The 68,299-nt window shown below is 44.0% G+C and overlaps 2 protein-coding genes across 2 annotated transcripts; both read left to right on the forward strand.

Moving 5' to 3' along the window:
- The first annotated feature begins 635 nt into the window (after window positions 1–635).
- Window positions 636–17,986, forward strand: LOC121287161 (procathepsin L-like). Its single transcript, XM_041204760.1, has 7 exons — window positions 636–767; window positions 2,516–2,638; window positions 9,935–10,087; window positions 10,893–11,114; window positions 14,511–14,676; window positions 16,844–16,949; window positions 17,887–17,986. The coding sequence occupies exons 1-7, from the start codon at window positions 636–638 to the stop codon at window positions 17,984–17,986; spliced, it is 1,002 nt and encodes a 333-aa protein (XP_041060694.1).
- A 13,690-nt stretch (window positions 17,987–31,676) lies between these two features.
- Window positions 31,677–41,101, forward strand: LOC121287162 (procathepsin L-like). Its single transcript, XM_041204761.1, has 6 exons — window positions 31,677–31,793; window positions 34,703–34,855; window positions 36,119–36,340; window positions 36,562–36,727; window positions 38,343–38,448; window positions 41,002–41,101. The coding sequence occupies exons 1-6, from the start codon at window positions 31,692–31,694 to the stop codon at window positions 41,099–41,101; spliced, it is 849 nt and encodes a 282-aa protein (XP_041060695.1). The 5' UTR covers window positions 31,677–31,691.
- The last annotated feature ends 27,198 nt before the right edge of the window (window positions 41,102–68,299 follow it).

Below are 68,299 nucleotides of genomic sequence, written 5' to 3' on the forward strand. Positions count from 1 at the left end.
AAAACAAGGGGTTTTATAAAATACAATATTAAAAGCATCCAGGAAGAAGAATTTTACCCAAAGAGTAACAAATGTATGGAATAAGTTATGGAGAAAAGACTATAAGTGTATTCAAAGGACAACTGGACAACTTTTATGATGAAGGGATGTGGTGAGAAGTTAGGAAACTGGCGCTGAGCTCAATTTGAAATGGGTGGATGGTTGGGAAAATGGTCTGTTCTTGTTTGCATAATATCCCATGTTCTTCAAAGTTGACTGAAAGGAGAAACGTTACAGATACATCTGATACAAAAGAATGGTGAAAAAAGTTGATCAGGAAGAATAATAGAATAACAAAAATATAGATAATAAATAGTTATTACAGAATGTGATCCAGGGTTAGAAGAGAACGCTGATTCCTCTGTGTCAAAACATTGGAAGGATATCAGGGAGATTTTTTTTATTGCACTATTCCAGCAAAGCTGTAAAACACAGCAGTGACCAGAGGAAATCATCCCCCAATGGTCAGTAAAATGTTTGGGTGAATTAAGATGATGTATATGCTCCACACTTCAAAATATTTTTCCAGTGTAATTTGTGAGCATCACTTCCTGTAGGTATCACACTATTGACCTTGTTTCAACAGGCTGTCCATCATGAAGCTCATTTTGTTCGTGGGGTGTGTGCTGGTCTCCATTCTAGCAACAGTCTCAAGCTCCATGTTTGACCCAATACTGGATGAAGCCTGGTTCAGCTGGAAATCATTTCATAGGAAGCAATATAACAAGGTAAGAAGCAGTAAATGCTGAACCTTAAACAAAAATACCTGGAAAAACTCAGCAGGTCTGGCAGCATCTGTGGAAGGGAGCACAGTTAATGTTTCAAGTCCGCATGACTCTTCAACAGAATGCTGAACCTTTACTCACTAAGCAGCTATCATGATTTCCTGCATTTAAGTTTGTTGTTTAACCTGCTTCTTGGTCACTAAGTTGATTTGATTGTTTTCACTGAGAAACCTGGAGTGAAAGGTAGGAAGTCAGATGTGCAAGGGGTGAACTTTGACTTTTTCCTCAGCGATAAACAGAGCAGAAGAGGTTTGGCCGCTCGTTTGACATAACGCCCAATTTTCATTTCCATTGTCGGTTATGAGAAGGATGTAAGGAGCAGAAATGGGGCAGAGCAGGATGTGAAGGGATCTGAAGGGAAGGATAAGAGTTTAAAGTTACTGTATTGGGGGGTTGGAGAATGAATGTAGACCAGCAAGCGGTGAGCAGGACTTTGTACAGAATGGGAGATGGGTTACTGTATTTTGATAAGTTGGTGTTTATGGATTGTAAAGGATTGGAAGATTGCAGCCTGCTTGATGGAGGCAGCCAGACAGCCAGCATAAATAAGGCCTCGATCAAGGGCCATTTTCATGCACTAATGGAGTTTTTTCTGCATTGAATGGGTCCCCATTCTGGAGCTTGGCAATGCTCCGGGGGCGGCCTCCTGGCCAGAGGTTGGAGGGCCATTGGAGGCTGAATGAAATGCTGGTATTAGGGACCCACAAGACTCAAAGAGGTCCAATTGTGGCTGCGGAAAATCTTGTGGGAGGGTTTCTCTTCCACTCTGCCCCACCAAAGTGTCAGCCTAGATTATGTGATCAAGTCTTTGGAGTGGGACTTGAATCCAAAGCCTCCAAGAGCAGAGTCCTAAAACTGGCTGAGAGAAAACAAAAGTTTGCATTGAGGCATCCAATATGCAGATGCCACAATTGTCTAAACTGAGATAAGTTGGTCAGGAGTGAGCAAGTCTTCACCTGATTTAATTCCTATTCATGTGTGCTCTTGGACAGCATTTCAGCGAAGTTATTTTTCCACTCACTGATCCAACTCTAGAAACCAAACTGTTGTTTCAAGGAATTTTACAGTTGAATCTATAGCACGGAAACAGGCCATTCGGCCCAGCTGGTCTATGCCAGTGTTTATGCTCCACACAGATCTTTTTTCTACTCCTCTACACCCAATTCCTCAGCACACCCTCCTATTCCTTTCACCCTCATGTGCTTATCCAGATTCCCCTTAAAAACATCTGTGCCACTTACCTCAATATTCATTGTTATTCTAAACACACTCTTAGCACTCTTTGGGTGTGGAAATTTCTCGTGAATTCCCTATCGGATTTATTAGTGACTATTCTACATAGCTTAAGACTTCTTCAAAAGAGGGAACGTCTTTCTGTTCATCCTACATGTTATAATTTTAAAGTCCTCTATCAAATCACCTCTCAGTTTTCTCTTTTCTGTGAAAAAGAACCTAAGCTTATTGTCTTTTCTGATAGTTATAACCTCACAGTTCACTACCGGAATTTTTCTTTGACTTAATATGTATTGGTTTTGATGTGATAAACTACTAAAAGGGATTTTTTTTTCATCAATGATGAGATGGAGTGAAGTTCACTGGACTTTTTACCTCTTGGACCTATCCTGAAAATATTCCCAATAGTTACAATGATAAAATGAATTTGAATTTGATTTTGCTGATTTATTTTTCAGAATGATGGAAATTACAGAAGAAAGGTGTGGGAAGAAAATATGAAATACATTGCTAAGCATAACCTGGAACACTCAATGGGAAAGCACACATTTACAGTAGGAATGAATCAGTTTGGAGATCTGGTATGTACAGAATTGCATTTCTTGGAATTGCATAAATTTGCAGCACCAAAACAGGCCATTCAACCCAACTGGTGTGTCAGCATTTACGCTTCACATGAGCCTCCTCCTATCCATTTTCATTTAACCCAATCAACATATCATTCCAATCCTTTCCTGTACATGTGTTTATCTAGCTTCCCCTTAAAGGCACCTCTAATATTTGCCTCAATAACTCCAAATGGTGCTGAATTCCACATTCTAAGCAGTCTCTGGAAAAAGAAGATTTTCTTGAATTCTTTTCTGGGTTTGTTAGTGAATATTTTCCATTTATGACCCCCTCATTTTGGGTTCCCCACAAGACAAAGCATTCTCACTATGTCATAATTCCAAAAAACGCTGTTAGGTCACCCCTCAATTTTCTCTTTTCTAGAGAAAAGAGCCTCAGCCTGTTCAGTCTTTCTTAATAGTTCAGTTCTCTCAGTTCTGGTATAAAAGGTGCGACAAAGAGAACAGTGGGTCTGAAAGTTCTTTCAGTGAATCAGGTGTAATGATGCATCATGACACTAGTCTGGAGCACATTAAAGAACACTTAGCTTGTGACTGCACCAGTACCTCTTTGTGAATGTCAATCGTTTCATTCTTTTTAAACTCTCTTGATTTCTCCAAGCTGTCTCAGGTGTATGAAAGATATGTTTGGTCCAATCAGCCGGCTGCTATCGCAACATGCTCCCTGATTGATGGCAATGCCAATGTCATTCACTAGAACCTTACTTGAACCATTCCCTGGATCTCACAACACTATTGAACTTACTTTGGAAGCTCCCTACAGGCACCCAGTCCAATGTATTCAGCAATTATTGGTGCACAGATAAATGTTGGGCCCTTGATATCTTTATCTCTGTCCTCTTCAGCAGATCTAAAACTTGAGTTGACACTCTCATTGGCTCTTCCCTTAGCCTTCCTTGCCACCTTCACCTGTTCCTGCTCACTAGTGCCTGGTAATCCCCCAATGCACTACCTTCAGGCTCACTACCGAATGCATGCCAATGCCGATTTCTGTGCTGAAGCTTGACATGGTAAGAAAGAGTGATGGTGCATCCTTATGAAGCCTTTTGTCTTCATTCAGGTCTAAAACTTATAATGGCCCCTGAAAAAGATGAAGGGTGCAAGGATTAGGGTGATATATTAATGGCAAGCACTTGCCAGATTGTTGGCATTACCAAGCCATGCCAAGCCATGGCACACTAGACTGCAATGTTTAGGAGAACATCATAGAATCACAGAAATGTTACAATCAAAAGAAGGCCATTTGGCCTCTTTTGTCTGCACTGGCTTTCTGAATGAGCAATTCACCTAGTGCCAGTCCCCAGGTTCTCCCCATAACCCTGCACATTCTTCCTTTTCAGATAATAACCCAGTTCCCTCTTGAATGCCTCAATTGAATCTGCCTCCATCACATTCTTAGCCAATGCATTCCAGATCCTAACGACTCACTGCATGAAAAGGTTTCTCTTCATGTCTCCATTGCTTCTTTTGCCAATTACCTTAAATGTACCCTCTCATTCTCGATCCTTCCACCAATGAGAACAATTTTTCCCTACCTATTCTATCCAGACCCCTCATGCTTTTGGATACCTCTATCAAATTTCCTCTCAACTTTCTCTTCTCCAAGGAAAACAATCCCAATTTTTCCAATCTATCTACATAACTGAAGTTTCTCATACCCAGAACCATTTTCATGAATCTTTTCTGCACTCTCTTGAATGGCTTCATATCCTTCCTAAAGTGTGGTGTCCTGAACTGGATGTAATACTTCAGGCGAGGCTGAACCAGTACTTTATACAAGTTTAACACAATCTGCTTGCCCCTATTAATAAAGCCTAGGACAATGTATGCTTTATTAACCATGCCCTTAATCTGTCTTGCTGCCATCAATGACTTATACACACATACACCCAGGTCCTTCTGCCTCTGCACCCACTTGATTTTATATTGTCTCTCCATGTTCTTTGTACCAAAATGAATCACTTCACACTTCTCTGCTTTGAATTTCATCTGCCACTTATATGCCCATTGCACAAAACTGTCTATGTCCTTTTGAAGTTCTATACTATCCTATTGACAGTTCACAATGTTTCCAAATTTTGAATCATCTGCAACTTGTGAAACTGTGCCCTTTTCCCCAAGGTCTATGTCATTAATATAGATCAGGAAGAGCAAGGGTCTTAACACCAACCCCCAGGGGACACCACAACAAACCTTCCTCCAGCCTAAAAAATATCCATTAACCACTACTGTCTGTTTCCTTTCACTCAGCAAATTTTGTATCCATGTTGCTACTGTCCCTTTTATTCCATGAGCTACAAGTTTGCTCATGAGTCTATTGTGCGGCACTGTATCAAATGCTTTTTGGAAGGCCGTGTACACCACATCAACAGATTTACCCTCATTAACTCTCTCTGTTAGCTCATCAAAAAACTCCAGCAAGTTAGTTAATCATGATTTGCCCTTAACAAATCCATGTTGGCTTTTTTTTTAATTAACCTACATTTGCCTGAGTAATGATTAATTTTGTCCCAAATTAATGTTTCTAGAAGCTTCCCGTCCACCAAAGTTAAACTGCCAGGCCTGTAGTTGCTGGGCTTATCTTTACATCCATTTTTGGACAAGGGTATAACGTTTGTAATTTTCCAGTTCTTTGGCACTACACCTAAGTCTAAGGAAGATTGAAAAATTATAGCCAGTGCCTTTGCAATTTCCACTCTCACTTCCCTCAGTATTCTTGAGTGCATCTCATCTGGTCCTTACCAAGTTTAAGTACAGACAACCTATCCAGTACCTCCTCCTTATTAATTTTGAACCCTTCAAGTGTCTGAATTACCTTCTCTTTCACCATGTTCTTCCTTGGTAAAGACAACAATAAAGTATTAATTTAATACCTCATCTATGCCCTCTGCCTTTATGCGTAAATCCCTTTTTTGATCCCTAATTGCCCTACTCCTCCTTTTACTACCATTTTTATAATTTATATGCCTGTAGGAAACTTAGGGATTCCCATTTATGTTAGCTGCTAATCTCTTTTCACATTCTCTCTTTGCTTCTCTTATTTGCTTTTTCACTTCCCCATGAATCTTCTTTATTTAGTCTGGTTCTCAGCTGTATAATCCACCTGACGACAGTGATAAGCACATTATTTCTTCTTCATAGTAATCTCTATTTCTTTTGTTATCCAGGGAGCTCTGGATTTGTTTGCCCTTATTTTTGTCTTCATGGGAATATACCGAAACTATCCCTGCCCAAACTATCTCTTCTTTAAAGGTGGCCCATTGTCCAGTTAAAGTTTTGCCTGCTAACCTTTGATTCCAATTTATCTGGCCCAGATCCATTTTACCCCAATATAATTGGCTTTCCCCCCTAAATTATTCTCGCCCTAGATTGTTCCTTGTTCTTTTCCACAGTCAGTCTAAATGTTATGGTACAATGATCACTTTTCCTGAAATGTTCTCCTACTGACACTTGATCCACTTGGCCCACCTCATTTCCAAGAACCAGGTCTAGCAGTTCCTCCTTTCTCATTGGACTGGAAGCATGCTGCTGTAGAAAATTTTCATGAGCACACTCTAGGAATTCTTGCTCCTCTCTGCCCTTTGCACTACTACTATCTCAGTTTGTATTTGGATAATTAAAGTCCCCCATTATAACTAATCTATAATTTTTCCACTTCAATGTAATTTCCTCGCAAATTTATTCCTTACATCTTTTCCACTAGTTGGTGGACTATAGATTACACCAAATGATGTAATTGCACCCTTTTTTTCCCCTTAGCTCTAGCCAAATAGATTCTGTCCTTGGCCCCTCTGGGACATCCTCTCTCTCTAGCACTGAAAGTTCCCCTTAAAGAACAATGCCACCGCTTAAGTTGAAAGAAAAGAGAAGTTGAAAAGGTGTCCACAAACTCTGCTCTAGTTGTAAGCCTCCAATATCATCATTCTCGACGCTGACTTCTGTGTCTCCTCCAATTACATCAATCAATATTCCTCTGTAGGCACCAGCTATGTTATAGTACATTGCAGGCTTCCTTGGCAAGATTGTTAGGTGCATATTGACTCTCAAAGAGAGAGAACATGGTTACCTTCATGCAAGTGTCAGGAGACAACTCTATCAGTGCCATCCAAAGTGGGATTGTGTTCGATTGTTGGGATACATCAGCTCTGGTGAAGGATCATAGGTTTCCTGTTGTTGGAACAGCAGGAAGTAGTCAATGTTTCACACAGACATTTTAATGATGAAAAATGGTAAAGTTCAGCTGGAAAATTTTCAATGTGTTGATATACTGAGGAAAAACCTACGCCTGTTAAATTCACCATCAAACCCATCAAACTTCAGGCATATCATTGCTTCATGAATCACAGGGAGAGCTCTAGCCAGGATGTCCAGGTGAACATGCATGTTCCCTATCTTCCTGAGAATCCCACCCTCTTCCACATTGACCTCCCGGCCTCCTCCTTTCCACCCGCTGAGTCCGTGTCTGCCTCTGATTCCCCACCAACCACCCTTGCCATCCCTTGTACCGCTATCATCGCACCCTCACCTTTCCACCCCTCCGGCTCCATCTGCCCTCTCTCATACTCACCATTGTCTCCTACCATGCCCACCCTCAGTTTGCTCCCCAGGAGGCAGTCATTGACTCCACAGAACCCTCCCTTGTATGTTCACCTGGGCATGCCGCCCCCCCCCACTTGCTCCGTCCTCCACCCTTACTCCCCACTCCACCCCTACTTCATCTTCCCCTAGACTCCTTCCTCCCTCTGAACAACTTCCTCCCCCTGTACTCCCTATCCCCAACCCAACCTTACCCTCCTGACACCTTTGTTCCTCGGGACGGTGTCCACAGCAGGAAGAGACAGGTTCAGCTGACCTCCCCAGCACTCGGAGGACTGCTGGGATAGAAGCATCTGTGAGAAATGAGTCAGATGATGAGTCGCTGGAACTAGTCTTCCAACTCATCGTGGAGAATCAGCAGAAGATGGGGGAACATCAAGCAGAGATGTTGGAAGCCCTCAACAGAGCGGCATGCAAGTTGGAGGAGTGAGTCTGCCTGCAGTCTGATGAAGTGGTGCCCACATATACGCATTTGGAGGTCACCGTAGGAATAATGGCGGACAACATGGAGACCCTGGTGCAGCAGAATGCAGAGATGTGCGCAGACCTGCACTCCATCGTGGGAGACATCGGTGTGTTCCTGTAGTGGCAACGTAAGAGGGAAATGGCACCCCGAAATCCCTCCAGGTGCTCCTTCCCCTCAAGGAGTCAGACTGGGGCCCTTGGTCACCGAAGGGAGGAAGAGCAGCAGCTGGACGCCTCAGTGTCATCCATTCAAGAATCCCAGAGGCTGTCCTCTCCCTCCGAGCCTCTTTGCCTGTGACCCCCTCAACCTTGTCCTCTGTCACCACAGAGGGAGCAGCTGGCCCACAGGAGGGCAGCCAAAGCAAGCCGGGGCCCCACGTTAAAATCATCAGAAGCAATAGGGCCAACCATTGAACAGGTTGTCTCCACCCCTGCTGTAGATATCAGCGCAGCACCTAGGAGGAGTGGAACGCCTAGAAAAGTTAAGAATTTCTGATCACCAGTGGTTGTATGAGTGAATACATTTTGTTACTTTATAATCTGAAAATATATTCCCTTTCGCTGACTAATGTGTAATGGTGTATTTCAGCCTCATTTACAGGCTTCACGAGTCCTCCCTCTGCATCCTCCCATTAGCAGTTGAGCTGCATGCAGCCAGACCACGAGTGATTCTGGAGGCACCAGTGTGTGTGTGTGTGGTAGGGCCTTTCAGAGCCTCATGCAAGCACACTCCCACGCACGCGGATCCTTCCCATATCACACTCATCCCCTGTCCCCGAGCATTTTCAATGCTGCCTGCTGGGGTTCTCTTTCAGTTCTCCATCTGAGCCGACCTGCATCTCCGCCCACCCACTGATCACACTCCCATGCAGCACCTGTGCATGTCCAACATGAGGCTCTGTTCATTTTCAATTTCAGGAACATGGTTGTTATAAGGTTTGTTTGCAGCTCCCCTATCCTTTCCCCTCCCCCAGTCACCCACATCCTTTCCCCATCTTTATTGACCCCCCTGGCATCACCTTCAACCTCCCCACCATCACCGGCCAACCAGAAGCCTTTTCTTCCCAGGATGTCCGGGTGAACGTGCACGTTCCCTACCTTCCCGAGAATGCAACCCCCATCAACATTGACCTCCCAGCCTCCTCCTTCCCACCCACAGACTCTATGTCTGCCTCTGAGTCCCCAGCAACCACACTTGCCAAACCTTGTACCACTACCAGTTGCACCATCACCCTCCCACCCTTCTGGCTCACTCTGCCCTCTCTCATACTCACCATTGCCTCCTACCATGCCCACCCTTAGTTTGCTCCCCAGGAGGCAGTCATTGCCTCCACGGAGCCCCCCCTGCATCCACCCTCCTTACTCCCTCCTCCACCATTACTCCCCAATCCACCCTTACTCCTTCTTCCCCCTGAACAACTTCCTCCCCCGTACTCCTTCCTGCCATCCCAACCTTAGCCTCCCGACACCTTCATTCCCCTCTCCCAAACTCACGCCCTCCTGACATTTTCATTCCCCAGTACGCCTTCCTCTCTGAGTCAATCCTAGACCTTCTGCCCCCCCTTCCATCCCCAACAATCATCTGTAGCAGCCCATGGCCAAGACTATGATGTCCCGAAGCAGACCCCAGACATCAATGGAGACCTCCCACCTTCCATGAGCTGCTTCACAGTGGAGCCATGTGCATGAGAATCCATGCAGCATGTGATGCACATTTTCCTCCAGGGTCTGGTAGCTGTAGGGCTCCAGCATCTTCGGCTCCTTGGATGTCCACGATGTGTGCAAGACCCTAACAGTAAGTCCCAACCTATGCACTTCACGCTTGTCAAGATGTGTTCTGCACTGGTGTGTTTTCCTGCCGATGTGGGTGGTAACCTTGAAGGGGGTTGGGGGGGCGCGGTGCAGTGGTGGTGGGGGATGATTCCAGCGAGCAGGACTTATAATTATATGCAGATGTATTAAAATGACATTCCCGACTGGTGGTAACTGGACAGGTGGCCCTCCATTGATGGGCGGAGCAGATGATCGCAAATTGGTTTCACAGTGATGTGAAACAGATTTTTGGCCTTCTTGCCTTATTTCCCACTTGTGCCTGCCATGACGCCCGACACCAACGGGGACGGAAAATTCCGGCCATTGAACCCCATTAATACTATGATTACTAAATCTCAGAGTTCCTTGATTTTCTAGACCACTAAGGAGTTTGGACAGTATTTGAATAAATTCAGCAAAAAGGAAGCTGGGAACATGACACACAAAGTGCTTACAGCACAGAAGAATGTTGAACTGCCTTTGGCTGTTGACTGGCGTCCCAAGGGTTATGTTACTCCAGTGAAGGACCAGGTAAAGGTGGGAGAAGTGCTCCTAGTAATTAATGAAGTGTGAAATGTTGAGGAACTGTGGGTGATCGCCAATATTGAGAACACAGCCTTTGCCAGTCGCTCAATGTTTGCTAATTTAGTTCTTAGGGACACATCAAGAAACGGGATGTTCATTTTTCATATACAACAAGAACTTGCATTTATATAGTGCCTTTAATATAGTGAAAACTTCAACTGGAGCCATATCAAACAAAGTATGGCACTGAGCCCAGAAGGAGATATTAAGGTAGCTGACCAAAAACTTGGTCATAAATGTAGGTTTTAAGGATTATCTTTAAGGCAGAGAGAGAGGTAAAGAGGTGGAGAAATTTAGAGAGGCAATTTCAGAACTTAGGGCCTTGGCGGCAGAAAGCATGGGCACCAATAGAGGAAAGATTAAAATCAGGGAAAATGCAGGAGGACAGATTTGGGAGGAGCACAGATGGGAGGATTGTGGGGCTGGTGGAAATTAAAGAGATAGGAAATGGAGGGCCCAAGGAAGGATGTGAGAAAAAAGGATAAGAATTTTAAAATCAAGGCTTTGCCAGGGCTGGAGCCAATGTAGGTCAGTGAGTACAGGGGTGATTAATGAACAATTTTCTATCCAACATTGAAGTTTGTACAAATGAAAGATTAATAGCCTCAGGCTCATATTTTCAAAATGTATACGAGAAAGGAAATCATGTACCCTGTGCTATGGCTGTTGACTCTTACATAAAGGTTTCTCAGTGAAATAAAATATCAAAAACAATCACAAATGTCTCTCACTTTGATTGCATTTATATTAGGGGCAATGTGGCTCTTGCTGGGCATTCAGTACAACTGGAGTACTTGAAGGACAAGTGTTTAAGAAAACTGGAAAGCTCATTTCCCTAAGTGAGCAGTACCTGATGGATTGTACCCAAGCTGTAGGAAACAGAGGCTGTAATGGTGGATATAAAGTGCGGGCCCTTCTATTTATCAAAGAAAATGGTATCAATTCAGAACAATCCTACCCCTACACTGCAAAGGTAATTTCCTTTCTCCTTAATCTTCTTAGAATTTTTGTGTTCATTAAAATGAGGAATACTACTCTTTCCGTTTCAGATCCCATTTTTGTTTGTTTGAGTTGTTCTCTGATGGTTTGGTCAGCCTCCTGGCAGAGATACACAGGAACCCAAGCAGTGTTTAGGTATCCATCACACACTCCCAGATTATGTAAGGGCAGAGGAGAACACTCTCCTCCTATAGTCTGACTGCTTTTGTACCCGAATAATCCATGATTGTAAAACACAAAACAAAATGTGTACCATTATATGTGATTCCAAAATTGGGCAGCACTTGCTGAACAATCCTGAGTGCACTAATAGCTACACTAACAACCAATTTAAGATAATCAGTCAAGCTCATAATGTGGTTCACTTACAGTGGCTAGAAGTGACTTACATTCATTTGCAGGGGCATGTTCACTTCAAATGAAAAGGAATATGTTCAAACTTTGCATTTTTTCTCAATTATCAGGAGCTTGGGGAGCCAATATTTCCCGATCAGAGTCACCTTGCTAACCAATCATCACCCCTTTCTCCTATAGTATAAATTGTTGTGATCATTTGAATTTTGGCATTCTTGCTTTGGTCCTGATGAGTGCAAGATGAAAAACTTTAGCAACATGTCTCTTCAGTTAGAGTGTGGTGCCTCGAACAATCTATGCAATTGCCTTCAATGCTTGCCTTGATGGACAGGATTTATTGGGCTAGATTTTCATCCTGGAAGTGGGAATTGGGAGTCATGTCATTTTCTAACATTGCAAACCCACCTCCTGCTGTCATTGCTTGCCCACACCATTTTGATGGCAGGGTGATGGGGATGGGCTGGAGTTGAGGCTGCCACCCCTAGAACAGGCTCAAGTTGGAGATAGAGGCAGACAGATACCTAGGTAACCAAGTTAAAAAGTTCACTTCCTTTATCTGGAACATTGGCCCACTCTTGGAGACAAGTGTGAAGTCCCCAAATCCTCACCCCTTTCCCCCTTTCCCCCTCACAACCCTATTACTCTGTCCATATGCTTTACCTTACCCACACCCCATACTCCCTCACCTCCATACACCCTCACCACTAAGTGGTGTGTCCACTATGTACAGAATTCATGAGACCTATAATAACATTGAGATGCTCCTTGAGAAGCTCATGCATTTGTTAGGATAAACAAACAGTACTTTAAAATCAACTTGAAAAAGAATAATAGTACTTGAAAAAGAATAATAGTATTACATACTTATAAAACTTATAAAAATAACCAATCTCATGATCCCTTGACAGTTGTGTCAACAACTCCAACTGCGCTGAAGAATCTATTAATGGGTGTGGAACTCAGCCAAGCTTCATAATGACATTCCATTGCAAAACTGTGTCAACAAAACCTCCAAAGCTGAATACATTAAATATTTCAAAGTCAGCCAGAAGCTCAACCATCCATCCAAGCTTTGAAGCAGTGAAACAGATAGCTGAATGAACTCCAAGGAGCTCAGCCATCTGCCCAAGCTTTGAAACAGCCAAACAGATATCTGAGTTGAAATTCAAGGAAAACTTGAAAGCAAAAAGAACAATTTAACGCAGTCAAATGTAAATTTCAATAGTGTGCAATGCAGAAGAGTGCATTATCCAGTGGATAATATAATCTGATACATCTGAAAACTTTTCCACTTTCACAGTGCTGTTCAATTTAATAGTTGCCTATCTTTTCAAAACAAAGCCTGATAATCACACTATAATTTATCATACAGCATTTTGTTATGATATGCAAAGTTGGCAACATTTTGAACTTACCTGTTATGTGGTTCCTGATTCCAAACCAGCATTCCTTCATGGTTCACAACATCTCTGAGCCAATGTGAACCAAAGCTGGCTTAACCCCATGAAAATTGCGGAGGGTCTGAAATGTCCACCTTTGCAATGCAGCCGGCGACAGTCGGAATAGCTGGATGTGGGCTTTTGCCCTATCTCCTAATGCCATGCTAATCAAAATTGGCGGCGATGGGAATGGGGGCAGAAATCTCAGAATCAGGTCTGCCTGCCATATTCAAAGCCTGCTCGACACCGGTCCTCGCCTTGTCAGGATAGGAAAATCAAGCCCTTTATCCCTGTGGCACAGTAGCTCATACTGATTCAGCATTCAATGGTTCTCAGATTGTATTCCAAAACAGCTGTCCTAGTTCACATTGGCCCAGAGATTGCACAACAGTGGAGCAAGGGTGCTCACTGATGATCACAAAATAAGCCTCGCTGAGAGATCTAGTAATCATTCTGACGAGAATTTCAGTTCGATCACAGTGCAGAAGTACTATCACTGATTGCAGTATTCTTCACTGGGGATTTTCCCAGTGTGGAGTTGGAGTGAAGTCATCAGGCTGTGCAAGCATTAAAGGATTTTCATCGACACACAAACAAGAAACAAAAAGCAGGAAAATAAAAGCAAATAAACATTTTTACATCAAAAATATTGAAGATTGAACCATGCACATGAGGTGAAGGTAGAGACTAAAATATTCTGAAACAGTTTAAGAAATGATGAAAAAAATTAGCTTAAAAAGCCCAGTTACTCCTGATTGAACAAAGCATAACTTCTTAAGAGCTTCCAACAGTGATGTGAGAGAGGACAAAAAGTTCTCATGGATTTCAATGAATCTAGTTCTGGGAAGAGTCGGGAAGAGTCCAACCTGTGTTGGATCCCTGAATGACAGACCACAATTTCAGGATTTCCCTTCTAATCCTGACATCTTGAAGCTGCGGTCAGTTTCAGAGGGATACCGTCAACACCATCCCCTCGCAATCCAGCAAAACCTGGGCCATTGTGTTTACATCTTACGTCTTGACTCACTTACTGATTTCTGTCAGGTTCACATGAAGCCCTGGTACATCAATGGGTGAGGAATTTATTAGAGCAAATCAACAGATTAAACAAAGGATACATAAACTCCACTGGATAACTAAGCAGGGTTTATTTGAATGTATCAACTAAAAAGGATTTACTGATGAAGAAAATTAAGAATGTCAGGGTCTTTCGTTGGAAGAAGGGAGGTGCTAATTGAGCATCATTGAAGGAAAATTACATAAACAAACTATCCACTCAGGTGAACAATTAGATGTGAGGAACACAAACTAAAAATAAGAATTGGCACAGGAAATTAAAATGAATTATTTGCACCTAAAGAATAAGAGGCTGGGGAAATAAATTGCAATTGAAAACCATTGAAAAGTGTTCATGAGGCAGTTGAAAGCGGCTATGGAGAATAATAGGTTTGGGGGAGTGAGATTCTTCAATAAGGGATAAAGTTATTCAATTTTCTGGCCTTTTTTGGTTTCTAATCATTCCTGTGTTCTTATTTGGGAAATCTTTGTCTCAGCTTTCTGCAAACTCTTGGTTTTAGGATGGGGATTGTAAATCCAACAAAAACGATATTGTCGCCACTTGCAAGGGTGTCAGGATGATTCCAAAAAATTCTGAAATGGATTTAGCTGCAGCAGTAGCCACGGTTGGACCAATATCTGTTTCTATAGATGCAGAGCACAGATCTTTCATGTTGTACAAATCAGGTAAGAGACAGGATTTATAGTTCATGCACACAATGAACCTATTAATGGTTGAAACAATTTTTGAGTGGATTTTACAAAATTCAGAGGCGGTGGAGTTGGCAATTAATTATATTGAACTAGTTACAAGTTTGGCATTTTTAGTATTCAGTAATCACTGTCCTGTATTCCATTTACATCATGAACAAAACATTGAGCCATTTATTAAATGGAGAACAATAGAATTGAAGAGATTGAGGGTGGCTTGCAAATCTGGTGCAGAGTGGGCAATGTCACTGCAATCATCTGCAAACTGTAGATCATGTATGTCTATGGTGGTCAGTTTTGTTTTGGCACGGGGGCAACTGAGGCTAAAGAGTTTTCCATCTAGGTGGTATTTAATACTCAACCCAGAGGGCAGTTGATCTTTGATGAAGTGAATTGCCATTGTCAGATAGACTCACACAGCCTTGTTTGACCCTAGTCTGTATTTTGAAGGCATCTGCTTTAGATCTCCCATTCAAGACAGTTACAGTCATATCAGCATTAAACAGTTGCAGGATTGTGATGAAGTTTCTTGGACTCCAAATCTTTGGAGCACAATCCACAGAGCCTCGCAATTTATTAATTCAAATGTTTTTGATAGGTTGATGAATGCAATGAAGAGTTCCTGGGGCAGAATTCTCCGGTCAGCAAGCGGGGCGGGGTCCGCTTGCCAACGTGTAAAATGACGTGTGGTGATGTCCGGTGGGTGTCTCGACGTCACCGTGCGTCATTTAGATTTTCAGTTCGGCGGGCGCGTAGCCAAGTTGGCCTATTAAGGCCATTTAAATAGTAATTAATTCAATTAGCTGAGCTGTCCGTCCAATCTCAACGTTGGTGGGCAGGTGAAGAGCCCAGGTGGCCTTTGCATTTTTCATGAAACCTCGTCCATGGGCAGGATGAGGTTTCATGAAGTGTTTTAAAAGTCAATAAAAATTTTAAAAATAATTCTTTCTCATGTCCTAGCTCGTGTGACAGTGTCACAGGAGGGGACATGTTTTAAAAGTTTATATTTTCCTTTACTTAAATTTACACGTGTCAAACCGATCTCCCGGAGGTACCTCCGTGCCTCAAGGAGATCTCTGCGCTCTTTCATGTGCATGCGTGGGCCCACCCACGTAAAATGGTGGCACATCCCCGATCTGGGGCGCTGATTGCGTTCACGCCCACCCCTGCCCCTGCCCCCACACAACCCCTCCGACAGGGGGAAAATTCAGCCCCTGGTGTTCTTGACACTTTTCTTGGATTTGTCTGGCAACAAAGACAATGTCAAAGGTTCCTCTGGAAAAGCACTAGTGTACAGAGCAGTTGTCATTACCACACTCCTGCATTGTAGTGAGACCTGGCCTGCGTATCAGCGATGCATAAGAGTGCTGGAGAAATTCCATCATCAACACCTCCGCTGGACCCTCTGGATTCAACGGGAGGACCTTTGAACAAACACTAGTGTCCTTCTTCAAGGCAGCCCCACAAGCATTCAGGAAAAAATCCTGCAAAATCAACTGGAACCATCCCCACCCCCCACCTGTTTTCTCAACTCTCAAATGGCCAATGTTCCAGGGGAGGACAAAGAAAATGCCTCAAAGACACTCTGAAGATCTTCTTGAAGTGTTAATGACTGGAAGGAGCTCGCTACGAATCGTTCAAAATGGCAGCAACCTGTCCATCAAACTGCATTGTGCATTGAGTCACAATGTCTTAATGATGAGGCAGAGGGATGGCAGAGAAGGAAATAAAAGGAAGCGAATCCTGAACTCTGGATTTCACTACCTCTTGGGACATCCTGCCCCATGTGCCCAAAAATCTGTAGGCCAAAAATCAAGCTGTTCAGTCACAAGAAGACATGGCAGAAACTTGTGACCCTGAGTAGACGTCATTCTTGGATCAAGGGACAGCCACCGCTGTAGGCAATGGAGAATAATCAATTATTAGGGGAGTGTTAAAAATAGTGTTTGTCACCTGAGTTTTAAGAGTGACTGATTTATTAAACAAAGTCAGATGCAAGCCAATTTCTTGGACTTTGTGACCATTAAAAATAGTTTTTAATTGCCGTGGAATTTATACAATTCTCCCACTTCTTTCCTTCTTTCCTTGTGAAATTGAGATTTCAATTCCATGATAACAGGTACAAATGTTCCCTTTCCTCCAGGTATTTTTTATGAGCCACGTTGCAGTTCTGTCAAACTTGATCATGAAGTGTTGGCAGTCGGATATGGGACTGAAAATCAGAAGCCATATTGGATTGTTAAGAACAGGTAAGGCACACAGGGGGAGAGGGCTGGCAAGTTCAATTCCTGTTAATTTAATCTCAGAGTTTAAATTAAAGTTACAAATCTAAACAACTGTAATCTTTTCAATTATATACAGCTAAAGCTAAAGAAATTCAATTAATGAACCAATAGGCCTACTTTCATAAAAACTTTCTTATTGATTTGACCTAAATTCTTCAGAGTCTTTATTTTTTTTTCCATTTCTCCCTAAAGACAGAAGAGGTGTAGAAATGCCGGGGACCATAATTCTGCTGCAGATGAGCCGAGGCTGATCTTGCATGGCAGCAGAGCTCCCACTTACCCACTTCCCCACAATCCTGAGCCAGTCCTGTTTAACAGAGACAGGGCCATTCAAAAACTTCAGATTTACAGCATCAACTGGGTGGGAGAAGGGAAATCGCTGTTGGGTTTGTCGCAGTGTAAACGGGCCTGCAATCCTTGCTGTTTCAGATCTCCCATTCAAGTTTGGTTCCTAAAATGGGACATTTAAAACTTAATTCCCCATCCTCAGGCCTTTGATTAGTGATGGGCAGTAGGGTTGGACAGGCAGCTCTTGTAGTTAGTGTTGTTATGGTGTGATAGGGAATATGTCGTATGAAGTCTTATCACATTTCCCTCTAACGATAATACTGATTGAGGTTGAAGTATTCGGCACTCAATGTTGCTCCTGATGGAAAATGTAGAAAATGCCGTTCGGGGAAAGATTTGGCTGTGAAATGGTTGCTGGATTCCAGTGTAACCTGATGGGAAATTTTGCCCTCAGCAGTCTGGCTCAGTTTTATCTTAACAAGCTAGTTGTATTTTTACAGCGGGCAATCTCTCCACAGCCCATTTGACTCCACTCTCTGTGCCAGCAATCGAAAGCAAAACCTCTTATTTTAAAGATACCAGGACTGTAATGCAAACTTTTCTTTAATTTTAGTTGGGGAGCAAATTGGGGCAATGAAGGATATGTCCACATGGCTAAGGACATGGATAACAACTGTGGAATTGCTACAGATGCAGTTTATCCTGAGGTGTGAAGGTTCCAGTTATAAGCTAGAACTGGATAAAAGTCCAACTACAAGAATCAAAATTATGTCTGCCTGGAGCTGCTGAACTTATGGATTATTGTTAATGCTGTTCGTCTTCATTTACCTTTGTAGTGGTTTATGGAAGATTAATTATAACTGTTAAGATAAGATATAAATTTCTCAGTTATTGGTAGGACCAAAAATTTGTTTCTTGGAATCAATGTAATATATAAACTTCACGTGCTTCAGAAGTTGCATTTGAGCATTTTCTACATATAATAGCATTGTATTGTAACAATGTCCTACTTTAAAGGGCTTTTGCTATATTAAAGGCTGCTATATAAATACAAGCTGCTAATGTCTGACATTGCATTAAACATCATTATTGGTCAATCTGTGAGTCTTGTTTATTTAACTAAAGATAAAACCTGAGGTGGGGGAACTAGGGTTGCCAATTCTGGTTGAATGGAATCCTGGAGTTTCCCAGCACATGACTTGCTTTCAGACTCTCCATCCTGGTCAAATAACCTTTTCCCCCATCTCCAATATTTTTACAACTAACGATTTAAAAAAAAAATAGTCCAAATGATTTATCTCCCAGGTTGCTGGAAGCACTGTCCGGGAGATTAATCTTACCTTCCTGGAGTCTCTGGTAAGGTGAAGGTGCCAGTTTTGATAACTGATGTTACATTTGAACCTGAAACGCCATCAGCTGCAAGGCCCAAAGTAGGCCCTCTACTTGAAGGCTGCCTGGAGACAGAACCAAACTTAAAAGGAAGGGTTCAGATAAAGATTAATTTATAACTCTGAATAGAAAAGTCAAGACAGTAGAGTAGAATAGCGATTTGGGTAACTTCAAGCAGTTTGTGCCAGGAAGAGACAGAGTTCAATAATGGTAATAGGACATTAGCAATAAAGACTACATCAGTGAAAAATAGTAAAAGGATAAAATTTAAAAGCACTAAGTAGGAATGCAATGAAGCATTTTGAACAAAATAGATGAATTCATGCCACAAATAGAGATAAATGGGTTTCAGCTCGTGACTTTACTCAGACATGGCTGCAGGGGTGACCAAGGTTTGGAATTTAATATTCCAGGGCACTTTTAGAAAAGATAGGCAAAATGGAAAAGGAGGTAGGACAACCTTGATAATAAAAGATGAGATAAAGGCAGTAGGTGGAAAGGATCTTAGCGCAGAAAATCAGGATGCAGAATCAGTATAGATGGAGCTAAGGAATAAAAAGGGGGTAGAAAATGCATGGGATTAGTTGATAGGCCCCCTAACAATAATCCTAGTGGTGGACAGAGTACAAAGAAGCAAATTGGGGGAGCTTGTGACAAGGAATAGTACAATAACCCTGGAGGATTTTAATCTTCATATAGAGCGGGCAAACCAATAGACAAATGTAGCTTGGAGAATGAGTTAACACAAAAATGTACGAAGGAACAAACTAGGGAATAGACTAATTGGATCTAGTATAGTGCAAAAAGACATGGCTGATTAGTAATCTTATAGGAAAGGATCCTCTGGGGAAAATGATCATAATATGATAGGATTTCAGAATAAGCTTGGAAGTGAAGTGGTTAAATCCAAAATGAAGCTTTTAATTTAAACAAAACCAATTACACAGATATGAGAGGATGAGTTGGGAGATAGGTTGGAGAAATTAGATTAAAAATTATAATTGTAGATAGGCAAAGCCATACATTTATAGAAATAATTTAGAATTCTCAACAGATATGCATTCCTTTGAGGAATAATAACGCCACTGGAAAAAATTGTGTAGCCATAGCTAACTGGAGAAGTTAAGGCTAGTATTAGATTGAAAGAAGAAGCTTGCAGTGTTGCCAAAAAGAGTAGCAAGCCTGAGGATTAGGAAGAGTTAAAAATATAAAAAGGATGGTCAAGAAATTGATAGAGGGGGAAAATAGAATACGAATAAACTAGCAAGAAATATAAAAACAAGAATGTAAGACTTTTATAAGTAGTTATAAAAGAAGAGATTAAGAAAAGTAAATGTGGATCCCTTAGAGGCATGGACAGGAGAAATTATTATGGACACTAAGACATTGGCAGAGATGTTAAACAAGTTGAATACACAAAGAATATATTGGAAATTGTGGGGAGGCAATCGAATGAGAGTGAGGAACTTAACGTAATTAGTATTAGTAAAGAAAACATCGTCAAGAAATTAAAAGCAATTCCCTGAGCTGAATAGCCTACACCCTAGGATTTTAAGATAGGGTGGCTGCATAGATAGTGGATGCACTGATTACAAACCTTAAGATTCTAGAATAGTCTCAAAGGATTAGAAGGTGGCAAATGTAACTTTTATGTTCAAGAAAGGAGGGAGAGAGAAAACAGAGGTCTACAGACCAGTTAGCTTGATATCAATGAAAGGGAAAATGATAGAATCTGTTCTTAGTGATGTGGTAACATGGTACTTGGAAAATCACAATTTCATTAAGCAGAGTCAGCATGGTTTTATGAAAGGGGAATCATGTTTGGCCAAACCGATAGAGTTTTTTGAGGGTGTAACTAGCAGTGTAGATTCGAGGGAACCAGTGGGTGAAGTATATTTAGAATTTTAGGAAGTTTTCGTTAAGCTGTCACATAAGAGGTTGTTACAAAAGATGAGTGCTCATGGAATGGAAGTAATGTATTAGCATGGATTGAGGATTGGCTAACGGACAGGAACAGAGAATAGGGTCATTTTTGTGATAGCAGCGTGGAGTGCCACAAATATCAATGATTCGAGCTCAGCCATTTACAATTTATATCAATGTCTTAGATGAGGGAACCAAGAGTAATGTACCCAAGGCCAGGATTTTAGGTTGGCAGGGTTTTAAAGAGCCTGAAGAGTTGGTGGGGAACACATACCCTGCCTGCCCCACAGTCATTTCACGCTCCAAAGTGTGTTAATTGCTCCTCACTTGGGAGGAAGTCTCGCCTTAAAGATTTGCTGGCCAATCTGACTGGCAGCAGCTCTCTAATCTTTGCAGCGCCAGAAGCTGCAGTGGACAGGGCCAGGACTACAAGCAGTCCCAGGAGCCGAAGTCTGGGGAGCGTAAAATTCAGGCCCTGGATGGGATATTTCTGTCCCGTCAGTAGCGTGCGTAATAGCAGCCGGGATGGGAAAATATTGCGGGAGTGAAAATATCAATTCCCCGTTGGCATAAAAACAGATTGTGCACTCCAGATTTCAATGACGGCACGCATTTCCCGCTCTGACATGTCAGAAGCACCATTTCAAGACATTAGAATATCATGAATGCTCGTTATCGAGGCAGCTCACCAGAACCACACTCCCATGCTGGATCAAAAGACCACACCGGCGTTTATTAGACCGGCGTGATTCACAAGCACATATAAGCGATGCGCACCTGGCAACCTGCACTTAACCCATGAATTGGAGGTCTGTTCACCTACCCTGCATTGCTCAGTGCTAGCAGCACCTTGGACTCTGTGCCAGGCTTTGCAGGCAGCACCACATTGCTTTCAGGTGGGTTTGTGAGGCAAAGCTCGATATACCAGACCTGCGGTAAGGTGAGGGTGGGTTGTAATGCACTGCAGGGCAAAGGCTTAACTTGGTGGGGGCTGGGGGGGTTGGGTTGGGAAGACAAGGGAAGAGGGAAGAGGCTTGAGGGCAAGGGCTCCATTGGCATGGGTGGGTCAGGGATACTGGGGAAAGTTTCACCAGTTGGGGGTGTGGGGAAACATCCTCTGAGCCACAATTGGGAGACAGTTTCTTATAGAAGGACATAAGCAAGTTGGGGCCAGAGTGGATGGATTGTGGAGTGAAGAAGTGCTTCAGCTTACGTTGCTGAGTTTCCAAAGACAGTCCTTGTCCCAGTCCAGGGAGAGGAATGGCATGTCAGTCCGCTGTCAGTTGTGCCTCCATAGCGTGCACAGGCCGTGAGCATCGCCTCGTGCACAGTGGTCTGGGGGGTTTCTAGCATAGTACCTGGCCAGTAATGGTACAGTTACAGTCATGGGAGGCATCTGCAGCCTGTAGATGGGGAACTGGTAGCGTAGGAGGCACTTGATAGTTTCATGGTGAGGGGTGTCCCTATATGTGATGGTACAGTAGGCCTCTAGATGGGGAGTGGTAAGGTCTACAAGGGCCATAGGAAAATCCACCTCAAATGACTTAGCAGGTAACACACGGATACCAACCACAATTACAATGGGATCAGACACAACAAGGGGAGGACTGAGAGTAATAGGAGGGAGGGAAACCTGAATGTTATGCCCCTCGTTGGTCACGCAGGGATGCTCAAAGCTGGTCTAGAAATAAAACCTGAGGACCGTCTTGGAACCGCAAACAATGGCACAGCAGAAAGTGAAACGGGGAGGGCTGCCACGGTTTCTGGAGTGGATCACAGCACAGGGGGGCCTATTAAAGGTGCACTCATCTGGAACCTGTACTGCCACATGAGGAGGAATGTACAGCTGAGACATGTTAGGAGCATCTCAATAACTATAAAGGCAACCTGTAACATTCAATATAATAGTGCATTCATGTGAGATCAATGTGTTCCAATTATCGATCTCCCTGCAATAACCCATTGTACGAATCATGGTAATTCCCCAGTGTGACAATGACTCAAAAAACATGTGGGCACCTGGACAAACAGGACAAGCCTGGTGGAAAACCCACCTTGCGGCTGTCAGGTTCAGAGATGGGAACTCTCAGGCCCCCCTAAAAGAATTTCATCCCCTCACAGAACATGTGCCCACGTGTATATTTCAAAGGATGTAGTCATAGAATCTCTTGAATGAGTAACCTATTGCCTTGAACAAATGCAGGACATCCAAGCACCTGGCTAAATCCATTTCATAAAGTAGGTCTACTGAAATGGGGCTGGGTGGGGGAGCATACTATGACACTGAGAGTTGCGCTAACACGTGTTGAATGTCTTCACCTGCCTTGGGCCCAAGTCTCACCTAGCAATATCACCATAAGGTGTTTTTCCATTGCTGGAGATGGATTTTCTTGAGGCGCTTTGTCAGACTGAAGGTATACTGCCATGAGTCCACTGAGGACTGCAGTGCAACTCCTGCCTCTTGTAAGCTGCCTTAGCAACTGGGATGGTCTCCTTTTTCACACCATCAGTTTCCCATAATGGTCAGTCCTGACCCTTGCAACCCCGAAAATGCAGACACACCATAGAGCCCTCAAGTTCCGCTTCGTTGATAATAAAGAGCACATGGGCCAGCACTGCATCTCTTCTTTTTGACAATAGCCTTGGGTGCTATGTAGATAATTCCAAGGTTGAAAACAGTTAAAGCCATAGCTTTGAGCACCAGGACAAAATTGTGCCCATGAGGGACACAGCACTGGCACATTGCGATGGGAAGGTGTGAACGCTTATTGGTCAGCTTCGCAGATGTACTTTTGGAGAACTAACAATGTCTAAAGCTGGCAGGAGCACACAAGATCTCAGATTATGGGCTTACAGATTGCAAACCCTCACAGATGACAGAGAGCATGGAGCTCAAGGAAAGATTACCCTTCTCCATTCGCATCTACATCTCTCCTTCTACACCACATCTTCACCTTTCCACAATGCAGACGAGTCGGGGATTACATAAGCCTCCAACTTACACTGCCAAGAATGAACATCACTTGAACCTGCAATGCATGGTGATGAGATGCCTTGCACATGCACACTTTACATTGAGGGTCAGGCATTACTGATGTCGGTAATGAAATTAGAAGGGGCACACACGGTGATGAGATGACTGCACACGACATTGACCAGAGGCACATGATGCGAAATCTGCGATAAGTCGGGGGAGGGAACATGGTGTGATATCTGATTGAGCACAACACAACTCAGCGCACAGAGGGGGCATACACAAGAGGAGATGTGGAATGGGTATAGTTTTAATAACATTGGTGCAAAGTCTATATATATCTATGGTGAACACCCATGCCACCATTGTGCTCCTAATATTTCTTGATCTTCCTAACCCTATCACTAGGCCTTGCTGTATCCCCAACAGTGGAGGTGGAGGCAGCCTGCTGACTGCTATACTTTTGTCTATGACGACTTTGGCGGGTGTCCTCTGGAGGGTTGAGACTTTGATGGCCTGCTTTGGGAATCCTGCTGTGGGGCAGGTGCACCTTCCTTGGCCTGTGGAGCTGGAGGTGACGGGGTCACAGGCAGATGGATTGGGATTGGCTGGACACTCCTGGAGTCACCTGGGTGGATGGCTCCGGGGTGTCCAGCTGCTGGTCCTCCTCCCTATCGGTTCCCGAGGGTCCCTGGCTGACTCCTTGAGAAGAAGGGGCAGCTGGAGTGAGATCGAGTTGCCCTGGCCCCCTTTTGCATGACTAATGATGGATGCCACCAGTGCATACAGCGATGGAGTGCAGCTTCTGGTGCAGTGCAGGACCTATGTCCTGGACCAAGCTCTCAATGGTGGCCGCCATTCTACCAGTGTTGACCTTGGTGCGCTGGCATGCTGGCTCTATTACCTCAGACTAAACATGGATGTAATCCTCCATCGTACACTGCAATTTATGAGCTTGTGATGGTTGCATCATGCTAAAGCTATTTGGGAAAAAAAATTGAAAACAGCAGCTGCAACATTTTGGAAAATGAAACATATTATCTAAATGGTGAAAGATTGCAGAGTTCTGAAATGCAGAGGGATCTGGGTGTCCTAGTGCATAAATCACAAAAGGTTAACATGGTGATACAACAAGTACTTAGCAAAGCTAATAGAGCGTTATTTTTATTGCTTGGAGAATTGAATACAAAAGTAGGGAGGTTATGCTTCAGTTATACAGGGCATCTGGAGAACTGTGTACAGTATCAGTGCCCTTATTTAAGGAAGGATGTAACTGCATTGGAAGCATTTCAGAGAAGGTTTACTAGACCAATACCTGGAGTGGGTGGGTTGTCTTATGAGGAAAGGCTGAACAGACTAGGCTTGTACCCACTGGAGTTTAGAAGATTAAGAGGTGACTTGATTGAAACAAATAAGATCCTGAGGGGTCTTGGCAAGGTGGATGTGGAGAAGTTGTTCCCTCTTGTGGGAGAATCTAGAACTGAGGGTTGCCATTTTAAAATAATGGGTCACTCATTTAAGACAGAGATGAGGAGAATTTAAATGCGCTCAAAATTGTTAAAACACTCATTTTCAAAAATGCATCTCCTTGTGGTCAGCCGAGAAGTGAGAGAAGGGGGGAAATTATCCAGCATCTCTCCTGACTTAACAAATTTCAAATAAAGATCAGAAATTTAACAACATAAAAATGTCCAGGATAACCATGTGCATACTCCTTTCTGACAACAAATCTTTCATTTTCCCTTTTCCTCTCAGTCCCACCTGCTACAGCATCTGTGGCTTGAGCAGAGGTAGAGGTGACCTGCTCAGATCCCAGCTCTGACTGTTCATGGCCATCTTCTCACAGGCAACAAATACTGGCCTCGCTAGCAATGCCCACACCCCAAGAAGGGATAAATAGAAAGTCCTCTGGCTTTTGGAGCTCTTGACGGTCTTGCTGAAGACTGCTACCCCCCTGCACAGGAGCAGCCTTGGCTGTTGGGACATGAAGCAGCATGTGGGCACTGAATGGAGGAGAGAAATGGATGAGAAGTGGAAGTGTTTTGAGTGGAGTTGCAGCTTCCATGGTTCCTTTCACTATCGTCGCTCTCATGACTACTACTCTGCTGGAGGGCACTTTGCAGCAGATCAGTGGGGTGTCGCAAGGTCAGGGTTATCGTATTGTTATCCTATTTAAGATGCCATCCGGAGCCTGAACTCCCTTATCCAAGGCCTGCATGGGCTTGTGTGATTGTTACCTTTAATGCTCTGTGTAGTTAGCCAGTCCATCAATACAAGAAGGCATCATTATGGTGCCCCCACACTCGTGTTTGAGACAGGCTACTCTATTTTCTCTGCAGTTGTGGACAATGTGCTTGGAATGTCTGTCAGTATGAATTACAGTCTCTGCTGTTACTCAATTATTATCTGCTCCATTGATGGCTCTGGAGTACAACCTCCAGCTGAGCAGAGCTTGGAGAGTGCTGCACCCTCCAACGCACACTCTCAACTTGCTGTCCCTGCCACCGCTATTTGCTCTTGTTCACTTGGGAAGTGTGAGTCAGCAGGTGAAAACCCAATGCTTGCTGATCCCACCAAAGTGTCAGGCAATGATGTTATGATCGCTAGATAATAAGATGTTTTATAAGATGGTTATGTTTTAAACTGTCTCTTTTAACGTAAGGTAAAACAGGATGCCCTGGAATAGGGAATGGAGTTAAGTTTTCCTGAACTCTGCCCGGCAACAGGCCCATGTGACTGGGTTGCCAGGGGGTCAGGGGGCTCAGGTCAAACCCTTTTGAAAGAGAGGTGTAAGCCTTAACACCTGGATGTTAAGTTGAAGGCAGCTATTCTTGTTGCTGGTAGGCTCACAAACCTGAATTTTACTCTTGGTGTGGAAACCTGATCAGCGGAACTGGAAGCGAATGTGAAATCTGCTCTTGCCCCCCATTGGTGCTGGCTGACCGAAATATCATGCAGGGGTGCCATGACACGTCCCGTGCAGCTGGTGTCTTCTCGTGTAATGTCATGCAAGCTTGGGTCGGGCATGTGCCTGCTCAAGCTCTGTGAAATTCTGGCCACTGATTCCCAGAGGCAGTCAAAGTGAGAGTTGGAGAAAAGAAGACCCACAACAGGTGCTGCTAGGCCAGGCAGAAGAAAAGTACTACTCTTGGGTTAACCTCCAAGCAGAGGATTGGTAAGGACAGAACCCCTGTTGAGGAAACAAAGATTGTCAAAAACGAAAGATCAGGGAAACACCAAGGGGTACCTTACAATGGGAAGTCCATTCGATTATGCTCAAGAGGGTTGTGAGAAGGTGACTTTGTTTGAAAGGACAATGGAACATTCACCTTGGTGCAGCTGGGGGAAGGGATCCTGTTAGAGCTGGGAGGAGTTGGACTTTAAATTCAAGGCTACATACCTACGGAGAGTGCAGTATAATGTACAAACGCAGTGTGGGGTTCTCGGTTGTATCAAGAAGTTGCTAGAGAATACTTTTTCTGTATTTTGGTGTAACAATTGCCGAAGTAATGTATTGTTGATGTTAATTTTCTTTTTTTTTTGTTACAGTAAAAGTCTTAAAACGTGAATTTTCATTGTCTGATCCTTTGAGTTGGTCGCTGTGAAATTCATAACTCATCTTAACAGTTATCAGTCTCTACAGGGATTGTAACAATGACTATCAATGTCTAATAAAGTACAGAGAGGAAGCAAAGCCCTGGCTTCTATGGAATTGTGCTCTCAGCCTACACCTTCAGGAGAGAAGGAATGCAGAATACAGTTAACTCTTGACCCTAAAAAACTCAATAAACAGGTGGGATTAAATGGTGCTTTGTTAAAGATTATTGTAAGCTTGGAAGGAAAAGCTATAGCTTATCAAGTGTTACCTGACAAATATATTCTTACCCAACAGATTATATTTGCCCTTACTGTCAGGATAGTGACTGCTTCACTTGTCAATCAGGCATTGCTGGAGCAGCACCTTGGGATGGGAAGGACGCTGAAAGATTATAAAATAAATCTTCTCACATACACTCACTCCATGGCGATGTCATCTATAGACAGGCAGAACACTGGAAGGTATGCTTGCTAATGCAATTTATCTTTTAATTATTATAATATGCATGTTTTGAGACAAGGATTTTATGTTTAAATTAATGTTGTGATGATACTAAATGTCAAGGATTCTATATTGATATCTTTTCAAGCTATTATAATATTCCAGGGAGAGAATGTTTTATCTTCTAATAATCCAAGTTTTTTAATATAGGCAGACTCAATAATATAAGCAAAGTACAAGGGAGGTGAGATCTATCGCTAAAGTTTGCAACAACATCTAAACTGGAGAAAAGAACCTCGTTGTCCAGGATTTGGACTCTCACTAGGTATAACTTCTTGTGCTCAGTCCGTATAAGCTAAAGAGGGGGCCAAGTACCTGATATTAGTGAGCATGGTCATCAATAATAAACTCTTTTGCTGATCATTGGTGACTCCAATAATGTCTCCTGTGGTGACTGAAGAGGTTCCTGAGGCATTAAAGTTAGAAGCTGTAGTGACTCTCATTGTAATGGTTGTGTAGTACATGCAGTACAAGGTTAACCAGGCAGCTCCCACATAACCTTCCTCCTTAGCCCCATCCAGTGTGGCTCCTCTTCACGCCCAGGTAACTGCTTCAGATTCAGTTGGTCCACTGCCTGAGGTAGTTTGTTCTTTAAGTTCTGATGAAGAGTCATACGGACTCGAAACATTAACTCTGGCTTCGTCTCCACAGATGCTGTCAGACCTGCTGAGTTTTTCCAGCAATTTTTTTGTTTTTGTTCTTTAAGTCACTGCCTGAGGTAGTTTGTTCTTTAAGTCTCCTATTGCCTCTGTGTATCCAAATTAAACTTGCCCTTGTTGTTGCTGCATTAAGATGTCTGACAATTGCTGCTGCACTTATGTTGTTCCTGACCTTGTTATATAATCTTATCTTATCCTATCTTATCCTTCATTGAGCAGATAAACACTACTTTGAGTTTGAGTTCAGAATTTGCTCTTATTCTTCATCCTTACCTCTCCCTCTGCACAACTCTACATAAGTTTCTTTTAGTTGACTTGTATTATATCCTTGATAGTCCTTAACAAGTAGTTTTTTTCACTGCTAATTCCTGCTAACACATTTAATGATGTTTGGAAGAATCAGACTAGCATTTAAAATGGAAGAGAAGTCAGTTACTACCTTCTTCCAAACTTGTTTATGTAAGTCTACACTTTTGTAAAAGTTAAGAAGCATGAAAATGTGACCTGCATTCATTTTCAGGATCTAAACATTGCTGACAAGGCTGATTTTATTGCCCAACCCAGTTGCCCTGAGAAGGTGGAAGTGTGTGATTTGTCCCACTGGTGGAAAATTTGATACAGGTTTGCTGGAGGATGTGGGACTGGAGACACATATAGGCCAGACTGAGCAAGGTTTCCATCCCTGAATGACGTTAGTGAACCATTTGCGTTTTTATGGCTATTCAACAGCCGCATTGACACTTTGACTGAAACCAGCTTTTCATTTATAGACTTTTAAATAAACTGAATTACAATTCCCAAATGTCTATGATAACATTCCAGTTCACATTCTTTAGGTTATTGATCATAATCTCTGGATTGCTAGCCCAGTACTATCATCAGTACACTACTGTACCCTAGCTCTATTCAGACTAACTTTAAAGACAATTATGCCCAGTGTAATATTGAATGTTATTTACCATAGCTGATTAATGCCATTGGTTTTGTTCCATCAGACTGTCTATCATGAAGTTCACTCTGTTTTTCGGCTGTGTGGTGATCTGCATTCTGCCTTCAGCCTCTGGCTCCCCATTTGACCCAACATTGGATGAAGGCTGGAAAAGCTGGAAATCATTTCATAATAAGCAGTACAAAGAGGTTATAACAACAAATGTTGATTATCCTACAAAAAATTGAGTTGGTAAAGGTTGTAGCGATTTTGTACAATTCAAATTTGACTCAAAACAGCTGACATTAATATAGCGCCTATAACATAGTTAAACACCCCAAGGCACCTCACAGGAGCATTATGCAAGAATATTTGATATCAAGGCACATAAAGAGATATTAGGACAGCTAACCAAAAGCTTGGTCAAAAAGGTTGGTTTTAAAGAGCATTTTAAATGAGGAAAGGGAAGGAATTCCAGAGCAAATCAGGGATGGGCAAGAATTCTGAGATGTAGGAACCTGAGATCGTGGAGGTTTGTAGAGGTTACAGATGGAGGGAAGATTGAGTCCATAGATGTATATAAAATCAAAGGTGAAAATTTTAGAATCGAGGCCTTGCTGGACAATGTAAGTCAGCAAGAACAGGGGGTGATAGGTGCACGGAATTAGGTGGGAGTTAGGACTCAGATACAGAGTTTTGCTTGAGCTCAAACTCACCGAGGCTGTAAAGTAGGAGGCTCGCCAGGATAGCATTCGAGTAGTTGAGTCTAGTGTTAACAAATGTTAATCATTTCTTATCAGGTTTTTTTTCTGTTATTTCTCCCAATTAAAGATTAACTGTATAATTCTTACAATGAATGTTTAGTCTGCACAATCTTTCTGAGTCTGATAGATTATATCCTGCAAGCCTTTAGGTAATATTTGATTTTGTTGAGGAATCTTACAGGAGAGCAATTCAAAAACTTTAAATAACCTTAATATGTTGACATGATCTGATGCCAACAAGTTAAGAGATTATGAGACTCCAAATCTGCTGAGGAATTAAAGCAGCTTTTAATATAATTGCCCCAGTAAGTTAGTGTGCCAAGATACATAATTATCTTTTGCAGTTTTCTCCACGGAGAGTTGCAGATTTCAATCAAACCTGTTCAAGGAAATAATGAGCGTGAAATTGGGGCTTAGTGCACTGCCTGTGTCTCCTCAGTCTCTGCCTCACAGCAATAGCGCATGAATAAAGCATTGGGGCATAAAACAGGAGGAGGCCACTTAGCCTCTCGAGCCTGTTCCACCATTCAATTAGATCATTATCTGCAACCCAACTCCATGGCCCTTTTAAAAATTCTTTCTTGGGATGTGGATGTCGCTGACTAGGCCAACATTTATTGCCCATCCCTAGTTGACCTTGAGAAGGTTGTGGTGAGCTGCCTTCTTGAACCACTGCAGTCAGTGTGGTGTAGGTACACCCACAGTGTTGTTAGGGGCGGAGTTCCAGGAATTTGACCCAGTGACAGTGAAGGAACATGATATAGTTCCACATCAGGATGGTGTGTGACTTACAGGGGAACTTATAGGTGTTCCTAGCTTTCCACCATTTAGAAGTTGCCCTGTTCTATCCTATCCAAAGTGAATGACCTCACATTTGTCTACATTGAAATCCATTTGCCACAGTTTTGCTCATTTTCTTAATCTCCCAATATCTCTTTATAATTTTATGTCTTCATCTACAGTTGTTGTGATATCAACTATTTATATGTCATTAGCAAATTTGAATAATGGTTTTTATCCAATCAGCCAAGTTGTTAAATTTAGTGAGTAGATGTTCAGGGCTGCTTGATGGAAACCAGGTGGCAGTAATAGGAGAGGCCAATCTAAAGGGCTATGCTATCTTCCAGACATGTTGCCCAAGATGGTCAGCAATGCTTTACCACAGTTAACCTGGTCTATTCCAACAATCAGGAGAGAAGATCCACAAAGAGAAGAAATTAGAGATTCTATCAGGTATCTACATTTAAGAGTGCCACTTCTTTTAAAGATGCTGGTGGGCAGTTCTTTACGCTGTTACAAGGACAACACTTCAACAACAATGTTTTCCTCCAATTCGATGATAGATTATCAGAGTGGAAATTCCACTAAAAGGAACTGGTCAGGGACACAGGAAATGAAGTTCCCGACTTTGACCCACTTCCAGCAGTGATCCTGCCCTTGAGGAGAGTCACCACCCATCAGGTCTGTTGTTAGTGAGCAAAGTTGTCCATTTCAATGCAAAAGATCAGAGCTATGACAGGAATGGAGGAATAGGAATGTTAATATGGAATATAAAATCTGTTTCCTTCTTATTTGATTGTGCAACTGAAGTGTTAAATAATACCCATATTTTCAATAGTAAAAGGAGTTAAAGTTTAACTTAGATGTATTATTGCTTTTAGCATGAGAGGAATTGTAAAAGAATGGCTTGGGAAGAGAATATGAGATACATTGAACAACATAACCTGGAGCATTCAATGGGGAAACACACATTTACTGTGGGAATGAACCAGTTTGGAGATCTGGTATGTACTAAAGGGAGGTGAGAGATACTAACTTCTGCTTGTGCTTTCAATGAATCAAGAATGATAGTACTTTGTAGGTTGCCAATGAGGCGATGAAACAAAGACCTTATAAGTTCAACAGTGTTTATTGCTAATTGTGACTCAAAAGTAAAACACTGCCAATCTGAAATAAAAACAGAAAATGCTGGAAATACTCAGCAGGTCAGTCAGTATCTATGGAGTGAGAAATATTTTGGTAATTTAGCCATCTGATACACATGGAAACCCAATACCATGTTTAAGAGTCCCCAGCCAAGCTACTGAGAAGTTTACACAACTAACATTCTTGTATACCTGTTTGAAGCTTACATTTGCTTTCTGTAAGGATACACTCCACCTACCTGTTCAGGGAGTTTAGGAGCAGTTTGGCAAGTTGCAAGTCTTACAGCTCCTCAGTACAGGGGCCTCTTACTGGAGTTTAAGCAGCTAAGCAACAACAACTTGCACATAAAAAGTGTTTTTAACATAGAAGAATATCCTAAGATGCTTTACAATGGAATAATCAGAGTAAAGTTGACAATAGGACTCAGAAGGAGATATTAGGAGGGGAGCTTAGTTGAAGAGTGAGGTTTATTGAGACCCTGAAAGGAGCAGGAGGTGGAAAGATGGGAGGAATTAGGGAGGGAGTGTCGGACAGTGGAGGCATAGCAGCTGATGGTGTTGTCCCAATGGTGAGTCAAAGGAATGGAGTGGTGCACAAGAGACAAAAAACAGAACAGAGAGTTGGTGGGTGGTGGGGAGAGATGGGGAATTGTTGTAAACCATACAGTTTATTAACAGAGACTTCCTCACTGCTTGTCTGGTTAAGACCACTCTTCACAGTTATCTGTGTTTGAGTGAGAAGAATCCAAACTCTCAAACACAGCTGTATCTCTTTGAAATCACCCATTGGATTACTGAGTATCCCATGGAGGGTTGACTGTACCAATCTTCCATCAGCAGACAAATTAACATGGAACTATATTAACTCAAAAGATATCCTACCTATCTCCCTTTAATAGGAATAGTCACTAGTTGGCCATTAGGAAAGGGAATGTTAATATGAAGAAGCTTGGGTTTTAGCTTTTACTAGGCAGGTAGACAGGATACAAGGAACTTCTCCCACCTGGCAAAACGAACAGTGCTATTCATTGTAAAACATGTGAGTGCATTGCCACCATCCTCCTGAACCCAGCATGAACAGTTGGTCATCGGCTTGTAGCTCCATAGATTGAAGACACAAAGGGCTGAATCTTAACTCACAAAAATAGGTGTGTTGGGGTCATGTCAGAGTCTAACATGCCAAAAATCTTATCCAGAAACTGACCCTGATTCAAAGCTATCATTTCCAAAGTTAAGGGATGTAGGTTGAGTATTGGGCAATGAACCTGGGAGATGGTTTTGTCATTTGGTTACGGGCTTCCTTATAGACCATCATGCAATCTGCCCTGTGATTGAGACATCCCCCCCAACCCCGCCCCCCCCAGGTCACCATGGAACTTCCCCCATGATTCTGACCTGCAGGATGACCATGGGCCCCCTCCTTGTTTGAGAGCCTCAGATCACAGATCACCATTGAACCTCCACCCACTGCCCTCCCACCCCACCCCCACCACCATCATCGTGACCAAGATTCCCTTCCCCCACGATCCTGGCTTACCCCTGTATTTGGGGCTTGTCAATGATCTGGGCCACTTCCATCATGAACTGGACACCACTCCCTCATGATCTGGAGCTTCTTTGTGATTTGGAGCTACTCCACTCCTCTCGATATGGACCCACTCCACGTTCTAGACCTCCTGAGATTTCTCTCACTCTCCCAATATATCTACCCCTTCTTGTAGGCTTCAGCCCTTTGATGTTTTCTTTCTGTTAGGTCCCCAGTCTATCAATCAGGTTGCTTGTGGGAAGGAACTCCATTTGAAGATCCTTGCAAGACAATGCTCTACAGCACATTTGGGAAACCTGTTCTTATCGGTTTTCTGCCCTCACAACTGGACCCCATTCCTACCACCCTCAACTCATCCTGCATAAAACTTGCCTATAGATTAAAATCCAGGCCCAAGTTTCAGTAGCAGTTGCTTGCATCTGTAATCCAATCATGAAAGGTGCTGAGCCTTCTGGCTAAGAGTTTATGTCCTCATAGTGAGCCTTCTGCTCACATCTTCCAGCAACCTGCCATCCCAAGCCTCAAAGTCTCTTCAAGAGCTACGTGACAGACATTTATCTTCCATGTAGTGACATAAATATTTGTGACATATCCAACTGCAACTCCATCTATCTCTGAACAGTGATCATCTTGTTCCAGGTTTCCACCACCTACTGTATTAACTGCTAATGTACACTCTGTTACCCTTTGTAAGATGTTTATGAGACTTGTTTGGTCAAGATTACCAACTTGTCTATGAATGCTCCCCAGGGGACTTATTTAATGTGGACCATAAGGGGTCTTCCTGTGATTTTTCTCTCTGATGTTAAGACATCCCATTAATTGGACCACACCTATGCTGTGAGAAAATCTAGGCCACAGATGTCTGAAATTGCCACAATTACAACTCTCTACTTCAAGGTAGATGTTCATGGAAGAGGTATCATGGTGGAGTTGGCAGAAATGGCTGTGGATGATGCTTTGAATACAGAAGCTGGCGGAGTAGAAAGTGAGGACAAGTGAGGACATTCCAGAAATGCAACTCTCTGATGTACTCTCTTAATAAAATTCATTTGTTGACTGATTCTCAGAGATCCTAATTTCCTACACTCAAGATTCCATTTAATGAACTTTAGATAATCAATAGTGCTCATTTATACAAATTCACTGTGAAATTGTAAAATAATGATAGAACCTTTCAAGCCTAGCAAAAAGTTAAATTTCAAATTTCTTGACTTTCTAGACCACTGAGGAGTTCAGGCAGCTTTTGACTGCATCCAACATAAAAAAAGCTGAGAACTCAACTTGCAAAGTGTTTACAGCTCAGGAGAAGGTTGAGCTGCCCACAACTGTTGACTGGCGTCCTAAAGGTTACGTTACTGCAGTGAAGGACCAGGTAAAGATGAGGAGAAATGCCTCTGCTGGCCATTAAAGTGAGATGTTTGTTGGTGACAGATAATATTAAAAACACAATGAAGGACACCCTATGGGGAATCGTCCACTCCCATTTGCAGTGGATGTCATAGCAGGCGGGAGTATCGGGAGGTCACAAAAATTTGTTTCATGTCATCGCAAAATAAATTTGTGATCGTCAGCTCCGCCCATCAATAGTGGGCCGCATTTCCTGCTGCTGCACGTCAGGAACCTAATTTCAATAATTTAGCATCTCATGATCACCACAGCCACCACCTCCCAAGCTGGAGTGGTGAGATTGCTGGACCTCCTGCAGCCAGAGCGGGGGTAGAGGACATCATGGCGGGCCTCCAGAAAGGCATTCCAGTGACGGGTCACTGAACTCTTCTTGTCTCTCAGGGCCATGTCTTCACTGGAGCAGTCCTGGGCTGCAAGCAATAAGAACTGTGTGCATGATTGCAGTTTATATATGGCACCCAGAGTGAAGAAATGGTGAGGTAATAGCATGGCAGGTGATTCAGAGGCCACCCGCCAGTGAGACAGCGTGTTTCCTGTGGCTGCACAACTTATGAGGTGGGAAGCAGACGATACGATGCAAAAACCCACTATTGTGGTCGGCGGGTAAAACGTCGTTTTTCATGCCCGCTACCACACGGTGCAATTCTGTGATGATTCCGTCCCTTGGCTTTTTATGATAGTCAATATAAGCAACAATTAATGATGAGTTTGCTGTGTTGAGTTGAGATCTGTATGATTATGTAATTAATTACACACGACATAATACATCAAGCCAGAAATTATGGAACAATTTCTTTTGTGTGCTATATATCACACAATTGGAAACACTTTCTATAGAACACTGATACTCAAAGAAAAGCCCTTACATTTGCTTTTTCTTATTTCTCTTTTTTTAATCACTATTATGTGATCATTACTTCTTTGAATTTTCTTCTCTCCAAATTGCCATCTTGCTCTCCCTTCCTCCCACATGCATTCCCAATGTGGTGAAAGTCTCTCATGGAATCATCTCCTGCACCGACTCATTCTCCCAATGACACATATTACTGCTTTCAATTCCTCTTAAAGTTTCCAGGCTGTTAAAAATCTATTTTACTTTTGCTCTCCTATCTCACCTGCCTTTTCTCTTCGTCCAGAACAATGGTCTTCCTCATGAATTCCTCAATTGTCTAAAAATAGGAAATGGCCTAAAACATTTCTGTCACTGTGACTTTTATTTCTTTGTTAGGGGCAATGTGGCTCGTGCTGGGCTTTCAGTACAACTGGAGTACTTGAAGGACAAGTATTTAGGAAAACAGGAAAGCTCATTTCCCTGAGTGAGCAGTACCTGATGGATTGTAGCAGAGCAGTAGGAAACGCAGGATGTAATGGTGGATCTGTCTTGGGCGGTTTCCTATTTATAAAGGAAAAGGGTATCGCTTCTGAGCAGTCCTATCCATACACTGCAAAGGTAACTCTTCTCTGTAACTTCATTGTTTGGCATTTGTCAGATTGTTGATTGGCTTTGTTTATTCAACTTGTTATGAATGGAAAGAAGATCCCACACCACTGCCTTGAGTTTTTCCAGAAAGCTGCACTTCCAACAAGTTAAGGCAACAGCTGCCAGGAAATTCCCAGTGAACTTTGGATCCCGTATGTGCTGAGCTTTCTCTGACTTCCTTTTTGTTCCAGGATGGCAATTGTACATTCAACCAAAACGACATTGTCGCTACTTGCAAAGGTGTCAAACAGATTCCAACAGGTTCTGAAGCAGATTTAGCTGCAGTTGTGGCTACAGTTGGACCGATATCTGCCGGCATAGACGCAGAGCACAGATCTTTCATGTTATACAAATCAGGTAAGGAGCCAGTTTTACTGGAGAGTTAAATTGGTTGATGCCAGCTATTGAGCGTGAAGCAGGAGACACACATGCTTCATGTGCCAGATAAAGTCTGTTCCAGGGTCCACCCAATGTTGCTCCTCAATCTTAATAATTTGGCAGTTGCCTGTGCCAATCCATCTTCAGCATTCTCCAATAGGCAGCATAAGAGAATACTTAGAAGGAAATGACAAAGGAAAATTTGAGAGTACAGCCTACCATTATGAACCAGTGTCAGTAACAGCCCGATGGTGTATAGCAGCTTCAGATATCTAAACAGCAGAGAGTGCAGCTCTGCATTTGTTAATCTGCTAACTCAGAACCACTGTATCCAGTTTCTAGTTCTATCTGGTCATTGATGGGTACATGCTCTCATGCCAGTAATACAGGCCCCAGTAGGTGGCTGCATTCCTCCATTGTTCGCCTGCCTTCCTACTCAAAAAAGACAATTTTAAAATTGGGAATCCGGTTGGAAAATCCATTGTCCTAGTATTTTGGATACACCAAAAAACAACAGTCTGTGCAATTGGCACAAAACTTGCTGCGCAGCTAAAATGGTAATGGGAAAGAAACAGAATAACCGGAAGAAAAGGCTCAAATACTCTCAAAATGTTACTACAAATTTTTCTATCGGGAGCCTTTAAATGGGTGTTCATTATCAATACATAATGGGGACATATGGGCAAGTGGATGATGGAGAAATGCTGGCAAATTGCATGGCTGCTTCTATGACATAATTGGAGCCTAATTTTAATACAATTATTTAATAATTAGCAGACTCTTCATTTGCTAAAATTATATGACAAAAACCTGGCATAACAGAACTCCAGACATCTTAACACCACAATCTGTCTTATCTTGTGATCTATCAATATTAAAGCCTAAAAATTCCACTGACACATTCAATGAATTAGAACTATTCTAGGGTGAAACCAAGCATCCATCTGCTGCATTATCCTGCCACTGGCCTAACCAAAATCCATGGATCAGGATCTTGTCAATATTTTGGGTGGACCTCCCATGCATGGCACCACAGGGACTCTGACCAGCTGAGAAGAATGATACTGGAGTGCTTCTCCGAGAGAAGGCACTTGAGGTCCAAATTGGGCTGAAGACAAAGATAGCAGAAAATAAGTTTCAACATTGAAGTATCTCTTCAATAGAAATTGGGATATTGGGCCTTCCCTAGACCCCACCCCTGCTCTCAGTTGTACCTTTAGTTGTCCATCAGGTGTTGAGCTGCACAAAAATTCTGGAATTGTGCAGGAATGCCATCAAGCATGACTACATAGCTGGATCTTACCATAATAGGGGATGGGCTTAAGAAGCAACTGTGTCCATCGCCCTTCTACTCAAAGATCACAACTTCTTAAGGAAGATGGGAATGGCTGAAACCTGGGATGTTGAGAATCTATCCCAGCTTGTCCCTCCACAGGGATCGTGCTATCCCATCCCTGCAGGTCAGAATTTTTACCCTTGTGTACCTTACCATGGATCTTAGATATTTCCATCACAAAATTCCAACCTCTACTGTGGAACCCTGTAACATTTATCAATTCTACAATAACAGTTATAAACATTTATTTTTGGTTAGGAATATTTTATGAGCCTCACTGCAGTACTGTCAAACTGGATCATGGAATTTTGGTGGTTGGATATGGAACTGAAAATCAGAAGCCATTTTGGATTGTTAAAAACAGGTATGTCACAGAGCAGAATGAGAGCAAGTTGTTAAACACATCTTAATTCTGGCTCAGAGTTGAATTTTGTTTACAATTAACAGGTGTCAAAAATGGTTTTGGGGTGAACTTAATGGCACTCCCTGCAGGTGTCTTTGAAGGTGGGGAAGAACATAAAATAAAGCAGGCGGCCTGCCCACCACCTTTCCCTGACCCCTGAACGGTGGGCGCCGAAGGCATCAGGCAGCTTGTCCACCCTTACGCCCATTGTGGCCCTTCAGTGGAAAATTAACTGCCATTTAATGGCCTCATTCTGCCTCTGCTGCAATTTTTCAGCCTGCAGGGGGAGGCAGAAGCAAGGCAGTCAGCTCGGCTGCTTTGACAGTGTGGGCTGTGTCGATGGAAAGCGGGGAAATCTCTTATCGGGGGTCCCCTGTGCCCACTGGGGGCACCCCCAAAGATGGCACCCCACTTTGTTCCTTCACCTTACTAACCTGACCCCTCACTCTCCCCTTCCCCCTCACTTGGGTCTCCCAGCCATGCCGCCCATATCAGATTACTTGAAGTCCAGGAGACTTCTTCACTTTTCTTTGTGGGACTGGCTGTAGTCCCAGCAGTGGCCACTAGTGTCTTTTGGTACTGTTGGCACTACAGAGCTGTGAGCCAATCAGATTCACCAGCAGCTCTCTCGAGCAAAGCTTCCTGTCCCTGAGAGGCGGAAGTCTCACTGTGCACTAATTCAGGTTGCCCCAGTGTACTATCGCTGTGGGGCAGCCAGGTTTTGCATTGGTGAGGTGATGACCTACTTTTAGGTTGGGAGGGGTGTGGTGGCGGTGGGTGCGGGTAATCTGTCCCCCCTGTAAAATCCATCACTGTGTCACACTGGCAATTGTTTAATTTTTTCCCCCACCCATTGAAATTTGTTGCCAAGGTATTATGGCAACAATAATATTGTTATTATTATTGTTAACAATAATAATATTATTACTAAAATAATTTTACATCAATATTTACCCCTCAACCAATATCACTGAAACAGATTATCTGGTCATTTTCTTATTGCTCTTTGTGGGGTCTGAGGTCATGCCAGGAGCTATATAAGTGCAAATTCTTTCCAAAATTAATTGGGAAGCGTAGTCTTACAGTATCATACACCACCAGGAAGAGGAGATAAATCAAAATGCAGTAACTTAGAATAAGCTTGAGTTTAATTAACTTAGGCAGTTGGAGGAAAGATAGAAGAGGAATGTTTGGGATCTATACCACTAAGGTAGTGAAAGAATGTGTGCTATGCATCATTGTGGGTAGTATGCAGGCCAGAGTAGGTAGAGATCAGTGAGAGAGAGGTCACTTGTCAGATGACAGGCAGAACACATTGATCTTGTGCTCTGTGTGATTGGCATTGGCTGTGAAAATCTGACAACTTTGGCAGCAGGAAGAGACTGTTCTTCTGTTTTAATAATGTTTTTTACTATCTCCCCAGAATCCTGGCCAATAACGCAATCAGCGAGCACCCAATCTGCTGTGGTGTGTTTGAGGCACCTCATAAGCTTTAGTGCAACTGGTGGGCACACAAGGCACTGAGGGTTACTGCAGAAACTGCAAGACTCATGAAAGCCCACATGAATTTAACCTGGGGTGGGTCCCCATAATGTAACTGGGTTAACTGAAATTTAAAGACTGAGTTAAATTATGAGGACAGGTTGCATAAACTTGATTTGTATTCCTTCGAGATTAGACAATTGAGGAGGTGATCTGACCAAAGTGCTTTAGTTGATAACGTGATTCAATAGGGCAGATTCAGAGAAACTATTTCCTCTGAAAGGGGAAATCCAGATAAAGTGGGCACAATCCTAACATTAAGACTAGGCCATTCAGGAGCAAATTGAGAAAATACTTTTTCACACCAAGGGAAGTGATGGTATCAATGGAACTCTTTCCCTCAAAATGCTATGGATACAAATTGAAGCTTTCAAGACTGAGATTGGCAGATTATTGTAAAGCTATCAATGGATAAGGAATGGGAGGAGGGGGAGGTGGTGGCATAGTGGTCCTGCCACTTGACTGGTATTCCAGAGGCCTAGGGTAAAGCCCTGGGGGCCTGGGTTTGAATTCCACAATGGCAGATAGTGAAATTTGAATCCAACAAAAAGCTAGAATTAAGTCTATTGATGACCACAAAATCATTGCTGATTGCCATAAAAACCCATCTGGTTCATTGATGCAACTCCAGATTCACAGCAATGTGGTTGACTCTTAAATGCCCTCTGAACAAGGACAGTTAGGGAAGGATGGGCAATAAAAGCTGGCCTACATCACATGAATGAATAAAATAAAATGGGGTTGTGGTACAAATCAGCTGTGATCTAAGAAGGTGGAACAGGCTCAAGGAACTAAATGGCCTATTCCCATTTTGATGTTCCATATTCTCGAGACTCTATCACTCCAAGTCTCATGACTCTCTATGCCTTCAATGTACATCAAGGTATTGCCTTCAAGTCTTATTTGTATAATTTGATTTCTAATGATAAGCCTCACCAGGACCGAAATAGAAATCTCTATTTATTCTTTCAGCTGGGGAGCAAACTGGGGCAATGAAGGATATGTCCACATGGCTAAGGACATGGATAACAACTGTGGAATTGCTACAAATGCAGTTTATCCTGAGGTGTGAAGGTTCAAGCGTATCAGCTGTAACTGGATACAACTCCACCGACAAGAACCAAATTAAGTCTGCTCAGAGCTGCTGATTTTATGGATCATTGTTAACACTGTTTCTCTTCATTCACCTTTATCATTGTGGTTTATGGAGGTTTAGCTCCAGGTTGTCAAAAGAAATCTATCATTATGAAGACAGAAACCTTTTCTTGGAATCAATGAAATAATAACCACATGTGTTTCAACAGCTACATAAAGGATAACATGATTGGAAATTTGTTGTTTGTTTTAATACTGTATGATGTGTTGAGTGACTATATTATCTAACAATGCGCTTCCCAAACTGCGGGTCACGACCCCCAATTGGTTCGCAAGGCAGATTTTGGGTCGTGAGCACTGAGGCAGCAATGGATGCCATGGACTGAGTGCGAATCCTTGGGCAACATTTTCCCCGCATTGGGGGGGATATGGGGCAGTGGGTGTGGCCGGGTTCCTGATGGGGGCACGCCGCCATTTTACGTGGGCGGGCCAATTAAGGCCCGCCCAGAGTGACGTCTGCCAGGAAGTGCTATGTGCTCCCTGTGCGAGCGGGGAGGGATTCCCTAAGCCACAAAAGAGTGCACAGATCCCCCTGAGGCTAAGAGCTGCTTCAGGGAGATCAGCTCAGATGTTAAACTTTAAATAAAGCTGAGAACAAAATTTTGCTGCCATGTCCCCTCATGTGAGGCTGTCACGTGAGTTGGGAAATGTCCATATCTTTTATTTTGAAATATTCTTACATTTTTAGATCCCCCATGTGGATAAGGTTTCATGCTTTTTCTAAAAGCCGCCTGGCCTCCTCGCCTGCCCGCCAACCTTAAGGTTGGATGGGCAGGTTCATTAATTACCTTCATTACTTTTCTAAAGGCTTTAAGTGGCCGAACCAACAAACTAAATAATGCGCAGTGACATCGGGACGCCTGCCCGCCCGATGTCATCCCGCATCATTTTACTCGTTGGCGAGCGGGCCCCGCCTCCGCTTGCTGACTGGAAGATCCTGTCCCTTTTCTATTAGCGGGCATGGCCTAACAGACAGATCTTTGGTGTCCGATTTCTGCTGCAATAAAAGAGCCTGTGAAAAAGTAGGTGTTTTATTTAAACTAGGTTTACAAAGCGGGCAGTTGATTAGACTCACTCAGAACTGCCGTGAGTGGGTGGCTAGATTTCGAATAAGCAGTTGCAGAATTCCAATGATTGTGTCAGGAATACTGGACAGACTTCCTAGTTACAAGCCGAGCATTACAAAGAAATGAGTACTGCAAGCTGCAAAAAGGATAGCTATACTTCCAAAAGTAAACATTATTGATTGTGTTGTGTACAAAGAATATTCTTGCACTATCAAAAGAAAAATAATGCACCGGTATTGGGTATGTTAGCCCAACCCCCTGCTCAGCAACTAAAGACCATCCCTGCTTACCCCACCTCCCCACCCACCCTGCATAGCAGGTCCAATATGTGCAGACAATGGCCTGTATACATCAGTAGGCCACAGCTATATATTAAAAAATTGCCAGCAGTAAGCCTGTGTGCCTTATTGTTGTCTATCTGTGTGAGACTGATATTATAACATATCAGAGAATCTCCTTCAATGGCTTCTCTTCCTGCCCACACAGCATTATCTCTGACATTCTCCAAGCATCATCTAAAGCATCTCTGACGTTCTCCAAGCGTTGTCGGCATCATCTAAAAATATGACTTCAGGTTGCACCTCGACTCCAGCTCTACCTGACCACCAACTCTTTCAATCCCTCCACAGCTTCTGTATTGTCAGAATGCTTGTCCAATATTTAGTTCTGGATGAGCCACAATTTCCTCCTTAAATATTATGGAGACTGGAACCCTTGTCTCTAGCCCTTTCTGATGACTCCAGAGACATGTCATCAGCTGGAAGCTCAGCATCGCCCTATCCTCCTACAGTCCTCTGACTGTCAGTGTCCTCACTTGTCACAGCCTCTGTCAGCTGCTGGAATGGGTCTGTGATGTTCACACCGAGTTGTCACCCCAAACCTATGCACAAATGGATACCCACCGGCGTGAGAATACCTGCAGTGGTAGAGAGTGTGGGTGAATGATGTGACGCTGCATTCTCTGAGGTTTCCTCCTCATCCTCTCAGAGGTGAAGGGTGGATCTGCAGACGGCTGTTCTTGTCCATGACCTGCAAGGGAGTGATGAAAGCGCAATGCATGTTCCAACATGTCTTTCTCATAGCTTATCATCTGCAACTCTATGTAACCAGTGGAGCATGTGTTCACCACAGCATTTCCAGCTGTGCCCACCCATTAAACCACTCACTGTCTCGGGACTCTACACTCATCTCCCCATCAGTGATAGCCTGCCCTGCCTCCATACCTCCCAGCTCCAATCTCCTTTGGCGAAAGGATCATCACATCTGGGATGCCATAGTTCTTACTTTTTCTCGATCATTGTGAACTTTCTTCTGCAAGCTTATAGATGTATGTTGTTACTAGCCCATCAGAGACATGCACCATGCCGATATTGGTGGCAGTTTAACTGACTGTCATGGTGCCACAGGGATGCCTGCTACATGATGCCATTCAGTTCTGACAGCGCACAGGTCAACTTTGACTGACTGGTGTTCCCCGCATACTGGGTTCCATGCCTGTCGCAGCCAATGGTGATGCCTGGACATTTCCACTAACTGGGTGGGCAAACCCTTCTCCAATCTCATACTCATCTTTAGCCACCTAAGGCTGCAAGCTTATTATATGCTGGACTCATCGTGCCAGAATGTATTAGGGTAGTGATCCTTGACACCACAGACAGGTACATGGGACCGCCCCATGGCTGCTCATCTCCATCCTCTAGCTCCATCCAGCCCCTTTTCATCTGATGAGCTGGTCTTCTCCTCCCGTATGAGGGAAAAGGACTTCCCTGAGTCTGTACCACCTGGAGGAGTACCTCCAGGGTGGTTTCAGTGAATTGGATGCCACCCTTGCTTTGTAGCCAGCCATTTTCTGATCTTTCCAGTTGCCAAAGATCACTCTCAACTTCCTCCAGGGCTGCTACCTCTTAAAGATGGCACCAGCCTTGGGTGAGCCAACTCTACCTGCCATCCACCATTGCCTTGTAACAAACCGGTTCCCACAACTGTCGTTCATTAATTTGACAGCCCTGACAATACTGCAAGCTCTGCCCACAGCTGCACCACTCCCCCCCCCACCATACACACACACACACACACACACACACACATACACGGCCACGTCCCTGCTTCAGGTCCTGATGTTTGGGACTTTGTTGCTGCAGAAAAGATCTCAATCCTAGCTAGCCTGTTCTGGCATTAGATGATGACTAATTGGTATTTCTACCATCTACCTGCTTTGGTTCCATAACTCTTTATACCCTTGCCAAACAAAAATCTAATAATATCATTTTCAACTGGCCTAGTCTGGACAGCTTTTTGAAGGAGAAAGTTCCAGATTTCCATAAACTTTTCTTTGAACAAGTGCTTCCTTATATTAATCCTGAATGGTCTAGTTCTAATTGAGGTGATACATTTTGACAGTAAGAATATGGAGAGACAATATAAAATAAAAGGAGATGCAGTAACAGAGGGACCTCAATGTATTTGTACATAAGTCATTGAAGATGGCAGGGCATGATGAGAGAGCCGTTAATAAAGCATGTAGTATTTTAGGCTTTAGTAATAGTGGCATTGAGTACAAGAGTAAGGAGGTCATGTTGAACTTGTATAAGACACTAGTTAGGCCTCATCTGGATTACTGTGTCCAGTTTTGGGCGTCATACTTGAGGAAGGATGTGAAGACATTGGAGAGAGTGCAGAGGAGATTCACAAGAATGATTCCAGCAATAAAGGACTGTAGTTATGAAGATAGATTGGAGAAGTTGGGACTCTTTTCCTTGGAGAAAAGAAAGCTGAGAGGAGACTTGATAGAGGCATTCAAGATCCTGAGGGGTATGGACAGGGTAAATAGTGAGAAACTGTTCTCACTCAAGAGGACATCAAGAACTAGAGGGCACAGATTCAAAATAATTTGCATAAGGAGTAAATGTGATTTGAGGAATTTTTTTTTTCACCCAGAGGGTGGTTGGAGTCTGGAACAAACTTCCTGAGAGGGTAGTGGAGCCAAATTTGATCAAAGTATTCAAAAGGGAATTGGATTGCTACCTGAAAAGAAAGAGTGTGCAAGGTTACTGGGATAAGGCAGGGGTGGGTGGCACTAGGTACAACACTCTTTCAGAGAGCCAGTGCAGACTCGATTGGCTGAATGGCCTCCCTCTGCACTGTAAAGATTTTGTGATTCTGTAATTTTAAGGTTATGCTGCCTTGCTCTGCGTTCCCCTACCAGAGGGAATAATTTATTTCAAACCCCATACTCACAATGCCTTCAATCATCTTAAATAAATCCATTAGATCACCCTTAATCTTCTATACTAAAGGGAATACAACTAACTATGCAAACTGCCCTTATGATTTAACCTTATTAACTCTGGTATCATTATGGCGAATCCAAGTTGTGGTGCCCATATCTGAACACAGTTCTCTAGATTTGGTCTAGCCAGAGTTTATATAACTCTAAAATAACTTCTACCCCTCTGAATTCCAGATGACTTGAATAAAGGCTAGCATTACATTAAGCTTTTAAATTATTTTTATATATTTTACCAAGTTATTATTGATTTCTGTGTACGACCTCTAAATTTCTCTGCTCACCCACAGTTCCTGGCTTCTCCTCAATTAGAAACTGAGGAGAATGACCTCACACTTTAACTTGAACTCTATCTGCCACAGTTTTGGTCACTCAATCCCTTTGTAACTTTCTGCTTCCATCTACACTGCTGACTGTGCCACCTAACTTAGTGTCATCAGCAAATGTTGTTGGCGGCTGTCCCTCAAGGATGACGTTTATTCAGGGTCACGAGTTACTGCCATGGGTCTCCATGTGACTGAACAGGCCAATTCTCGACCCGCAGATCTTTGGGTATATGGGGCAGGATGACCCATGAGGTTGTTGGGTCCGGAGTGTGGGATTTGATTCCTTTCCTTTCCTCCTGTGCTGCCGCTCTGCCTCATCGACATGGCGTTTGGACTCACTGCATGATGCAGCTTGATGAGCAAGCTGTTTCCATTTTGAACAATTGGTAGCAAGCCAGTCAATAATGTCAATGCTGTCATGCTTCAAGGAAAGCTTCAGAGTGCATTTGTAGTGTTTCCTTTGTCCTCCCCTGGAACACAGGTCATTTGAGAGTTGAGAAAACAAACGTCTTTGCTGGTGCGGTGGACACTTTTCAGCTATCCTTACACAGTGTCCAGTAGGACACTAGCGTTGCTGCTCACATTGAATCTGGAGAAGGAATTTCTCTAATGCTCTTATGTGTTGTTGATGTACTGTCCAGGTCTTTCTACAGTACAGGAATGTGATGACAACAACTGCTCTGTACACTAGGGCTTTTATTAACTTTTTAAATTCTTTCACAGGATGTGAACATCGCTGGTTAGGCCAGCATTTAATGCCAATCCCTAATTGCTCTTGAGAAGGTGGTGTTGACCCAACTTCTTGAACTGCTGTAGTCCCTATGGCATAGGTACAGCCACAGTGCTGTTAGAGAGGGAGCTCCAGGATTTTGACCAAGAGACAGTGAAGGGGTGGCTGATATAGTCCCAAGTCAGGATGGTGTGTGGCTTTGATGGGAATTTGCAGGTGGTGGTGTTCCCATGCATGTGTTGCCCTTGTCCTTCTAGGTGGTAGAGGCTGCGGGTTCACAAGGTGCTGGCAATGGAACCCTGGTGAGTTGCTGCAGTGCATCTTGGAGATGATACACATTGCTGCTACTGTGCGACACTGGTGGAGGGAATGAATTTTGAAGGTTGAGGATGGAGTGCCAATCAAGTGGGCTTCTTTGTCCTGGATGGTGTTGAGCTTCTTGAGGGTTGTTGGAGCTGCACTCATCCAGGCAAGTGGAGAGAATTGCATCACACTCCTGACTTGTGCCTTGTAAATTGTGGACAGGCTTTGGCAAGTCAGGAGGTGAGCTACTTGCCACAGAATTACTAGCCTCTGACCTGCTCTTGTAGCCACAATATTTAAATGGCTAGTCCAGTTCAGTTTCTGATCAATGGTAACCCTCAGGATGTTGATAGTGGGGAATTCAGTGATGGTAATGCCATTCAATGTCAAGGGGAGGTGCTGGATTCTCATGATGGAGATGGTCATTGCCTGGCACTTGTGTGGCCTGAATATTACTTGCCAATTATCAGCCCCAGACTGAATGTTGTCTAGGTCTTGCTGCATGCTGGTATGGACAGCTTTAGTATCTGAGGAAGGCAATCATCAGCAAACATCCCACTTCTGATCTTATGATGGAGGGAAGGTCACTGAAGATGGTTGGGCCTAGTATCCTAGGCCTAAGGCCCTGAGAAACTCCTGCAGTGATGTCCTGGAGCTGAGATGACTGACGTCCAACAACCACAGCCATCTTCCTTTGTGCTAGATACGATTCCAGCCAGCAGAGAGTTTTCCCCCTGATTCCCATTGACTCCAATTTTGCAAGGGCTCCGTGATGTCACACTTGGTCAAATGGTGCCTTGATGTCAAGGGCGTCACTCTCACCTCACTTCTTAAGTTTAGCTCTTTTTTCCATGTTTTGACCAAGGATGTAATGATGTCAGGAGCTAAGTAGCCCTGACAGAACCCAAACTGAGAAGCCAACACAGTATATTTAAATAAAACTTAATCTTTATTGTTATTTCTTATTTTTAAATGGCACTTTTCTGCTGAATGAAGACAATGGCTGGGATTTTCCGTGCCCGCAGGTGTCGGGTGTGTTTGGTGGCATGAGCGGACAATATGGTGCGATTGGTTTCATGATGGCATGAAACCAGTTTGTGATCACCGCTCAGCCTGCCAATGGCGGACCCCGTTTCCTGCCATCGGACGTCGGGAACCTCACTGTAATACATCGGCATATCATTATAAGGCCAGCCCGCTGGACTCATCTCCCGCTGCTGGATCGTCCGCCCACGTCAGCAGGAAAACATGCTGATGTGTTTCACAACAGCACATAAGTGACGTGCACCTGGAGGGCTGCACTTCATTCGGGACTTCAAGGTTTGTTTGCCTACCTTGCTTCGGTCAGCACTTGCAATCATCAGTGGCAGGCTTCACAGACAGCACTACATCACTTTTAGGAGTCTCATGGAGGTCCCTACCTACCAGATCAGCCATGTGTGGGAGACCTTTCAATGGCTGCAGGGCTAGGGCTTGCTTGGCAAAGAGGGAGAAGTTGCCTCAGGTAAGGGAAGAAGCAGTAGGACAAGCAATATACTGGGGAAGGAGTGTATCCCAGGATATGTGTGGGGGCACATGTTGATCTGTGCAACCGGCTTCAAAATGATGAGGGCTGAGGAGGCAGTCTTTAGAGGAGTTGAGGCCAGATAGAAATGTGAGGTATGTGTATGAGAATGAGTGGTGATGTCCCTTGAGATGGCAGTGAATGAGATGCCAATGAATATGTGATGGGCTTGAGCGTGTCAGTTTAGAGTGATGAGATGGTTCATGCCCTGGCTGCATGGATGAGATCATTTATCCTCTATCTGCATTTGATGGTCAACCTCTTCTGTGCAGCATTGGCAATGAGCACTGCTGTCATTACCTCCAAGCCGGAGTGGTAATGTTGCTGCCCCTCCTGCAGCCAGAGCTGGGGTAGAGGACATCACAGCGGGCCTCCACGGTGTCCAAAAGGCACTCATGGGCTGCAGTCTGCTTGCCTTTCAGGGCCTTGTCTTCTTTGCTGCAGTCCTGGGCTGGAAGCACTGAGCCTGGCTGTACTTCAAATGTGGTGCCTGACGTGATGAAATGGCGAGGTGATGGGGTGGCAGGGCAATGACAGCCCACCTGCCATGGAAACGGCATGTTCCGGGGAATGCATAATTAATGTGGTGGGTTTGGGATGATATGGCATGGAAACCCACCATCATGTCTGGCAGGTAAAACATCATTTTACTCACTGCTACCGCATTTAATGCAAATCTGGGATGATTCCGCCCAATTAAGATAGCTCACCCTCTGCCTGTGAGTCACCAGAACAAAAGAATTCACTTCTCAGTTTTGGAAATGTCATACCTTTTTATGTCTGAGGAGCTTCTAACAGATCACCTGGAACTGCATAGACCAGCTTTAAAGAGAGCTGCACAAAGGCCATTTGCAATTGATAAGCCAAGCTTGATGGCAGGGTCAGTGAGCCTACGGAGTCAATGACTTCCCAAATACAGACCTTCAACAAATAGCACCTCTTTCAGCATAAAATGGCTAAGACATTATCAGTCCAGGATATAAAGCCAATTTCCAGACTCTGGATAAACACTCTTTGTTGAAGCCATTGTGGAGAAGTAAGGTCACATGACTGTGGTTTGCTGAACAAGTTAATGTTACTCCCTGAGCTGCATACCCCAGCCTGCTGTTTAACGTCCAACTGGCAGGCCACACAGAAGCAAGCTCTGGCCAGGTTGGACAACTGGACCCCATCTAAACTGACTCTGCTGGGAAGATTTTGTACTATCCCCTCCAGAACTGATTCAATCTCTACTACATCTTGTGACATCAACACGATTGGAAAAGTGAATCTTACACCATTGACCTTCAGCCAGCCAACCTGTGGACTTTGATTCTGTACTCTGGACTCACGTGAGCCAATATTCATTTTCCCTGCGTTCCTTGTACTGTAGTTAGTGTTGCCTATAGTTAGGTTTGCCAAAAATGATTAAATGTATTCCTGGAGGTTTCTTCACATGACTTTCTCTCACATTCCAACCATTAGTCAGCCAACACATCCATCCTTGTGACGTATTACCTTCCTATGCCAATTGGAAAGCAAAAACACACATTATATACTTGGATGATGCTTGACTATCAGCCAAACAGCCTTTTTCCCATTTTCAATATTCTTAAACCCGGCAAAGAGAAATGTTCAGAGAATGACAGAAAGAAGCAATTTTTTTTAATGTCCCCATGATTTTTTTCCAGGGTTCCACACAACAGTGTCCTGGAGCTTGATCTTCAATTCCTGAAAACTCCAGGCCAATCCTGGAGGGTCGGCAACACTTTTAATAGCAAAGTCAATATTACCTCCCATCACTTTGCTGATGATGGAGAGTAGACTGATAGGGCACTAATTGGCTGGGTTGGATTTGTCGTGCTTTGTGTACAGGACATACTTGGGCAATTTTCCACATTGCCGCGTAGATGCCAGTGTTGTAGCTAGGGGCTAATTCTGGTGTACAAGTCTTCAGTACTATAGCTGGAATCTTGTCAAGGCATAGCCTTGGCAGTATCCAATGCCTTCAGCTGTTTCTTGATATCACGTGAAGTGAATTGATGATTTAAGACTTATCAATGCTGTTGGGGTTCTCAGGAGGAGGTCGAGATGTATCATCCACTAAGCACTTCTGGCTGAAGATGGTTGCAAATGCTTCAGCTGTGTCTTTGGCAATGATATGCTGGGCTCCCCCATCATTGAAGATGGGGATATTTGTGAAACCTCCTCCTCCAGGGAGTTGTTTAGTCATTCACCACTACTCATGACCGCAGAGCTTAGATCTGATCCATTGATTGTGGGATCACTGAGCTCTGTTTATCGCATGTTGCTTATGCCGTTTGGCACGCAAGTAGCCCTGTGTTGTAGGTTCACCAGGCTGACACCTCATTTTGAAACCTGGTTTTGCTCCAGGTATGCCCTCCTGCACTCTTCATTGAATGTCTTGCGGAGATCTTTGTTGTCAAACACTCGCTGTTATAGTTTGTAGAAGGCTGAGGAGGCACAGCTGACCCAGTGTTGGACCTCCCTGTCAATGGTGGCCTTTTGTAGAAGGTGGCTGCCAAGGCATAGGAAGTGCACAACATATTACAGAGTCTTTCCTTCAACATATATGGGAGGTGGAATATTTGGTTGACCAGGTATGTGTTGATATGAGTTGTATTTTGGCAAGATTCAAGGACAGGCCGAGTCTCTTGTTTGCAGAATTGAAGAGATCAAGAGTGGCTTGCAAATCTGATGCAGAGTGGGCAGCAACACTGCAGTCATCTGCAAACTGTAGTTCATGCATGTCTATGGTGGTCTGTTTAGTTTTGCACGGAGGCAACTGAGGTTAAAGAATTTTCCATCTAGAGGGTATTCATTACTCACACCAGAGGGCGGCTGATCTTTGATGAGGTGAATAGCCATTTTCAGATAGATTGGAAATAGTATGGGGGCCACGCACAGCTGATTGAGGCCAGTCTGGATTTTGAAGGGGACTGTTTCAGATCTCCCACTCAAGATAATTGCAGTCATATCATCATGAAGCAGTTGCAGGATTCTGATGGCTTTTCCTTGACATCCAAATCTTTGGAGCAAAATTCACAGAGCCTCGCAATTTGTTGAGCCAAATACTCCTATCAGGTCACTGAGCATAATGAAGAGCTTCTGTAGTTATTGTTCACATTTTTCTTGCATTTGGACAGAATCATCCGTGCCTGCTGGCATCGGGTGTGTTCAGTGTCATGAGCGGACAATATGTCGAGAAGGCCAAATATGTTTCATGACGTTGTGAAACTAGTTTGTGATCGTCCACTCAGCCTGTCGATGGTGGTCTGCATTTCCCACAATTGGACGTTGGGAACCTCATTGTAATACATCAGCATATCATTATCGGTCCAGCCCGCCGGAATCATCCCCCCCTCTGCCGCTAGATCATCCGTCCACATCAGCCTGATTGTATACTGACGTGTTTCACAACAGCATATAAAAGGCCTGCACTTGGTGGGCTGCACTTTGAGGGGAACTCGGAGCTGAGTGCACAGTAACGTTGCAGAGCACTTGTGAGGGACGCCTATTAGGCTTCAAGGTTGATGCGTGTTGTGGGGGACAGGGGCAAATGCTGCCCCTGCAGTTGAAGGTAGTGCATAAGCATGTGTGGGGGTTGGGGCAGTGGGGGGGTGTGGTGGGGGGGGGGGGGGGGTGGGTGGGTGTAGGTGGGCAAGAGAAGTGGCAATGCATAAGGAACACCTTGTATAAAGTGACCATTCCCCTGCAGCTCAGACAGTTCAGAAGCAGGCACATTGATATGACTGGAGTCATGCCTCTAGCTTATCTGCCCACTCAAGGAACGCAGAGGCATCAACGTGTTATCACCACTTATAGGTTTAAGGTAGGGGGAAGGAGGTTTAGAGGGGATTTGAGGAAAAAGTTTTCACCCAGAGGGTGGTTGGAATCTGGAACACACTGCCTGAGGGGGTGGTAGAGGCAGGAACATTCACAACAATTAAGAAGCATTTAGATGAGCACTTGAAATGCCATAGCACACAGGGCTATGGACCAAGTGCTGGAAAATGGGATTAGAATAGATAGGTGCTTGATGGCCGGCATGGATCCGATGGGCTGAAGGGCCTGGTTCTGTGCTGTATAACTCTAAGACTCTATGCTCCAGAGTTTTACACCACTCGGGCACAGACTGCAAACTAATGAGTGTTTTAGTGGACTGCAGAACAGTTGGACGACTGGGCACATGGTATAATCTCCTTGCTAAAACTGGCCATGGAGCAGTCTCTGGTGGAAACGCTCACAGCCCTTTGCAATGTTGTCATCCCGGTTTGGGCTAGTCTCCCCTATTGTTCAAGCTAACAGTGAAGATTTTTAGCTCAGTTTAGTAGAATGCTTGCACCTGAACTGAAAGCACAGCCAGTGGGCAAAGCTGCTGCCAATTGATCAGGTGGAATGGGGTGAAGGTGGTGTTTTGGGCAACCATGCAATCCAAATGGTGGCCAGCACAATCCGGGATGCATTCAGGGGTCTTCAGAATTAAGCAAGAGTGTTTCATAGTACACCCATGCTAGCGCATGTGTCTCTCTCTTTCATCCTGCAGGAGGAATACATCAGGATCATGGAGCCGGGTGAATTAGCTTTATGCCTCAATGCTTACAGACAGCGAAGACATAGAAACATAGAAAATAGGAGCAGGAGTAGGTCATTCGACCCTTCAAGCCTGCTCCACCATTCAAATTGATCAAGGCTGATCCTCTATCTCAATGCCATACTTCCACGCTCTCCCCATACCCGTTGATATCTTTCGAGTCCAGAAATCTATCTATTTCCTTCTTAAATATATTCAGTGACCTGGCCTGCACAGCCTTCTGTGGTAGAGAATTGCATAGGCTCACCACCCTCTGAGTGAAGAGGTTTCTACTTAACTCAGTCCTAAATGGTCTACCCCATATCCTGAGACTGTGACCCCTCCTAAATCCCTGCAGCCAGCCTGTCCAACCCTGTCAGATTTTTATATGTCTCAATGAGATCCCCTTTTATTCTTCTAAACTCCAGTGAATACAGGCCTAGTTGACCCAATCTCTCGTTATATGACAATCCTGCCATGCCAGGAATCAGTCTGGTGAACCTTCACTGCACTCCCTCTGTGTTAAAAAAATCCTTTCTTAGGTAAGGATATCAAAACTGCACAAAATACTTCAGGTGTGGTCTCACCAAGGCCCTGTACAGCTGCAGTAAGACATCCTTGCTTCTGCTCTCAAGTTCTCTCGCAATGAAGGCCAACATACCATTTGCCTTCTTAACTGATTGCTGCACCTGCATGCTTGCTTTCAGTGATTGGTGTACAAAGACACCCAGGTCCCTTTGTACATCAATATTTCCCAATCTTTCATCATTTAAATAATACTCTGCCATTCCATTTTTCCTACCGAAGTGGATAACTTCACATTTATCCATGCTATACTGCATCTCCCATGTAACTCTTTTTTTGAGTCAATCAAGTAAACTAAATTAACAAAATTAGGGACAAGGTAAAAGGCAGCCCCTTAAAGAGAAACTGCAAAAACAAAATTTAAAGGAAACTTGCAAACATTAAACCAAAATGTGATTAACAGGATCAATAAAACACCCCAGTCCTCACAGTGCCCACGGAGCACAGGTGCATCCCCCATGTATTTTCCCACTCACTCAGCCTGTCTAAATCACCTTAAAGCCTCTTAAAAACCTCCTCATTGCTCACATTCTCACCAAGTTTCATGTCATCAGCAAACATGGAAATATTACATTTATTTTTCTCATCCAAATCATGGCTATATATTGTAAATAGTTGGGGCCCAAGCACTGATCCCTGCGCTACCCCACTAGTAACTGTATGCCACTCCAAAAAATACTCACTTATTCCTACTGTCTGTTTCCTGTCTGATAACCAATTCCATGCCAATATATTAGCCCCAATCCCAAGTACTTTAATTCTAACCTCTTATGTGGGACTTTTTCAAAAGTTTTCTGAAAATCCAAATATACCACATCCACAGATTCTCCCTTATCTATTCTGCGAGTTACATCCTCAAAAGAACTCCAGTAGGTTTGTCAAACATGATTCCCTTTCATAAATCCATATTGACTTTGTTTAATCCCATTGATATTTTCTAAATGTCCTGTTATCACATCCTTTGCAATAGACACTAGCATTTTCCCTACCATTGATGTTAGGCTAACCAGTCTGTAATTCCATGTTCTCTTCCTCCCTCCTATTTTAAATAGTGGGGTTACATTTGCCACCCTCTAATCTGCCAGGGCTGTTCCAAATTCTACGAGGTGAGAACTTGAATATCTGAAATTCTGCCTCTGGTCTGGGAGTGCTGGAGCTTGTTGTGGGCATGCTTCTCTTGTAGAAAGACAGAAGGATTGATTGTCATGCTAATGGTAAGCATGAGTAGTTCAGGAGCGTGCATGCCTACGGCAGCTGCTGAGCCCTCCCTAGTAAGTGATTAAGAAGCCAGTTGTCCTGCATCTGATATGAGATTGAGAGCATAAAGTGGCTGGCACACATTCAGTGCACGACTCATCTGCAGTTGAGCACTGTAACCTAAACTCGTGTGTGACATCTCTGTGTACTTGCACATTTAAACTGCCTGATGCCCTTATGAGTGTGCCATTTTGCAATGAGTAGACGGTGCTCTTACCATAGCGGAGTGCAGCAGGTCATTCACCCTCCTGCGACACTGATGGTTGTCTCAATGTGGGGTCGCACTTTGTTGTCTTCTCTGCGACTTTCTGGCTGATGCAGAACATGGAGCTCCTGGCCTGCAATGAGTGAACGGCTGTCCGGATGCCCCATAAATATGGTGCATAGACCTTCAAATCTATGAGGTAACAGTGGGGATGATGATTTCCTGCCTGCCCCCACCATGAGATTTGCTATGCCCCACATGGATGCATAAATGATGAGCTGAACAGCACAAGATAGTGCATGTTCAGCCATCCGGCCCCACAGTGGAAATCACTGCCGCTTCCACCATCGCCACCAAACTTAGACTTCAGAGTGGAAGATTCCCCCTATGGGGCCGTAACTTCCAACTAACGTCAGAAAGTGCTGGCCTGCAGGAATGAGAAGAAATAAATATATACTTACTGCCCTTGAAAGTTGGCTGACATTTCTGTTTGCCAGAGCTGCTAGGATCTGCACCAAAAGACTCCTCGCAGGACCCAGCGAAGTGCAGCTCCAGCAGATTCAAGGTGGCCATGCCCCCTTTTTGACAACACTTGCTGCCATAAGTCAGGTAAGTTTAAAGGGCTAGGAAAATTGACAGGCCAGGGAGAAGGTAAGTGTTTAAGGTAAGTGTGGTAAAGTGAGGTACCCTGTCCTTTTAAGAGAATGCAAGTGCACTGATCATGTGACAGCACTGACAATTCACTATACAGCGCAGGCAACTGGGAACTGTAAGTCTAGTTCTGGAGGTTCCTGAGTGAGCATGTATGATCTGGTTCTCTGCCCTATGGCTCAAAAAACCAGGAACCAGGGCAGTTTATTCTTACACCAGTCTCTCCCTGTTATTGATTGCAAGCAACAGTTGATGAGAACATAGGGAGGTGTGCAGTTAGAGTTCGGTTAGCTAATGAACTCATTTATCCAAGACATAAAAACGGCAGCAAGGATAAAGAACAAAAGAAAATAAATTTCAAGACGGGTGAGCAAATCATTGGAAAGAGCATCTGTACTTAGCTTGTAAAATAGGCGACAGCTGGCAGTCAGAGCAGGAAGCAGTGCTGCAGTTAAAAATAAAAATAAAACCCTGCAGAATTGAGATTGCAGGGATCCCACCAAAACTCAAAAACAGCGTGAAATCCAGCAGAGAAAAGACAGCTGCAGAGACAGAGTTAAAAAAAAAGTGACTGCTCTTAAAGCGGCAATGCATTTAAACTGGTAAATACATGAAAAATGTCCATGGACAGAAAATTATGAGGCATCAGAGAGAGGGTGACTCTGCAGTAAGCCAAACACCTAAAATTTGTCATTACCATAAGACCATAAGACCATAAGACATAGGAGCAGAAATTAGGCCATTCGGCCCATCGAGTCTGCTCCGCCATTCAATCATGGCTGATAAGTTTCTCAACCCAATTCTCCCGCCTTCTCCCCATAACCTTTGATCCCCTTACCAATCAAGAACCTAACTATCTTGGTCTTAAATACACTCAATGATCTGGCCTCCACAGCCTTCTGTGGCAATGAATTCCATAGATTCACCACTCTCTGGCTAAAGAAGTTAAGAAGAAGAAGTTCTAAGAAGAATTACCTGGAAGTTAATTCGGATGTGCAATCCCTTTGCAGTCATTCATGATGCTGCAGTTTGGGTGAGTTGATCCATTTGACCCCTTTTCAGATGACTGGTCTCATTATGTTGGACGCCTGGCGTTCTTTTTTACCGCTAACGACATCATGGGGGAGGAGAAGAAGAGGGCGATTCTTTTGTCCTCATGTGGGAGCAAAACGTACGGGCTGATCCGTAGCCTTAAGTCACCCAACACTCCAGACTTGAAGACTTTCGATGAGGTAATGAAAATTGTACAGAGCCGCCTGAGACCAAAGCCCTCGGTCATTATGCAGCACTTTAAGTTCAATTCAAGGAACAGGTTTCCATAGGAGACAATAGCTGAATATGTGGCTGTTTTAAGGGCATTGCGAATTCGGAACATCCATTAGTGATATGTTGAGAGACCGGCTGATATGCAGGGTTGGAGATGATACAATCCAAAGGTGTTAGCTAGCCAAACCTAGTCTGGACTTTAATAAAGCATCAGAATTAGCTATCCCGATGGAGAGCGCTGTTTGAAGTTCCAAAGTTTTAAAAAATACTCAAAATGGCACCGTCCAGCTAGTCGAGCGGCAACAAAAAGAGCGAAAACTTCGGCCTCCTCAGAAAGGCGGGGAACACTCTTTAGCTCCAGACCATTGAAAAATAACGGCACTGCAGTGAAAACCCACAAAATGAATGAGAGAAATACATTCAGGTCTCCAGTGAGCGAACGACAATTCAAACAAGTCGAGTGCTTTTTCTGTCACCGCTATGGCCACATGAGGCGGCACTGCAGACAAAGGCTAAAACAACAATATAAAGGCAGAAGGAAAAATCATGAAATATGCCTCATGGAAGATCCAGAAGAAATAGAATCAGACATCCATTCATTATATAACTTGAAGTGGGAAGAAACGACCCAATCCAAGTAGTCATTACAGATAACGGACAATTAAGATGGAAGTTGATACGGGAGCATCAATCTCCATCATTGGAGAGCATACATTTAGATATCTGAGTAAAGGAATCCTTCATTGAATTTAGAAGATTCCGACATAAAGCTGTGGATATACATCGGCGAAGAAAGATGACTGAAAGGGCTATGTCAAGTCAAGGTGCAATATGATAAACAGTCTGCAAAATTACCCCTATTTGTAATGTCAAGCAGGGGACTCAGTCTCCTCAGACGGAACTGGCTGGGAGAGAAATCTTGAGGGCCCGCTAAGTTCCCAATTCGAAACCAGAAGTGTTGCTGCAAGATAAAATGAGTACGCCAAGACCCAACAGGAGATGCCTGTAGAAGTGTTATACCAGGGCAGAGTTCAAGCTGAAGTCAGCATCCTCCGCAAGTTTATTAAAGGACTTTTGTGTGCAACAAAATTCAATCAGATCCCAGTTTGTGCCATGAGAAAGATATGAAGAAGAAAAGAGGAGTTAAGCCTGTCTCTGGCCAAGTTAAGGAATGAATTAGCTGAGAAGGGGCACCAATATGTGATTCTCCAGGAAACTATTAATGAGAATAGGAAAGAATTGGAAGAGCTGAAGTTGCGTAAAAGCCCTGAAGTTTTAAAGCTAGAAGGCCCTGATTTCTCAGAAGAGCTGTCAGAAAACCCAACCACTGAGCTCATCCCTGTTCAGCTTGTGCCTGAGCCTAGTCCAGACAACAGCAAAGTTAAAGAGAAGACAGAGATATAGGTCAGTGCTACCAAGAACAGGACATGCAGGAAGAAAAAGACAAATTATTGACAGTCCTCGGAAAGAAAATCTAAAAGAATTATTTTTCCTTTTGCTCTCTCCCCTCACATATCATGTGGCTCATCGCTGTGTAGCATTGTGCTTGTTGCCTTTTATCTGTTTCAGCTTGGAGGGGAGGGGCAGCAGGAGTGAATGTGTCTGCACCTGGAAGATGGTGAAATCAGCCACTGAGGGGCATAGTGGGCAATTGCCCCTGATAAGGACTTCTCGGGAATACCAGCCAAGATTGTTGGGCTACGACGCTCAACCTGTCAAAGAAAGCCTCCTGAAAGACTTGACCTGTAAATAATTATTGTGTAAATGGTTAATGTGTTTTAAGCTTGTTAGCTGTACTTCTAAGTAAAGGGGGAGGGATGTGGCAAAGTGAGGTTAGCTGTCCTTTTAAGAGAATGTAAGTATACTGATCGTGTGACAGCACTGATGAATCACTGTACAGCGCAGGCCACTGCGAACTGGAATTCTAGTTCTGGAGGCTTCTGAGAGAGCTTGTATGATCTGATGCTCTGCCCCATGCCTCAATAAACCATAATTGTTTATTCTTACATCAGTCTCTCCCTGTTATTGATTGCAAGCAGCAATTGATGAGAGCATAGGAAGGCATGAAGTTAGAGTTCGGATGGCTAACGAACTCATTTATCCAAGACATAAAAGTCAGTGGATATGATTTAGGGGTTGGTGGGTATTGGAGGCCCAGGGGGGTGGGGGTGGTCGGAGGTCAGGGTGGGGATTGGGGAGGGTCAGCGGTTGGGATGGGCGGGCGCCAGAAGTCAGGGGTGTCGATGGTCAGGAGTGGGGCGGGGGTTGGAGGCCCGGGTGTATGGGGGTGGTCAAAGATCGGGAGAATGGGGTTGGATTTGGAGGGGTGGGGGTGTGGGGGTGGTGGGGAGGGGGTCAAAGTTCTGAGAGGGGGTGGTGGGAGGGGATCAGAAGTCTGGAGGCTGAAGTGTGGGTGGGCTCGAAGATCAGGAGATGAGGTCGGTGGTCTGGGAGATGTGGGGGTGTCAAGAGTAGGGGATGTTGGAGGTCCATGGAGCTGGGGATGTGGGGGGATGCTCGAAGGTCCGGGGGGTAGTCGGATATCAGGAGGGTGTGGTGGTGCCAGAAGTCAGAGGTGGGTCGGAGGCGTTGTCAGAGGTCGGACAAGGGGTCGGGGGTCAGTGGTCCGGGGAGCTGAGGTTGCAGGTGGGAAGGGGATCAGAGCAGAGGTACCGGGGTGTGCAGGTGGATGGAGGTAGGGAGGAGTGGGTTGGGTGTCGGAGGTCTGAGGTGGTGGTCGGAGGTTCGGGGGTGTGTGTTGTGTCTGAGATCAGGGGGTTAGTCGGAGGTGTGGGGAGTTCGGGGGGTCCCATGGTGCGGGGGGAGAGTTGGGCGTGTGGTGGTCTGGGTGCTTACAATAATTACCCAATAGTTAGAAAAGGTTTCAATTTTTCAAACTTTTCCTGAGTAACTACTGGTATAACCCTTGCGGGACCATCCGAAGTTTGCGATTTAAACCACATTTTCGGATGGTTCCCAGCCCAGGGCAACTGTCCAGGTCATGTGTGCACTTCTGGGCAACTGCCGTGCAAACACTTACCTGGGAACTTCTGAGACGAATTCCCCAGCGTATCTTTGGTGTGCCCCCCAAATTCAATGCTAGGGAGCTCAGAGGTTATGGCCCACTGTCTCCCATTCTTACCAGCACTTTCTGCCTTCTTGTTGAATATGCAGAAGTAAACATTGCCTGGATGGAGAGAATGATTAATAAAGTCTCAAGCTCCAACAGAATTAAAGTGTGATTGTTGGTTTATAAGCTAGGATGTAAAGAGGAGACAACAAAGTTAGACTGGTCATGGTTTTCCATGGCGATCTTCCAGTGTTCGATGGAGAGTTTGCTACAAGGACTATCTCAAGTTGTGGTCTACCTGGACGATGTCCTAATCATGAGATTCACGGAAGCTGAACACTTGGCTAATTTGGAGGAAGTCTTGAAACAGCTTTTGGAAGCAGGGGTCCACTTAAAAAAAGAAAAGTGTACCTTTCAGGCAAGCAAAGTTGTTTATTTGGGCCACCAGGTGGATACCCAAGGGTTACACCCAGCAGAAAAAAAAGTTGCAGCTGTTAAGGAGGTGCTCTGGAAGATCGCCATGGAAAACCATGACCAGTCTAACTTTGTTGTCTCTTCTTTACATCCTAGCTTATAAACCAACAATCACACTTTAATTCTGTTGGAGCTTGAGACTTTATTAATCATGTCTCTGAACTCAAGTCATTCTTAGGTATGGTTAATTATTATGGTTGATTCCTACCCAACTTATCAATGGTCCTAGCCCCTCTATCCTCATTATTAAATAAAAACCAGTGGTGGGTTTGGAAGTCACCCCAAGAAGCCTTCACAAAAGTTAAACAACTCTTGCACTCTTCAAACATGTTAGTACACTACAAACCGACATAGGAACTGGTACTAAACTGCAATGTGTCCTCCTATGGTGTGGGAGCAGTACTATCGCACAAGATGGGCAATGGTTCAGAAAGGCTGTTAGGCTATGTGTCCAGGATCCTTTCCATGGTCGAAAAAGGGTACTTGTAAATTGAGAAAGGAGGATTATCAATTATTTTTGGAGTAAAGAAATTCTATCAATACGTACATGGCCTACACTTTACAATAGTACCCGACTACAAGCTGCTCTTGGGTCTGTTCAGCGAAAAAAAAGCTATCCCTCCCATAATTTCTGCACAAATTCAAAGATGGGCTTTAATTTTATCTGCATATGAATACACTTCTGTGCACAGACCAGGGATTCATACAGCCAATGCTGATGCCCTAAGTCACCTTTCTTTGCAAGAGAGCAATGGACATGCCCCAGTTCCCCAAGAGATCATATTGGCGATGAATTTCTTGCATTCTTCATCACTCTGCACAAGGCAGATAAGAAACTGGACGAATCTTGATCCAGTCCTGTCTAGAGTGAGAGACCAAGTGTTGAAAGGATGGTCCCAAGAACCAGTCTCTGAAGTATTGAAGACATTCTTCACTCAAAGGAATGAATTGAGCAGTCATGATGATATCCTGTTATGGGGTGTGTGAGTAGTTGTTCCTTCACAAGGAAGGGAACCATTCTTAGAGAGTTGCACATCGCACATCCCGGAATCTCAAGAATGAAGATGATCGCGCGAAGTTACATTTGGTGGCCAGGCATGGACGGTGATTGTGAGAAGGTGGTCAAACACTGTATACAATACTAACAACTGCAGAAGTTGCCTGTTGTAGTTCCACTACAGCTGTGGGAATAGCCTGGTAGGCCCTGGTGAAGATTGCACATAGGTTACGTCGGTCCTTTTCTAGGCACCATGTTCCTACTGATAATTGATGCACATTCCAAATTTCTAGATGTTTACGAGGTTAGGTCGCCAATCTCAGGTTCAACTAAAGGAAAGTTACACCAATGCTTTTCTATAGGTGGACTGCCAGAATTAATTGTCTCAGACAATGGTACTGTTTACTAGCACTGAATTTCAAAGTGAGCCTAAATGGTATCAAACACATAAAGACAGCACCATATCATCTGTTATCTAACGGATCAGCTGAGAGAGCAGTACAGACTTTTAAAGCTGGGATGAAAAAGTTATCAGGAGGACCATTGGAGACTATACTTTCACATTTCCTGTTTCACTATAGAACAACCTCCCACATGACTACAGGTTCAACAACTTCAGAGTTACTTATGAAGTGACGCCTTCAAATGAGGTTAAGCCTGGTACTTCCCAATTTGGTGGGGAAGGTGGAGAAAAGTCAAGGGAATCAAAAAACGACTCATGATTTGCATAGTCGTGAGCAAGAATTTACTGCTGGTGAAGCAGTATATGTACGAAACTTCAGTGGTGGATTGAGTTGGTTACCTGGTGTGACCAGACCCTTGTCGTACCATGTAGAAGTGGAGGGACAGATCATCTGCAAACATGTGGATCATTTGAGAAGAAGGGAGATACCCCAGCAAAATTATGTTCCACCTGTAACCATTATAGAACCTGCAGTCCCTGTTGAAATTGTTGAACCAAAGATAGACATATCAGATGTTTCTGTGGGAGGAGGTAACCCTGAACTGCCTGTGCTTAAAGAGGTACCCGATGTTGCTGCAGTTCCAGATAATGTGGATCTTGTAAGAGATTCGAAAGTTGTGGAGGTACAATGTTCCACCTGGATCAGGAAATCACCTAAGAGACTGAACTTATAATTCCATGACCTGTGCCTATATTTGTAATGTCATGAAGGCAGATATTCTTGTAAATGCAAACTGTACAAAACATTTAAGGGGGGAGGAATGTAGTAATTGTAGCTTTAAGGAATGTAGTGACTGTAGCTTTAAGAATTAATGGGCGGAATTTTCTGGGTGACCTGTGAATGAGTTCATCAATTACTCAACAATGAGGACAGCCAGACGCCAAATGCACTGGGCTTTGTGGCCATCACCCCTTTCCATAGAGTGGAAGGGGTCATCAACTGCACTCATGTGACCATCGTTGAAAATGTGCTTCCGCTACCTGACTGTTCTGGAGTCAGTGTCTGTCAGCCAACCCAGACTGCTGCTGCCCATGCTGAAGTGGTACAGTCCAAATCTGGGCCTTCAGGGGCCAGAACTGTGAGAGGTTGTCCTGCAAGGCCATCTACAATCTCTCCACTGAATGTCAGCAGCCTTCCACCAGCCATTGTACAGCCGTTGGTGTGACACAGCATAAGGGCACTAGGTCAGGTGAAGACAAATGGGAGACAGGCACCAAAGGAACTCACCAGGGTGATTAGTTGATTTTTGTAAGGGGTATTGGGTGGTTTGCCTGAACGTTTGTTTGGAATGTGTTGTGGTGGCTTTTCTTTCAGCTCTGTGGCCAAGTGGACTCTGTGATGGCCAGCTATACAGGGAAGGTAATGTAAGGGAGTGTTGACGAATGAGAATTGGGGTTGTGTTCACTGGTACTGCAGTTGGATGTGATGATCATGGACAAACTAGCCAGAAACAGAATGTGTTAGATGCTTCCACCCTCCCTCCTTCTTCTCAGCTACTTGGTAGATTGCTGGTAGCAAGAGCTGTGGCCTCATGATAGCATAGAACAGAGCAGGAGTGTGATGGAATACTCTCTGCTTGTCTGGATGAGTGCAGCTCCAACAACACTCAAGAAGCTTGACACCACCCAGGACAAAGCAGCGTGTTTGATTGACAGCCATTCCACAAACTTTCATTGCCTCCACCACCAATGAACACCAAGGCTCCTTAGGCAGCACCTTCCAAAGCCATGACCACTATTATCTAGAAGGATAAGGGCAACAGGAACAGGGGAGCTTTGGTGAATTTCTGCAGTGCATCTTGCAGATGGTATATACTGCTGCCACTGTGTGACAGTAGTGGAGGGGGTGAATGTTTAAGATGATGGATGGGGTGGCAATCAAGCAGGCTGCTTTATCCTGGATGGTGTTGAGCTTCTCGAGTGTTGTTGGAGCTGCACTTATCCTGGCAAGTGACAAGTATTCCATCATATTCCTGACTTGTGCCATGTAGATGGTGGACTGTTTCATGGAGTCAGGAGCTGAGTTACCACAGAATTCCTAGCCTCTGACCTGCTCTTGTAGCCATAGTATTTATACGGCTGGTCCAGTTCAGTTTATGGTCAATGGTAACCACCAGGATGTTGATAGTGGGGGATCAGCAATGGTAATGCCATTGAATGTCAAGGGGAGTTGGTTGAAATCTCTCTTGTTGGAGATGGTCATTGCCTAGCGCTTGTGTGGTGCAAATGTTACTTGCCACTTTGCAGCTCAAACTTGAATGTTGTACAGGTCTCGCTGCATTTGGACATTATCATTGAACATTCCCCACTTCTGACCTTATGATGGAAAGAAGGTCGTGATGAAGCAGCTGAAGATGCTTGGGCTAAGGACATTACCCTGAGGTGGCACATACTCACCAATCATCTGTTATCTGATGGTTAGCTTGGATTCTGCCAGGATCACTCAGCTCCTGACCCCATTACAGACTTGAGCCAAACATGAACAAAAGAGTTGAATATAGAGATGCGGTGAGAATTCTTCACTTGATATCAATGTTGCATTTGACCAAGTGTAATATCAAGGAGCTCCACTAAACCTGAACTCAATGGGAGCCAGGGGCAAAGCTCTCCACTGGTTGGAGTCATAAGCACAAATAAATGTAGTTGTGCTTGTTGTTAGCCATCATCTTAGCCCCAAAACATTGTTGCAAGAGTTCCTCAAGGTAATTTCGTAAGGCCAACAATCTTCACCAATGATCTTATCTTCATCATAGGGTTGGAAGTTTGCTGATGATTACACAGGGTTCACAACTCTTCAGATGATGAAGCAGTCCATGCCCACATGCAGCAAAATCTAGAAAATAGACAGGCTTGGCCTGAAGTGGCAAGTAACTCTGACACCCACAAGTGCAATGATCATCTCCAACAAGAGATAGTCAAATCTCGTCCTCTTGATAATCAACTGCCTCATTGTTGAATCCTCCAACGTCAACATTCTAAAGTTTACCATTGACCAGAAACTTAACTGAATCAACCACATAAATACTGTAACATAAATACTGTGGCTACAAGCGCATGTCAGAGACTGGGTATTCTGCAATGAGGCACTCACCTCCTGACCTCCTTTTACTCTACCTGCAAAGGCATAACACAGGGGTGTAATGGAAAATTCTCCACTTGCCTGGATGATCACTGCTCCAACAAAACCCAAGAAGCTCAACACCATCCAGGACAAAGCAGTCTGTTGATTGGCATTCCGTCCAGTATCAAAGCACTCACCCCCTCCAGCACCAGTACAACATGGCTTACAACGGATACAAGATTCACAGCAGCCACTCATCAAGAATTCCTTGACAGTAAACCATAAACCCACAACCTCTCCCAATCAGAAGGAAAAGGACAGCAGGCAATGGGGTCTTCATCGTCTGCAAATACCCCTCCAAGTCACACATGACCCCTGACTTGGAAGTATACTGCTGATCCTTCATTGTCACTAGGTCAAAATCCTGGAACTCAACTCATTTTGGCAGGAAGACTTTTTTTTTTACTCATTTACAGGAACTGGGCATCACTAGCTAGGCCAGCATTTATTGCCCATCCCAAATTGCCCTTGAGAAAGGTGGTGCGGAGCTGCCTTCTTAAACTGCTGCAGTCCCTGTGGGGTAGGTACACCCATAGTGTTGTTAGGGAGGGAGTTCCAGGATTTTGACCCAGTGACAGTGAAGGAATGGTGACATATTTCTGAATGAGGATGGTGTGTGGTTTGGAGGGGAACATTCAGGTGGTGGTGTTCCCATATATGTGCTGCCCTTGTCCTTCTAGATGGTAGTGGTTGTGGGTTTGGAAGATACTGTCTAAGGAGCCTTGGTGAGTTTCTGCAATGCTTCTTGTAAATGGCATACACTGCTGTGCGTTGGTGGTGGAGGGAGTGAATGTTTGTGGAAAGGGTGCCAATCAATTGGGCTGCTTTGTCCTGGATGGCGTCAAGCTTCATGAGTGTTGTTGGAGCTACACTCATCCAGCCAAGTTGAGAGTATTCTATAACACTTCTGACTTGTGCCTTGTAGATGGTGGGCAGGCTTTGGGAAGTCAGGAGGTGAGTTACTCGCCACAGAATTCCTAGCTTCTGACCTCCTCTTGTAGCCATGGTAGTTGTATGGCTAGTCCAGTTCAGTTTCTTGTCAATGGTAACCCCCAGGATGTTGATAGTGGGGGATTCAGCACTGATAATGCCATTGAATGTCAAGAGGCAATGGTTAGATTCTTCCTTGTTGGAGATGATCATTGCCTGACACTTGTGTGGCATGAATGTTACTTGCCACTTGTCAGCTCAAGCCTGAATATGTCCAGGTCTTGCTGCATTTGAACATGGACTGCTTCAGTATCTGAGGAGTCACAAATGGTGCTGAACATTGTGCAATCATCAGCAAACATCCCCACTTCTGACCTTATGATCGAAGGCAGGTCATTGATGAAGCAACTGAAGATGGTTGGGCCTAGGACACTACCCTGAGGAACTTCTGCAGTAATGTCCTTGAACCATGTTTGAACCAAGGCGATAATAAGGTCAGAAGCAGAGTGAACCTGATGGAACTCAAACTGAGCACCAGTGAGCAGGTTATTGCTAAACAAGTGCCGCTTGATAGCACTGTTGATGACTTCTTCCACCACTTTACTGATGATGGAGAGTAGACTGATGGGGTGGTAATTGGCTGGGTTGGATTTGTCCTGCTTTTTGTGTACAGGACATACCTGGGCAATTTTCCACATTGCTGGATAGATACCAGTGTTGTAGCTGTACTGGAACAGCTTGGCTAGGGGCGTGGCAAGCTCTAGAGCACAAGTCTTCAGCACCTTTGCTGATATATTGTCAGAGCCCATAGCCTTTGCAGTATTGAGTGTCTTCAGTCATTTCTTGATATCACGTGGAGTGAATAAAATTGGCTGAAGACTGGCATCTGTGATGTTGGGGACCTCCGGAGGAGGCTGAGATGGATCATGCCCTCCGAACTTCTGGCTGAAGATAGTTGCAGATGCTTCAGCCCTTATCTTTTGCACTGATGTGCTGGGCTTCTCCATCATTGAAGATGGGGATATTTGTGGAGCCTCCTCCTCCAGTGAGTTATTTAATTGTCCACCACCATTCACAACTGGACCTGGTAGGACTGCAAAGCTTAGATCTATCTGATCCGTTCATTGTGGAATCGCTTTGCTCTGTCTATTAATTGCTTCTTATGCTGTTTGGCATGCAAGTAATCCTGTGTTATAGCTTCACCAGGTTGACACCTTATTTTTAGGTGCTACTCTTGGCATGCCCTCTTGCCCTCTTCATTGAACCAGGGTTGGTGGTAATGGTAGACTGGGGGATATGCTGGACCACAAGGTAGCAGATTGTGGTTGAGTACAATGCTGCTGCTGCTGATGGTCCATTGCGCCTCATGGATGCCCAGTCTTGAGTTGCTAGATCTGTTTGAAATCTATCCCATTTAGCACAGTGGTAGTGCCACATGGCACGATGGAGAGTATCCTCAATGTGTAGACGTAACCTCATCTCCACAAGGACTGTGCAGTGGTCACTCCTACCGATTCTGTCATGGACAGGTGCATCTGTGGCAGGCAAGTTGGCGAGGTGTTCAAATAGGTTTTTCCCTATTGTTGGTTCCCTCACCACTTGCCGCACATCCAGTTTAGCAGCTATGTCCTTTAGGACTCGGCCAGCTCGGTCAGTAGTGGTGCTACTGACCCACTCTTGGTGATGGACATTGAAGTCCCCCACCCAGAGTACATTCTGCACCCTTGCCACCCACAGTGCTTCCTCCAAGTGGTGTTCAACATGGAGGAGCACTGGTTCATCAGCTGAGGGAGGGCATTACATGGTAATCAGCAAGAGGTTTCCTAGTCCATGTTTGGCCTGATGCCATGAGACTTCATGGGGTCCGGAGTGGATATTGAGGACTCTCAGGGCAACCCCCTTGACTGTATATCACTGTGCTGCCACCTCTGCTGAGTCTGTCCTACTAGTGGGACAGGACATACCCAGGGACGGTGATGACGGTCTCTGGGACATGATCTGTAAGTTATGATTCTGTGAATATGACAATGTCAGGCTGTTGCTCGGCTAGTCTGTGAGACAACTCTCCCAATTTTCGCACAAACTCCCAGACGTTAGTAAGGAGGACTTTGTAGGGTCGACAGAGCTGGGTTTGCCATTGTCATTTCCGGTGCCTAGGTCAATGCTGATGGGTTGTCTGGTTTCATTCCTTTTTATTGACTTTTTAGTGGTTTGATACAACTGGCTTGCTAGGCCATTTCAGAGGGC

This window comes from Carcharodon carcharias, chromosome 14 (genome assembly GCF_017639515.1).
Source record: "Carcharodon carcharias isolate sCarCar2 chromosome 14, sCarCar2.pri, whole genome shotgun sequence".
Taxonomy (NCBI): Eukaryota; Metazoa; Chordata; class Chondrichthyes; order Lamniformes; family Lamnidae; genus Carcharodon; species Carcharodon carcharias.

What these genes read in the sequence shown, in the direction of transcription:
- LOC121287162 (XM_041204761.1), top strand. Translation starts at nt 31,692, where the DNA reads ATGGCTTGGGAAGAGAATATGAGATACATTGAACAACATAACCTGGAG. An exon ending in CCTATCCATACACTGCAAAG is followed by an intron (nt 36,341 to 36,561) that starts GTAACTCTTCTC and finishes TTTTTGTTCCAG; the next exon opens with GATGGCAATTGTACATTCAA. An exon ending in TTTCATGTTATACAAATCAG is followed by an intron (nt 36,728 to 38,342) that starts GTAAGGAGCCAG and finishes ATTTTTGGTTAG; the next exon opens with GAATATTTTATGAGCCTCAC.
- LOC121287161 (XM_041204760.1), top strand. Translation starts at nt 636, where the DNA reads ATGAAGCTCATTTTGTTCGTGGGGTGTGTGCTGGTCTCCATTCTAGCA. An exon ending in TGAATCAGTTTGGAGATCTG is followed by an intron (nt 2,639 to 9,934) that starts GTATGTACAGAA and finishes TTGATTTTCTAG; the next exon opens with ACCACTAAGGAGTTTGGACA. An exon ending in TATTGGATTGTTAAGAACAG is followed by an intron (nt 16,950 to 17,886) that starts GTAAGGCACACA and finishes CTTTAATTTTAG; the next exon opens with TTGGGGAGCAAATTGGGGCA.